This window comes from Ixodes scapularis, unplaced genomic scaffold, assembly GCF_016920785.2.
Source record: "Ixodes scapularis isolate PalLabHiFi unplaced genomic scaffold, ASM1692078v2 PGA_scaffold0__279_contigs__length_252992795, whole genome shotgun sequence".
Classification (NCBI taxonomy): Eukaryota; Metazoa; Arthropoda; class Arachnida; order Ixodida; family Ixodidae; genus Ixodes; species Ixodes scapularis.
In genome coordinates this window covers 125,600,587-125,668,820 of record NW_024609835.1, presented here as the reverse complement: position 1 = coordinate 125,668,820, position 68,234 = coordinate 125,600,587, and the positions used below count along the sequence as shown (strand labels likewise).

The following is a 68,234-nucleotide window of genomic DNA, read 5'->3' as shown; positions in this document are numbered from 1 at the left end:
TCTTCAGTTTCGAAAAGTAGTGATGAGTATGCTGCTGTATCAGTTAGATACAAAAACGCGAACTTACAGTCGTTTCAGTATATGTTCCTCCAAATTTCAAATGGGTTGTTGGAGAGTTTCCGATGTAAAGCAAAGAATCAGGAAAGATCTTATACCTTGTGGAAATTTCGACGCCCACATGATATGGGGTAACCACAAAAATAAAAGAGGATTTGGTCTTGATAGTATGACACCTGCACTTCATTTAGAGGCTATTAATGAAGGTGCGGAAAATTTCATCAGACGTGGAGTTGGCCGCAGTGTATAAGACCTGACGTTCCTGTCCCCGGATATTATGGCAGATTGGAATGTGCTAACCGATTTTGGGGTAGTGATCATATACCGATCATGTTTACCAGCAAGTCTGCCAAAAAGACAAACAAAACTTAGAGAAGTTCAAGTTACCAACTGGGATGTATTCTGATCTCATATGAACTTTGCTCGAGCTGGCAGCACAAAACAAGACTTTACAGCCATGATTGCATAAGCCAATCAGCTGTCGACAAAGACCATTCGAGTACCATACACCCGGCTTGTTTCCGACCTCTAGTGCCTGAACCTAAGAACTGGTCGACGCCGCGCGCAGCGCCGGGCTACAAAAACAGATGATCCGGATGATTAGACTGAACATCGCAAGATCGATGCTAAATTTCGCCGATGCACTAAGCGCCTCCAACACCTACAGTGGAACCAACTATGCGAGTCGTTCAAATCCCCATCAGGTATTTCTAGAGCATAGAGGATCGTCAGAGTCTTAGAGATAAAAAGCAACCAGTTCGCATCAAGAAACCGCAGAGCTTCTTGCTGATGCGTTCGCTGCCCCAATCCCGCCACCAAAGGGATACAGGGACAAGCCTCCAGTTACATTGCAAACAAATCCGTGCTCAGAAATGGACGCTCACTTCACCATCACTTAACTTGATGTTGTCTTCCGACGCTCCCGCCATCGAACCACTCCAGGACCGGACAGTGTAACGTTTCAAGCACTGAAAAATATTTCTTTCCCACATCGAAAGGCCTTGCTGGAGTCTATTAACCACATATGGAGCTATGGCACCGCAGTTTTGATGCATCGCTCATCCGTCATGTTTCTACAGGTGCTGTTGCTGATTACCGTGGACGTGTTATCGGCTGTCCCTCCGGTACGGCTGGTCATCACCCCTGTGAATGAATGGCACGTGGACGTGTCTGGCCACACGGACCGTGCGCCTGCAGAACTCAGTTTGCCTTTGTGTTCGCTACATCTTCCGAGTTCACCGCCACGTTTGGACACTTCGCCGTTTTTCCTCCAGCAACAAGGGCGTGGTTTTGTGCTGTTGAATCAGCTGACGTAGATCTACGTCAGCTGATTCAACCACACAAAAGCACGCCCTTTCACTGGTGCTTCGGGCCACGGCACCGCAGTTTTGATGCCTCGCTCACCCGTCATGTTTCTGCAGGTTAGTTACTACGATCGGTAAGTAAAAATGTTTTTTTCAATATTCAAAATGTCAGCTTTTTTTTTTCCTAAATGAAAACGAAAATGTAACGGATTACAATAATTCCCTTACATAAAAAGTAAGGAAATTACTTCACAATTACCTTCTAAAATATTTAATTATTCTCTTACAAAATTGCTGATAAATGTAAGGGATTACAAGCAATTTCGTTACTTGCAACGGATTACGTACAGGTCTGCTTGTAACCCGCTACGTTAGTACCAAGACCGAAAGGTCGTTCTTGGGCACCAAACAAAGCTGATTTTTGATTAATATTATTAATAATATTGTCATTATTATTATTACTTATTAAGTTACTATTACTTTTTTTTATTCACGGTATTATTGACTGTCCTAGTCTGCTCGCGCACATATGCCTACGAATCCCACACACGGCGACGCGTGTGCCGATACCTTTTGATGTGCCGTGCCCTTCAGACAATCATGACCCTTTGTTTCGTATTGCGAAAACGTACAATGATCATGCCAGCGACCTGGACATACTTTGTGATTATAAGGAAAGTGTTATACAATCACTCCGTGTGCTTTATGATTGCCTATAAGGAAGCCTGATTACTTTGATTTCTACAACCGATTTGCTGACTTTTAGATGCCTGTATTTACTACTACTACACTACTACTACTACTACTAATAATAATTTTTATTAGCTAGACTAGAGTGCCTTACTTTACTCAAGGCCAACGTTGACACCCTCCTCGAGTTGCCAACCCAAATGAACCAACTGCTAACGTTGAAGCCGGTAGTCGAGAGCCTAAAATCCGCAGTAACGGAAGTTCAGGAGTCCATTGGCTTTCTCTCGGCTAAGTACGACTCTGCGCTGTCGACAGCCACCAACAACGCAGCAGCTATAAACGAACTGCGTAGCGAAATTACATCACTGAAAACAGTGGTAACGGACCAATCTCAGATCATCGAGCATCTGCTAGAAGAGCTGAATGACAGTGAACAGTACAGTCGTCTCTCAAATATCGAGATACATGGACTTCCTCAATACCCAACTGAAAACTTTGTCTCCGTTGTCAGTGAGTTGACGTGTAAGCTAGGCCTTGGTGACTTTCAGCCAAATGAGATAGTGGCAGTGCATCACCTGCCTTCTCGACGCGATGACCAAATCTCTAATACCCATTTAAAACAAAAAGACACGCTTTAGCATACAGTGTATTACGCTACGGGATAACTATTTTTGGTCACAGCCCAGGACTATGGGGCAAAAAAATTGACTTAATTTTGAAAGGAATATTTAAAAGTATTCTGTACTGTGCAGTGTCACAAACTGAAGAAGAAATGCTAACATGCTTGGGGGTTTGCCTTTTTTAATTTTACTTGTACACACCGTTGTTCTAAAATATTCTGGAGCGATACTTTTAAGATACCTCGTGTCCTATGTAGACCTCTTCGGCGTGTTTGAGCGGTTTGAAGTGCTTTTCGTACAAACAAAGTACGGAAAAAGAGTGCGAAAATTTTTACGTTCCATTTATTTAAAACAATTTACCAGATGATACCTATGCTGTGGACTCTTTAAAAAAAATTTAAAGAATCACTTCAAGGTATTGGGGGGAAGGTGTTACTGTATATTTTGTGTGCATATGTCGGAATCACCATCATCACCTACATTCTTCTGTATCTGTAGTTGAGTTTGAGTTTTCAACTTCTCATTTGTGTGGACTCTTAAGCATGAACTGTAGGGTGCTGTCCCACAAGCCTCTTCTGGCTTTGACAGACCTGCGTATCTGGCTTGTTAAATGCGTGTATAAATAAAATTATTATTATTATTAGTATTAGTATTCATTTTTTTAGTTACTACAGAAACACGCACTCACTGCGGTAGTTGAATTAACCGGTTTGTAACATGCACAAAGAAAATCGACGAACGCCATAACATGCTTCGACACTGTTTAGTTGGTTCATTGTAGCGTCAGTAGCACTCTGATTTTAGTTAGACGTATTATACATAGATGTAGTATTGTCACGGGTGGTGACCAAAAAACAGGAAATAAAAAGGAAGAAATAAACGTTTAATGTGGCGAACTTGTGCCAAAAATAAAAGGGTACAGAAGATAATAACAGAGCGTCGCGGGCGTCGAAGTCGGCGTAGCAGCAGAGTCGGACCCTGGGGCGAAACTGACTCCAGCTTGCAAGGCGGAGCCGCTTTTGTACACGCGTTGGCTTCTGGAGCATTCGATGTAGAAGGTTCGACGCGTAGAACATTGCAACCTCGAATCAGCTAGACGGTTCTCGAATTCACTAGAGCATCACATTACAGTGTAAACAAAAATGCGTAGCCGCGGCCAGGAATCGAACCCTGGCCATTCGCGTGGGAGGCAAGCGCGATAACCGTTAGGCTACGGCCGCGCTGCCTACTTGGCGCGCGGCATTACTCCCCCCTTAAAAAGTGCATCGCCCCGATGCAACACAAAACAAAACAAAGCACATAAAAAGAACGGCAAACTAAAGAGTCATTTGAAACACATAAGATCCACAGTCCTGTCGGGCGTAGTACGGCTTCAGGCGCACGACGTGGACGACTTCAGGTCGTGGTGGGCGGCGTGATGATGTTCTTGTTCCGTAGGGCATCACCTCGTAGTTCAGCTCGCTGAGGCGACGAAGTACCTTGTATGGTCCAAAGTACCGTTTCAGCAGTTTCTCACTGAGGCCGTGGCGACGGATGGGCGTCCACACCCACACCCTGTCTCCGGGCTGGAAGTGAACGTCCCTACGACGAAGGTTGTAGCGGCCCGCGTCGACGCATCGCTGGTCTTGAATCATGAGTCGGGCGAGCTGGCGGGCTTCTTCGGCGCGTTGAGCAACCGCCTGGGCGTCGTCGCTCTCATTGTCAGATGGCTCATGGGGCAGCATTGCGTCCAGCATGGTCTTTACCTTCCGACCATGTACCAGCTGGAAAGGGGTGAATCCAGTGGTCTCCTGAACGGCCGTATTGTAGGCGAACGTGACGTAGGGCAACACCTCGTCCCACGTCTTGTGCTCTACGTCGACGTACATAGAGATCATATCGGCGATTGTCTTGTTGAGTCGCTCGGTCAGCCCGTTGGTCTGCGGGTTAGGTATGCAGTGGTTCGACGATGGCCGGTGCCACTGAGACGAAGGATCTCTTGCGTCAGCTGGGCCATGAACGAAGATCCACGGTCTGTGATGAGGACTTCAGGGGCGCCGTGCCGGAGGACAATGGACTCAATGAAAAACTTGGCGACTTCAACAGCCGTGCCTGCTGGAAGGGCTTTCGTCTCGGCGTACCGTGTGAGATAATCGGTGGCGACGATAATCCAGCGGTTTCCCGACGTTGACGATGGGAAAGAGCCAAGTAAGTCCATTCCGATCTGCTGGAACGGCATAGAGGGGGGAGAAATCGGATGCAGAAGTCCTGACGGCTGCGTTGGCGGTTTCTTGCGTCGCTGACACTCGTGGCATGATCGAATGTATAGGTGAACGGTCTTCGGTAGCCTCGGCCAGTAGTACTTTTCTCGAATCCTGGCGAGCGTCCTGCTGTAGCCAAGGTGTCCAGCCCTTGGGTCGTCATGGCATCCTTGGAATATTTCGTCTCGAAGGCTGGCAGGAACAACCAACAGCCATGCTGTGTTGTTGTTGACGAAGTTCTCCTTGTACAGCACCCCTCGCCGCATGGAGAATGTATGCAGGATTCTTAAGAAAGCACGGGGAACCGAACTCGCTTGTCCCTCTAAGTGCTCGATGAGCGCTCGCAGTTCAGGGTCGTCTCGTTGGAGTGCTGCCATGTCGCTGACGTCCAAAGCGCCGGGGAAACACTCATCGTCGTCGTCTTCGATACAGGCAGGACCGGCCTCGACAGGAGCTCTTGACAGACAGTCGGCGTCATGGTGCTTCCGGCCGGACTTGTACACAACGGTCATGTTGAACTCCTGCAGTCGTAGGCTCCACCGGGCGAGGCGTCCGGAGGTCTTTCAGATTCACGAGCCAGCAGAGCGAGTGGTGGTCTGTGACCACGCGAAAAGGACTTCCATACAGATATGGGCGAAACTTCGTTATTGCCCAGACGACAGCAAGGCACTCCTTTTCAGTTGTAGAGTAGTTCCTCTCCGCCTTAGACTGCGTCCGACTCGCGTATGCGATGACTCGCTCTGCCCCGTTGTCACAGAATTCGACTATTTTTTAAATCTTTTTTTCGAAGTTTTCGCGAGGGAACGCATCCGGTCGTGGGACGCACCCCCGCCCCGCGCGTTGAGCGGCGGGGTTCGGGCACCGTTCGTTTTCTGTTTTATGACCCCCTGGCCCCCCTCGTCCCGAGGACGTTTCTCGCGAGGTTTTTAGTTGGTAGCGATGGGCCCCTCGGCTTCCCGGAATGTTGGGAATGGTTTCCAGATGTCCGAGTGGGGGTGCGCTTTATGGTTCGCTGGGGTAGGCCCGGCTTGCCAGTGTGACGTGTGTTTTTGTTTATATGTTTTTTGTTGTTGAAACTGTAGAAAAACAATTATTTTTTTTTTGAACGAGGGAGAGTGGTGTCTGCCGCGGGAATTTGGGAAAGTGCGGACCTCGGCTTGATTCCGAGCCGAGTTGGCCGAGTCAAGTTAGGGTATGCGGAGACTGGACCGGTGGGTGGACGCGTCGCGAAAGTTGGGAGCGACAGCGGGTGCGGCGGAAGGGGGAACGCGGGAAGAGCTTGGAGCGGCTCTGCAGGCCTCCCAAGTGTGTGTGCTCGTGGGTGAGTGTGGTGCCGAGGAGCATCTCACGGAGCATCCAAGCACGCACAGACTTCCCCGTTTCGACCAGCGCCGCAACGGGCCCGCGTCACCCACACCACTCTCCGGACCCAGGTTCGCTCACTCACTTTAGTAGAATTGTATAGCATTTAGAGACATTATTGTGTTCTACATTTTTTTTGTTCGTTTGTTCTTGTGTACTGTCCAGTGTGGACAAAGCCTTTAAACCGCTGCTCTGCCGGTTATTATTTTTTTGTTTTGTTTTGTAAGTAGCGCCTTTCGCGATAAAAAAAAGCGGTGTGATCTTTGTTTTTTTTTTTTCTTGAATTTCACTATGTGTATAAGCGCCGCGCGCGAGAAGGGCAGAGTTAGCGTGTGATTATTATTTTGTTTGCGTTTGGTGTATGCGTTCAGTCTTGAACGGGATTCAAGTAAATCCATCGTTATTTTAACGCAACGTCTCCGTCTCGTTCCTCGCCCCTCACAGTGAGTCCGTCCACCAGGGCGTGGACCTATCGTCCGGTCAGCGGTCCAGACAAAATTATAAATTTTGTTTGCATGGGGATCATTCGGATCTTTTATTGTTAATTTTCACCGAACCTGTGACAAACTGGCGTCCGCGACAGGACCTGCTGACCACGGTGACGGCTCAGTCCGTGAGGAGCGGGGGATGAGATTGAGGTCGCCTGGGCTGTAGGAAGTGCGCTGTGTGGCTGACGCCGTTGCGGGAGCTCACAGCCCAGCTTGCCGACCGAGTATGGAAAAAGTATCCTACGGTAACAGGAACTAGAAGGGGCCCACGCGACCAAAATATGAAGCTTAAGGAGCTAGTGGCCTTAGGGCAAGATTTAGGTCTCGATGAAGCTAGCCTCAAGGAGTGGTTACAGACTCAGCTAGGGGATGCTAAGCAGGACTTTGTATCTGTCCAAGACTGGACGAGAGAAATGGTTAAAGGAAAATGGGAATCCCAAGAACGAGCGGATAAGCTTTTCGCGTACCGAACAAAAGCTGAGGCCGAAATTCGTAAGCTGGAAGAAATGTTAGAGCTTTTGCGGGCCCCGGACCGTGAGACAGTAAGCCTCGAGACGTCGAGAGGGAAGGCTCCGCAGGGCATTTCGACCGAAAATGTGGACGTATTCACCACGAAGTGGAACGTGTTCGACGAAGAACAAACACAGGCCGGGGTCTGCTGCTTGGGAGAGACGATCCCGCTGCTCGAGTCCGAAGATGAAGCCCCAGAGAGGGAACAGGGCGTGGCCTACAAGGAGACCTCGACAGAGAGGGACGCTGCAGTGCCAAAGTCCCGCAAGTTAAAGGAAGAGGGGCTCCACATTGAAGGGGACGGTCCGGAGAACCAGGACCCGGCTGCAAAGCTGCCGCGCAAGTGCGGTTTGTCGCGTGTTGGCAAGACGCGATCACCCAAGAAGAGGCGCATCGGCTGGTCGAGGTCGTCGAGTAGTGAGGACTTGCCGGAGGCTCCGGGAATCGCTTCGGACAACAAGGACGAGGAGGGAACAATCGGGCCGCCCGAGCGAGAGACGTCCCGGAAAGCAGCACTCGATGGACAGAGGCGCAAAGTTGGAGCCCGAAGCGAGCAAGGGGGCGGCGACAAGGACGGCGTCATCCAGGGAAAGCCGGCAAAGGTCAGAGCTGGCGGCACCAAGGCAGATTCGCCCACCCGCCAGCTAGCGACGCACGAGAACGGGGGCAGAGACCCGGAGTCCTGTGATGGTCCGTCGATCGTCCAGCCGCACGTGCATCTAAAGGCGAGGTCCAAGGAGGGGACGGCGAGGGCCAATTCAAGCGCGTGGGCCAAGCCACCGAGTGGAGGGTCCTTATTACGGAAGAACAACGGCTTCGAGACCCTGAGGGCGTCGTCGCCGACTGTGAGGTCTACAGGGCGCCGGAAGGCGGCGCTTCGGAAGAAGACATCGAAGGCGAAGAACGGCTTCAGCGTTCGAAATCAAGTGATCAAACCCAGCGGGCGCAGAGAGAAAGGGCCCCGAAGAGAAACGGCAATCAAGGGGAACCGGCCCCTCTCACCACGTGCAACCCGCACTCAAAGCCGGAGGGCTTGGGAGCGGGACCTCGGAACAAAAGCTGCAGTGGAAGCAGCGGACTACGCGGCATTTCAAAGAGGCGCGGGGGCGACGGGGCATTCCAAACTAAGCAGTACGGTGAGGAGGCCCCGGTTGGGAGGTTAGAGAAAGACCCCCTGCTAGGCAGGTAGAAAAAAGGGCCCCTGACTATTTGTAAAGCGGCTTAAAATGTAGCTCAGTGGTGCCTAACATGTTTCGTTTTGTAACTGTTAGGTAATTGTTAGAGTGTGTCGATAACTGGCATGTGGAGGCCCTGAGCACGAAAAGAATCGGCTATGTTCTTGTCTAGGAGCAAGCAGAGGTGTATGTATAAATTAATTGTGTCAGCATGCGCTCCGCAAACCCTGTGTGAAATTGGAGGTATTCAAGTTATTTTTCTTGCGGTAAGCTGTTGGGAGTAACGAGAAGAGACTCTCTTTCTTTTTGCGGGGCCTTATCTTACGTGCTGGTTGTTCAGCAACTTTCAGGATGCTGACTTGAATATAATAGAAGTGAGAAACTGGACTTTCATCATGCAGCCTGGCTTTCGCAAACTAAGTGTCTGTATAGCCTAAGAGGAGCCCCCGGGGTCTGTGTGTTTTATTTTGCTGTTTGAGCACGATTACATTTTTTTTTTTAATGCTTCGTGTTTATGCTTGTTCATGACAAATATCTGTTCAGCCGTATGCACATGTGCAGGCTGCCGCCCAGTTTTGTGTCGAATTTTGTGATTGTCTTAATATTCACTGGTGAATATTTTTGAATTGGGGGTGGTGTCACAGAATTCGACTATTTTTTAAATCTTTTTTTCGAAGTTTTCGCGAGGGAACGCATCCGGTCGTGGGACGCACCCCCGCCCCGCGCGTTGAGCGGCGGGGTTCGGGCACCGTTCGTTTTCTGTTTTATGACCCCCTGGCCCCCCTCGTCCCGAGGACGTTTCTCGCGAGGTTTTTAGTTGGTAGCGATGGGCCCCTCGGCTTCCCGGAATGTTGGGAATGGTTTCCAGATGTCCGAGTGGGGGTGCGCTTTATGGTTCGCTGGGGTAGGCCCGGCTTGCCAGTGTGACGTGTGTTTTTGTTTATATGTTTTTTGTTGTTGAAACTGTAGAAAAACAATTATTTTTTTTTGAACGAGGGAGAGTGGTGTCTGCCGCTGGAATTTGGGAAAGTGCGGACCTCGGCTTGATTCCGAGCCGAGTTGGCCGAGTCAAGTTAGTGTATGCGGAGACTGGACCGGTGGGTGGACGCGTCGCGAAAGTTGGGAGCGACAGCGGGTGCGGCGGAAGGGGGAACGCGGGAAGAGCTTGGAGCGGCTCTGCAGGCCTCCCAAGTGTGTGTGCTCGTGGGTGAGTGTGGTGCCGAGGAGCATCTCACGGAGCATCCAAGCACGCACAGACTTCCCCGTTTCGACCAGCGCCGCAACGGGCCCGCGTCACCCACACCACTCTCCGGACCCAGGTTCGCTCACTCACTTTAGTAGAATTGTATAGCATTTAGAGACATTATTGTGTTCTACATTTTTTTTGTTCGTTTGTTCTTGTGTACTGTCCAGTGTGGACAAAGCCTTTAAACCGCTGCTCTGCCGGTTATTATTTTTTTGTTTTGTTTTGTAAGTAGCGCCTTTCGCGATAAAAAAAAGCGGTGTGATCTTTGTTTTTTTTTTTACTTGAATTTCACTATGTGTATAAGCGCCGCGCGCGAGAAGGGCAGAGTTAGCGTGTGATTATTATTTTGTTTGCGTTTGGTGTATGCGTTCAGTCTTGAACGGGATTCAAGTAAATCCATCGTTATTTTAACGCAACGTCTCCGTCTCGTTCCTCGCCCCTCACAGTGAGTCCGTCCACCAGGGCGTGGACCTATCGTCCGGTCAACGGTCCAGACAAAATTATAAATTTTGTTTGCATGGGGATCATTCGGATCTTTTATTGTTAATTTTCACCGAACCTGTGACACCCGTCCTGCTTTTGAACAAGCACCGCGCCAAGTCCGGTGTTACTGGCGTCCGTGTGAATCTCTGTATCAGCGAACTGGTCGAAATGGCCAAGAACCGGGGGCGTCTGGAGTCTTCGTTTCAGCTCATCGAATGATCGCTGGTGTTCGTCTGTCCATTCGAACTTTACGGCGTCCTTCGTGAGGTGCGTCAGCGGTGCGGACAGCTTGGCGAAGTCCCGAACAAATCGTCTGTAGTAGGCACAAAGTCCGAGGAATCTCCGCACGGCCTTCTTGTCAGACGGCGGCGTAAATGCAGCCACGGCGCGGGTCTTCTCAGGGTCAGGGAGAACACCTTTGTTGCTCACGACGTGGCCAAGGAACTTAAGTTCACCATAGGCAAATCGACACTTTGTTGGCTTGAGTGACAGGCCGGCGGTCTTAATGGCTTGAAGCACGGCTCGAAGTCGTTTCAGGTGCTCGTCGAAATCTCGTGAAAACACCACGACGTCGTCGAGGTAGACGAGGCAGCTCTGCCATTTCAGACCTGCCAGCACGGTGTCCATGACACGCTGGAAGGTAGCTGGCGCAGTACAAAGCCCGAACGGCATCACTTTGAATTCGTACAGTCCGTCGGGAGTGACAAAGGCAGTTCTCTCCCGGTCGCGTTCGTCGACTTCAATCTGCCAGTAGCCACTCTTCAGATACATCGACGAAAAATATCGGGAGTGGCGCAGTCGGTCTAACGTATCGTCGATGCGGGGGAGCGGATAGACGTCCTTCTTCGTGACAGCGTTCAGACGACGATAGTCCACGCAGAACCGCAGGGTTCCGTCCTTCTTTACAAGGACGACTGGGGACGCCCATGGACTTCTTGAGGGTTGAATGATGCCGTCGTCGAGCATTTCTTGGACTTGATCCTGAATCACCTTTCTTTCCTTTAAGGAGACTCGATACGGCGACTGGTGGACAGGGAGCGCGTCGTCGTCGGTAATAACGCGATGTTTCGCCATTGGTGTTTGGCGAACTTTCGACGACGTGGCAAAACAGTCACGGTATTCAGCGAGGAGATCAACCAGTTGCCGGCGCTTAAGAGCTGGGAGCTCGGGGTCAATGTCCATCGGCGGCGGCGGCGTGCTGTTCTGCGACGAGGTTTCTTCGGAGATTGCGGTGACCACGACTGGCGCCTGAAGCTCCTCAATGTGGCCCACAGTGGTACCCTTCGTTAGGTGCTGCGGCGGCTCCTCTCGGAAGTTTGTCACAAGAACAGTTGTACGTCCTTCTTGGAGATCCGTTACGCCTCGTGCGACGCCAATTCCTTTCTCAAGGAGCAGTTGGACGCTGCCTTCCAGAAGAGCTTCACCGTGTATGGCAGCGTCGGTTATAACGGTGACGAAAACACTCGACCGCGGCGGTAAGTTCACATGGTCGGCGATAACTCGGATTGTGGTTGACGTCGTGTTGGTCTCCACCAGCGGTAAAACAGGCTTTCGCAGCGTCAGCTGGTTTGCCCCGAGGTCGATGACGGCGCCGTACTCGCAGAGAAAGTCCATTCCGAGGATAACGTCCCTTGAACAGTCTTGCAGAACGACGAACTTCACAGGGCACGTCTCACCGTGGATCTCGACGCGAGCAGTGCATCTCCCGACTGGTGTGATGAGGTGCCCTCCGGCGGTTCGTATTTGTGGTCCATCCCACGCCGTGGTGACTTTTCGAATGCGGCGGGAGAGCCTCCCACTCAAGACCAAGTAGTCTGCTCCGGTGTCCACGGGTGCTGATGCGTCGTGCCCGTCAATGACATTTAGGTTATTGAACACCGCTGCCGGGGCGTCGTTTCGGTCTCTGGTAGCGTTCGAGTGGGGTCCCTCCGACGTTCGTGGAGGATCTTGGCGTCGGTCGTCTTCGGCAACTCCACCTCCAGGGGTTGCCGCGCCTAGTTTCCCCGGCGTGGAGCGAGGGGCGACAGGCTTTCACGTCGGGGTCGGTGCATCGGCGAAGCTGGACGTCGTGGCGAAGGCGACCGGAACTCTCGGCGGAACGCAGGCTCGGGGGACTGAGGTCGTCGCGGGTACTCGTCGATTTTCCGAGGGCGTTCACCATAACGGGGTCGCGGGTCGTTCGGGTGGAACCCCCGCAGCCCAAGTCGTCGGTATGGGCATCGGCGGTAGGTGTGGTCTGCTTCCCCGCAGTGGAAGCACAGAGGGCGTCGGTCGGGCGTTCGCCACACATCGGTCTTCCGGGGTGTACGGGGTTCCTGGCTGGCGTACTGGAACTGGTCGTCGCGGCGTCGGTCGTGCTGCGGCGCAGGAGACTGACGTCGGGGCGGCGCAACATAGGTGCGAGGAGGAGGCGGTGGCCGTCGGGCCACTGCGGCGTAGGTCAGGGTGGGCTCCTCGGGTGCAGCTACGCTGGCAGGAGTTCCGGTTGAATTGCCTGCTGAACTTCTTCGCGCACCACTTCGGCTATCGACAGCGAAACTGGCTGGTTGGCAGCAGGCAGCAGCTTCCGAAGCTCCTCCCAGACAACGTCTCGAATGACCTCGCGGATGCCCGGGATACTGGAGGCAAACTCGCAGCTAGACGGAGCGAGGGCAGCGAGGCCGGGTGGTCGATGGTAGTGGCTGGCTCGGGCTTGCAGGGCACGCTCGATGTTCGTCGCCTCGGCGACAAAGTCTTCGACAGTTGTCGGAGGGCTGCGGACAAGGCCACCAAGGATGTTTTCTCTCACGCCCCGCATGAGGATTCGTAGCTTCTTCTCTTCTGTAGCCCGAGGGTCGGCGCGGGCGCTCAGGCGCAGGACGTCCTCTACGAAGCCGGTGACACTCTCGTTGGGGCCCTGGGTTCTGGTTCGCAGTAGGTCCTCGGCTCTCTCTCGGCGGTGGTGGTTGATGAAGGTAGCCTTGAGATCGGTCTTGAAAATGTCCCACGACGCCAGGGAGGAATCATGATTCTCGTACCAGTGCTTGGCGGTCCCCTCAAGCGAAAAATAGGCATTGTGCAGGCGCTGCTCGTCTGTCCAGCAATTGTGGCGGGCAACGCGTTCATACTGGTCAATCCAGTCTTCGACGTCTTCGTACTGTTCGCCGTGGAATGGAGCCGGTGTTCGAGGAGTGACGGGTAGGTAGACGACGGCAGGAGCGGCGGGGGTCTGCGACTGGTTGGCCATCGTCGGCTGCCTGGTCCTGGGTGGTAAAAGTCCGTATTCCGGGTGTAGCCCTTGGGTTCGGCGACTTGATCGAGTCTCGATCTGGTCTTCGTTGGGTCCTCGGGAGCTTGCGTTCGGACTTGTAGCGCGGGAACTCTGAGGGCTGCGCTGCACGGACATGCGGTACCCAGCACCTCCACCAAAATGTTACGGGTGGTGACCAAAAAACAGAAAATAAAAAGGAAGAAATAAACGTTTAATGTGGCGAACTTGTGCCAAAAATAAAAAGGTACAAAAGATAATAACAGAGCGTCGCGGGCGTCGAAGTCGGCGTAGCAGCAGAGTCGGACGCTGGGGCGAAACTGACTACAGCTTCCCAGGCGGAGCCGCTTTTGTACACGCGTTGGCTTCTGGAGCATTCGATGTAGAAGGTTGGACGCGTAGAGCATTCCAACCTCGAATCAGCTGGACGGTTCTCGAATTCACTAGAACATCACATTACAGTGTAAACAAAAATGCGTAGCCGCGGCCAGGAATCGAACCCTGGCCATTCGCGTGGGAGGCAAGCGCGATAACCGTTAGGCTACGTTTTTTTTTTCTTCATTTTCTGCTTGGACAGATTTCTTTACAATACACACAAAAAGGAAAGGCTAAAACACTTCAGCCGTACGAAGGCCGTGGCGGTTAAAAGCGTTTAAAACTGGCCAACTGATCCAACAGTGGTTACCAGTCTGGAGGCTCGGCGAGGGCGCGATAAACTTCTCTTACATAAACAATGTTTTCAATAAAGTTTTCACGCACAGTGCGAACATTCACGTCTGCGTGTCGTAAACTCATTCTCGTCTTCCACATACTGTGGAGACTCAATAACATAATCATATCATACGGAATTTCATCTTCATTTTTCACAGCCAGATAACGAATACCGCGTGGGTTGACAGGTAAATCTTTTTTGAGGGTGCGCTGGAGGATGTCCCAGTGGAACACAGCGTCCCAACATTCGATAAACACGTGTTCTACGGTTTCGGCTTTTTTACACAATAAACAATTGGTGGACCAGGGGACGAATAAACCTTTTTCCTCCAGCCAAGTTTTCACCGGAAGAACGCCACAATGTAATTGAAAGAAAAAGGTTTTAACACATGGCCCGACCGGCATTCTTTTCACTCTTTTTAGTACGTCTAAACCACTGCCGACACAGTATAATGATCTATACAATGGTATAGGAAACAAAACATCGACTAAATCTTTATACAATTTTTTTCTTGAAACTGTAGCTAAATATTCCATAGAAAAACGGACTTTCAACATGCGGAAAGACCATAAAACTTCTTTCATGTACCCACGAACACCTGCGCCTATTACAACACCGGATGACACAACAAATTCAGGCAGAAAACTTTGCAGACGAACTTGAATTACAGTACGTAAGAAGGGGTCGTTTTGATCCCTAAGAAACATAAATCTCGAAACAATTTGCCTTATAAATAAATGTGCTAGCCCTAGTCCGCCACTTCGCACTGAACGAAAAAGATTTGTGCGGGCACAGCGCTCCCAATTTGAGTTCCATATGAAAACAGCAAGAACTCTGTGGAACTTCTGCACATTGGCCCGAGACATATAGAGTACTTGTAAGACATACCAAATCTTCGCAATCAAAAAAACATTACACACAGTGGAACGCGCGAAAATAGACAAATCCTTCCCCCTCCACCCTTCCGCCTTTGTTCTAACGTTCTGAGTCTCTTCATTCCAGTATGAAGTACTGTCACGATAATGCACTAACGGCACACCTAGATACTTGGTGGGTAAACTCTCCCACCTAACATTCATAAAAACATTTGGTTTTCTATCCCAATCACCGTGCCAAAACCCTACCGTTTTGTCCCAATTAATGACACTCCCGGTTTTTGCACAAAAAGAAGAGGCAACTTTGACAATTTCGCGAATACTTTCTTGATCCACGCAAAGAACCGCAAGATCATCCGCATACGACAGGACTTTTACTTCATTCGTGTTTAGCTTAAAACCACGTACGTTATCGTTCCGAAGAAGTCTCAAACAAAACGGTTCTAAAAATATAGCAAAAAGTAAGGGCGAAAGTGGGCAACCTTGACTAACTGAACAACGTATCTCAATGCTTTCTGTAACTCTCTTATTTACAACTAAACTTGTAATGCAATTTTTATAAGCCATCTTCAAACCTTCTAACAGAATGTACCCTACATTGGCGTGTTCCAAAATACGAAAAAGTATTCGGTGCGAAACACGATCGAACGCTTTCTCAAAGTCGAGTTGCAACATTGCTACTCGGCCTTGAAAGGCGTCGCAGCATTCTAAAACGCTTCTAGCTACATGTATATTCGTGCAAATCGTACGGCCTTTTATGCCGCACGTCTGATGCGGCCCTACGAGTACTTTAATAACCCTTTGTAATCTTTTAGCTAAAATCTTCATATAAATTTTATAATCAACGTTTGTTAAAGTAATCGGCCTGTAAGATCCCACTGACAAGAGTTTCACCGAATCATTGTACTTAGGGATAAGCACAGTGTGCGTCCTAAGAAAAGATAGTGGTAACATCTGCTTCTCATAGGCTTCGGTCACTACCTCATACAGCGCAGGCGCCACCGCATGCTTAAAAGACTTGTAAAAATCGGCACCAAGGCCATCCGGCCCTAGGGTCTTTCCACTCGTCAGCTCATCGATGGCCGCTTCGATTTCCGGCACGGTGATAGGCACCTCTAGGTTGTCGCACACGTGCTGTTCTAGCTGGGGCATCAAAAACAAAAAATCCGCATCGAACCCGTCGTCTACTGACGCGATACGCCCAAACAGATTTCGATAATGCTCCACAAAAGCCCTTTCAATAACCGCCTTGTCACGCGTCACCGTGGTTCCGTAACAGATTTCCCTGATATCGTTACGTTGCGCGTAACTTTTTTCGTCGCATAGTGCGCGCTTCGTCGGAGCTTCACCCATCCACAGCTTGTCGCTTCGAGCCCTTACTATCGCTCCTCTGTATTTCTCGACATCGATCAGTTCCAATTTACTTTTACATTCTTTTATTTCGCGCATAAATTCACCGGGATTTGCGCTCTCTAGTGTTACAAAACCGTTTAACTGACGCCGTAAAACATCCTCTTCTTTCTTTTTCTGATAGTTAAGGGTGCTGCTTCTCTCGATTGCAGCCATCTTTACTTCTTCCTTAAAAAGATCCCAACGAACAGCCCACAGTGCATTATCGTTACCATCTAAATTTTCAAAAAGTTTACTCACACTTCCTCTAAAAGGTTCATCCGTAAGAATACTACTGTTGAGCTTCCATAGTGCCCAGTCCCATTTAGGTGATTTTGTCTTATTGCCAAGAGTAAACATGACTAACGCATGATCACTGAAAGACATGTGCTTAACAGAGTAATCGCTACAGAGAGGTAGAAGATCAAGAGAGACATAGACCCTATCCAGTCTCGCATGACTCCGGCCTTGAAAATGCTTGAACTGTACATTTCCCTGATTCATACAGGCCGCCACGTCCTCTAAGCAATGCTCCGAAACAAGGTCATTCAAAGAAAGGGAACTCGCGTCTTGAACAGGAGCATGACTCGCTCGATCTTGTGGCCTACAAACGCAGTTAAAATCACCAAGAAAAATAATTACCCGCTCGCAATCGAGATACGTGCTCAGGCTTTCAAAAAAAAACTTTGCGTTCAACTTCGCGATTCGGCGCGTAGACACAGAAAACTCGCCAATCAGCGTTAGAAAAAGAAAAATCGCAGTAAACAAATCGCCCGGAACCACAAGAATGCACGGCTGTTTCTACCACTCCAATTGACCGCCGAATAAACAAACAACAGCCGGCGGAAAACCCAACAGCATGCGACACGCAAACGTTAAAAAAATTCAGAAAAATTCGCACCATACGGTCAGTCTGTTCCTGGCTTTCAATTTTGGTTTCTTGAACGGCAATAATATCAAGCTCGTTCTCAGAAAATAAACGGCTCAACTGGCACTGCCTACGCCTGGCTGACAGGCCACGAACATTAATCGTGGCCACGCGTAAGGCTGCCTCGAGACGTATTGCCATTCAGGGGGAGGGAGACCGTATGGTGCCTACCTTAAGTTCTGAGAAGTTGGCCGTCCGACGTGCGGACTTCGATAAAGCCACCGGCCACGCCAGGTTAGGGGGATGGTTGCGCTCCTTTCTGGTCCTTCACAGGAATGTTCTGTTTGACTTGGAGCCGTCTTCTCCAGACGGGCGCTGCCTTGGAGGGTGGCTCTTCCTGGCTCGTCACGTTAGGGTCCCCGCTTCCGTCGTCCCGCGTCCGCTTCGAGGCTGCACCGCTTGCCGAAGAGTCCTGGTCTTCCATGGGCGATTCCCCTGACAAGTCAGGGGCGGTGACGTCGCTCGTGCCGGCTGCCGTGTTCCCAGGTCTCGACGCCTCGACGGACGGAACGTCCGGAGACTCGGCCCGGCCAGCCGTTCCAACAACCGGCGCGGCATTGACATCGGGCGGCTCCGCGACACCCTCGGGAGCGGCCGCTACGCTCGCCGTTGACGTAGCCGGGGTCGCAGCCTGCTCAGCCTCGTCCTCATCCATCAGCAGCTCCGTGGACTCCTCAGTGACCTTGCTGGAGGCCGCACGGGCGTACGTCTTGACGCAGTCCCGGGCCTCGTGTCCAAAGGCGCGACACTCTGTGCACCGGGGAGCCCGGCAGTCGCGGCGAATATGCCCCGTGCGACGGCAACGGAGACATATTGGCGCCCGCCCGGGAAATACGACCAAAACGTTGCCTCCGCTGACACGGAGCTGGTGCGGGAGGCTCTCGAGGGCGACGCCCTCCTTGAGGACCAGGCGTATAACAACGGTAGTGGAGTCGACGTCAACGAAGCCGTCGACCTTCCACTTCTCTCGGGAAACCTCCTTCACCTCCCCGAAATTCTCGAAGGCTCGCCGTATCGAGTCCACCGGCGCGTCAAAGGAAACCCAGTGGAGCTTGACGCGAAGCTTCCTCCGGTTGGGGTCGACCGGCAGACACGTCTTCCCCTTCACCTGAAGACTCCCGGCTTGCAGCAGCTTCGCCTTGGCCTCCGGCGTCCGCAACTTGAGCAGCCAGACGTGGCTCATCTGGTAGGCTCCCAGACCCGCCACGTCTGACAAGACGCCCACCTGTTTCAACGGGTCCCGGAAGTCTTCGAGGCGGTACGGTCTCCCTTCGAGGTCAGCGTGAAGGAGCACGCTGAGTTTCGCCGCTTCACCGGTGGGCAATGTCGGCAGCTGCAGACGATGCTCCTTCAAAACGGGGGCAACGTTATCACCGCGGCCGATAACGGCCGCCGCCGCTGGCGAGGAGCGATGCATGACACGTCCGTTCGCTATCGCGTCCGGAAGTGGAATCCCGTTAGGCTACGGCCGCGCTGCCTACTTGGCGCGCGGCAGTGTTAAAACAGTCACAGCTTGCGAAAGTCGTTACTTAAATTACAATTGAGTGGAATGGTGCTGCAAAAAGACGACCGTGTACAATTAATGAAAGACATTCATCCTGCGCATACTCCACGTGTTTGATGGACCGTTATAAAATGAACAAATTATTCACACGCTGCTCATGGAAAATATTTGTATAGATTAGTTGGGTTATTGAGCTTTGACCAACCCCCTTCTGAGACAAGATCGAATCCCGGCCGAAGTGTCCGCCATCTTACGGAGGCTTATCGCGGAGAAGTTGCCGTGCAGCCGAGACTTCGGTTGCACGTCAAAAGGTCCGTGGTCGAATTCTATCCTCAATTCTCTATTGGGGCGTGCCATATATTCCTTTCGTTGGTTTGACGCGCGTAAAGCCTTCAAATTTGACTTTTTTCGTCCTTTGATGAGAGACGGTCTGAGGGGCGTTTTAAATTAAATATAAAACTTTGAGAATGACGAATTTATTGCAACTAAGAATTCTGTAAGACAAGGTATTTCCTGCACGCTCAATTTGCATCAAGAGCAAGCAATCGACTAATCCCGAAGAGAAAGCTAACGATGGCGTTTTTGCTGACTGGGAACACTTTATCTGGGGCCATTATAACAGGAACGTCGTTGTCCGGATCTCGTTGTAGTACACGTTACCCTCCTGAAATACATACTAAATACCCGTTACGCGTTACTCTATAAAAAAAAGTAATGACGATACGTTACTCGCTCTTTCGCTTCAAAAGTAACGAAGGCCTTGGCATCATAAAAAAAGTAACTATATAGATACAAGTAACGCGTTATACTGGTACGGTGTTACGTTCAAGTTTAAATCATAATTAATAACGAACGAGCTAAATGAATAAATACTTGTTTTCTTTCATATTGCGTAATAAACACTGGGTATCGTTCTCTGATATTTAAAACAATTTTTTTTTTTGTAAATAATAAAAGAAAACCAAAGTACTCGCAGAAGTTGGGCAACACTGTTGAAAAAGTTCAACTTCATCGAATTTTGACGAGAGTTCCAAGGTTAACAGATCCAGTTGAACCTCGGGTTTGACAAAAGTGGGGGGACACCCTTAGATTTAGTCATGAGACTGTTCCGATCAAGAAAATAGAAACGACTTAATTTCAATTAATAAAGTAAAGAATAAAAAAAAATAAAGACGTCAATCACTAGAGCACGAAAAGTGTTGCGTACATTGTCCCGAAAAGGCGCTCAATTCAGAGCAATTTTTGTGCTCAGTACCCGGATTCAGTGTGGCGGAGTCTTGAGAGGTAGTCTTCATCTAATCGAAATGAACCTTTCGCTTCCTAACCGAGCACTTATTAAAAAAATATCCGGTTTCCTTTTTACTACCTTCCACAAGCTTTGTGTACACACACCTCCATACCAGGATGTAATCGAAACACCAAACTATACCAGTCGAGCGAATATTGACCGTTATGAGAGAACTGCGTGCGAACGACAATAGGGAGTGGATCGCGCGAGGTACGCAGGCGCTGCAAAATGCAAGGACGGCATTAAAAAGATAAAAGAAAAATGGAAGCAATATATTGAAATAAGAGAGAGAGAGACAGAGATAGAGAAAGAGAGAGAGAGAGCAAAATTAATAATGGCCTGAAGCGGACGAAACCGGGGTTAGACGGGCATCATCTAAAGCGGACGTGACAGCGGCAGGAGAACAGCAGTTTCGGTAGTCTGAAATGAGTTTCGGGGGCGATTCACCGCTCGTGACACGCTAATGGAAGCAAAGGCCCGCGCGTTATTGACTCGTGGTGTCGGGTGCACTGCAGCCTCCATGCGCGCAGCTAAATGGAAAGAGGAGGCGGTGCGAGTTAGGCAGGCTTTATACATGAACGTATAGTAACTCGACGAGTTATGCGCAGGTTCAAGGCCTTTAAAGGCACACCAAGAACGGCGCAATTTTTTTTTTTTTTGGTGAAAGGTATTTTTTCTTTAGGAAAGAAACTGCACCATGAAAAGCGAACCTGGGGTCCGGTTTTCCTCACCGCGAGATTTAATTTACCTCTCATGGAGCGAGCTTAGGTATCGTTTTCAGGCGGTTCACCGGCTAACACGAGTCAAGAATGGGGCTTCAGCGCCTCTTGCAGACTAAAATAAAGCAAGAAAACACGATACGTCGTTTGACAGACCGAAAAAAAGGGGGGTCGTCTGCTACGAATTGAATGCCGTGGTGAAAGTGAACTGAGATCGGGCGCAGGCTGACATTGCAGAGATTGTCTGCTACTTCAAATTAGGAACGATAAACGACCCGTGCAATTACTTTGCAACTCCCAAGTTCTTCAGCTGCCGCATGTTGACATCGACCGACGTATGAAAAAGTACTAAGGAGGAAAAATTACATCAGAAAGACTTCTCTCGCCATTTGTTTCAGGCGATGTCGCTAGAATACTATTTAATTCAGGAATCATGAACGAGTAAAAAATTTCTTATTTTCATTTTACGCGTTTAGCAGGAAGCTCTGACGCTACGTCCAATGAAATGTAAAGCAAATTAGACGTTCGTATATAGACAGCGCAAGGTCGGTCTAGATATCGCGATACTGGTTTACGCTGCAGATGAGAGATTTGTCCAGTGCAGTACGACAGCATGCATGCTTGCCTGGGCTCTTTAAACTTGCCCTACTGTGTAGTGATACACGACCGCACGCCCGTACTATGCCCATCCAGATCGAAACGGGCAGGGGTGTGCATTAAATCTGCAGGACAGAGTGCAGCCCATGGAGGACACGGTGTAATATATAATGTATTTTACCCCGTGACCCATGATCCCTGGATTCTGGAGCGCGAGCTTTCCCTCCAGGTGCTCCGGGCTGCGATGCGTTAACATTCGTCCGGCGTTCGAACCGCAAGCTCTGTGCGAGGAGCAGGCGACATTCTTGTTCGCTGTGAGTGGAGGGATGATGGTGCGTGCAATCGAAGCCAGCTAGCCTTTACGTCTGCCGACGATCCTTCCAATCAGAGCTCGTGGCACTTTGACGTCACCGAGCGCTCTCATCGCCAATCTCATCGCCCTCCCTTTCTCACCGTAAAGCTCACCGTATGTAAGATCCACGAAAAGACCACGGCGAGGTACGCTTGCGCTTGAGTGTGAGGCAGATTTCCGCGGCTGGCCGTACGTGATGATCGAGGAAAGCGAAACGGAGATCCTCGTTGACAGTTGTTCCCTAGAATGCCCCTCAGTCGCTAGGGGAGGCTTCGGTACATTTTCCATTAGGACTAGGCAAGGAGGATAGAAGCGTAGGAGAGGGCATGACGACAGCCGTGTAGCCTCCACAAGCCATGCTCCCTTGACGCCTCGCCTCTTTCTCATTTTCCTCCTTACTCTCCTCACTTACCACGCCAACGTGACTACATCACGTGACCGTAGCTAGCCTTCGTCTAGCTATGGGGTACTAGAATACACCACAGGCTAGCCTTCGATCTGATAAAACCTACCAGCCGGAGCGCGCAAGCCTGCAAGGGGTCCTCCTACAATCAACCATCCATCTCACACGTAACACGTCACGCGCACCAATAGCCAGAGAGATCTACGGTCACGTTGGCCACAACATCGTTTAAACGTTTTATGACTAGATTTCACCAATATTGCAACGTGCCCTCTCCTAGTACTTCTAACCTCCTTGGGACTAGGCCTCTTGCATTGCCTTGCCAGCAAATGCCCGATGAAATGTCCCTGAACACCACTTGAAACTTCTCGCTGTCAGAAATCCACGTGTAAAGGGTACCTTTAAAAACAGACATCCCGTACTCGCTCATCCACATCGTGAACCCACTGAGAAGGCGAACACAATCCCGTAAAAAACAAAGAAAAAGAGAAAAAAAAAAAAAGAACGACGCGGAAAGATTGATCCGGTGCTCTTCGGAATCGCGCCCCGTCCGTTTGGCAGCGGAGTCCTCCCCGTAGAGAGCGGGGCGCGTTGGGCCGTGCACGCCGGCATCACCGCGGTGGAAAAGCCCGATTAGGGGAGCGTACGCGCACACAAGAGAGAGAGAGAGAGAAGTGGAGCACGCCGGCGCGGAGTTAACAAATTGGCCGGAGAAGAACGAGCAGCGGCAATCCTCTTGTCGCCACGCGACCCGATGTTGAGCCGCCGGCAAGGGCCCGCCGCTCGTCCCGCCAGAACGGCGTTCGACGCGCGCGGCGAGCTTTGTGCGGGGGGTACTCGTCTGTTTCGGCGGGCCCCGGCACGACGGAGCGTGTGGACGTCTCAAGCGGGCTGCGTGTCCTAGAGATACGCCGATTGGTGGGGAGGCCGGGGTGGCTTTCCATCCAAGCCTATATAGTTTGGTTAAATCCCCGAGATGTTGAGAACCGGTTGGTTGGTTGGTTCGTGCTGCGCGGGGCGTCGCAAATAATCAATGACGCAGGTTTCGCAACTATTTCGGCGGTGGAATGCACGCACGCGATCGGGCAATTTGCATATCTTTTCAAAGGGTTATAATTATTTTTTTTATTTTTTATTTCTTTTTTTTTTTGGGGGGGGGGGGGGGGGGGGCGAGAGACGCGACAGTGCTATGTTGAACTAGGGTGCCTTCTTCGACGCACCGGCGCTGCGCGTGTGTTGTCTCTTAAAGCCGGGGTCACACTGCTTGTACATCATACCTACAAAAGGCAGTCTGCATACAGATTCTAACGCGAGTCACCGCGAGATCCGTGCTTCGAATGCCGCATAGCATTGAGTTCAATGAGAAACTTGGCACGTGGCATAGAACTGCGGATATTGCGGTGACTCGTGTTTGCAGACTGTCTTTGGTATTATGTATGAGCAGTGTGACCCCGGCTTTAAAGGGATTCGTCTTAGCAAATAGTTTTAAACGCCCGATATCGCTTCATTACAGTGTTGTACACGTTCCTCAAAAAAAGGAACGAAGGCTCGTTCCTCGTTCCTTCTGATTTTTGTAACGCGTCCCCGTTACAAGTTACATCTGAGAAAAAGGAACTCGTTCCCGTTACGGTTAAAAATGGAACGTATCGTTACGTATACGTTACATTCTCATTTTTTTCTGATTACCATAATTAGTTAGATCAAGCAAAGTTTTCTTTTTTAAATCTATCCCATTAAATGGCAACATACGAATTTGAATTCAGTGTTGGCAGGGTAACAGGAGCAGCGGGGTTCTTTTTGTTGATGTATTCACTTTTGAAAATCTCAGCGTTTTACCATATTCCTGTTTGGGATGGGCGATTCAGACGAGCCAAATATGCTATTTCCCCACATTGCACGAGCTCTTTACAACAACCTCACACGTTTCAATCTAACTTGCTCGTCCGCAAGACGAGCAAGTAAAAAAGAGGGCACGGCTTTTGAAGGTCAGTCCTCAAAACTACAAGTCCTTCTTCGTGAAGTATAGATTCGTTGTTCTGTTTGAAGGTTGGGGACAAGGGGAGAAGTAAAGATTAATTTTTTGTATCATTTAAGTGAACAATATTTGGGATACAAGGGTGCGTTCGATGTCAGGTAACTTGTCCTTTTGTTGTAACTGTAGGTCTGTTTGTGGAAGTTCAGTGATGGCTGTAGACGGCCTTACATTTCTGGGTGTATGAGTATTCGCGGAAGAAAAGAAAGTGGCTAAGTTTGGAAACATCCCTCTTTCTGTGTCTTTTCCTTCGACTAATTGTTTTGCGTTTCGTACCGCACTCCCGCGCACTGCAAAAATAATAAATGTCTACTAGCTCTCCTGCACCTGACTGTTACCAAGCGAGGACTACACTAAATAAACCCTAAGTAACCATAGATTTAACGAGACTCTGTTATTTCTAAAGATACGGTTTTTATACTTTTTGAATTTCCCTCTTAGAAATAAAATACAAATTGCCCCACTGGACGAAAAAAAAAAAAGGAACGCCGTTCCTTCTTCCGTTCCAGTAAAAATGTAACGAGTTCCCGTTCCAGTTCCATCGATGCAAAATGGAACGGCGACGTTCCTTCGTTCGTCCTAAAAGGAACGCGTTCCAGGAACGCCGTTCCTTGGAACGCCGTTCCGATACAATACTGCTTCATTAGAGCGCTTTAAGTACGTTTTGAAGTGGAAGTGCGAGTACGATTTGTTAAAAAAACTCCCCACTGTCGTATGTCTGACCTACAGTCGAATCGACAAACAAACTCAAAGCAGTTCTCAAATGCTGGAGAATGGAAATGTTTAGATATAACTTATGGGCTATAGAGCCGGTCAACGATAACTAAAACGGGTCAAATAAAAAGGACACAAAATAAACAACACGCACAAACACAGCGCTGGTCTTGCCGTTGTACGTGTGTCCTTTTTTGTGCTGTTTGATTTATCCTTTTTATGAACCGGCTCCCCCAACTATACGCACCTTGTTAGAGCAGGAATATACAAACTTCTATAGGTCCAGAAGAACGCTCATCTATCTTGGTTAACATTCGATTGCGGCCACCAAACTTGAGCCGCCGTGGTCGAGGAACACCTGCCGGTCTGAACATCGATGCATTAATGCAGCACAGGAGCCTACGAGTATTACAGAATGTAATGCAGATATATGCAGTCTATCATAATGATGCGTGAGTGAACGGCTCGGATATTATAAAAGGATACTGAAGCTGGTAGAACACCTGACTAAGATGGGGACGACTGAGGAAATTCGGGAATTCTGAAAACACCTGCCGGTTCCTATGCAACCAGTTTCAGAACGCACAAATAAACGTTCAATAAACCAATTAAAAAAAAGGCTCTTTCCATGATAGCTGGTGTGGGCCCTCGGCCTATTCACCTCTCAAAAAATGAGCATCTCTTTCTCTTTCCTTAGAAAATCGCATAGCGAAAACTTCGCACTCGGTGTCTCGAAGAAAAAATATATATAATGGCTCTGCAATTTGGCTTTATATGCTTCATATAATATAGGTGCGCGATAGAAGTTTGCACGTACTAATTGGCCATACCATTCGGGTGCCGCGGCATACTTTTATGCCGGGCCACAATAGGGGAGGCAAACATTTTGAAAACAATGGCTCCTTAAAAAAAAAAAAAAGAAAAACTTTCAGTTTTTTTGCACTCCGGTGAAGAAGGAAGACCAGCGAAGCTGTACTGCGGTGGGAAGGAAGTAATGGCCGGCCGCAAGTCGGCAAGCCAGAGCGGAAAGGCTCGAAAGATTTCCGCCATCTATGAGAAACGGCGACAACCAGAAAACCGGCAAACCGATTGTCGGGTAGCCTCTGTCGCTCATAGATGGCGGTATATCTGTCCAGAGGTCTGTGTCATCATTTGTTTGCTAACGGTCACAATCCTGGGGAAACTAGTCTTTAACAGCTCCGCTGTAAAAATATAATTTTTAATTTGGGTCAGCAGGTAAGCCATGATTCTTATTTCACACCAGAAGTGATAACACGATATTTACACTGAAAGACATGAGAGTGATCTGCACACCCGACGTAGTAATACATTGACGAAGTAGGCACCGTCCCCCAATGCACCACATCCGTCTTATCTTCTAAACGCTGTCTTTTCATGGCTAACGTCAGAGGGAATTCAGAATCTCTTACAAAATTCCTCACCGAGTCATCAGACACGACTGGTAACGCATACTGCTACTTTATATGTTGTACCATTTCTTTTTTCCGAGTTCCCGTAGACCACAAAGGCAACAAAACGAGCGCTACATTCTCAAAGGCCAACCGTCACACAAACCGGGCATGAGTCGGCCTGCAGGCGACGAGAGACACTGCGAGTGCCAAACCTTTTTCTTTCTTTTTGCGGACCTAATTAGCGTCCATTCTAAAGAGCTAATTACGGACACAGGAGCGCAACGCGAGGCGAGTACTTTGCGTAGAGACAAAGCGCGCATGATGCGCGAGGATCAGTATAAGCGTGGCCCAGCCGGCGTTGCGATCAACGTCCTACCCCACACGTGTATATAGTATATTCCCTCTCCCGGCGTTCAATCCTCTAAAAAAAATTAAAAAAAAAAACCCACTGGTTCTCGCTAATGAAAGTCGCAGATCAACGGCTTTGAATTGATTACGAACCGGCGGCATCCTCTGCGAGGCTCGCTATGGCGTCGCGATTCTGCCTCATTAGCGAACCCGAACCACTGTTTCACTGTTCGAACAGTCGGGCACTTTCCCTTCCAAAGCGGCTCTCTACGTATGTACGTACATGCGTAGACCCGTATATAGAGAGCCGCGTGCGCACACACACATCCGAACGCCCCTAAGCTCGAGGTGGTGCTGGAGAGAAGCGGGTGTGTGCGAGCACGTCTATACCGAGGGGCCTCTGCGGTGTGGCTCAAGACTTTAACGAGGACGAGAAGGAGGGGAAGGCTCGTTTATTATGCATTCCGCATTTTGACAAGAGCTGCCAGAGTGCGAGCGGCGCGAGTTCTCCAGTCTGCCGCCGCCATCCGGTCATTTTGAACGAGTTTGTCTTTGTGTATATATTATAGATTGGTGGCGGTATCCAAATTGAAGGATTTGAAAACTCACGATCCGAGATGATGCGGTCCAATTGAAGCCCCGAGGCTTCTGGCGTCGGGATGTTTATCGAGGCTATACTCTTCTGTGGAATGGGCGTTCGGGGTGAACCTGCGTTTTTAACGACTGCTCGAGCCTAGAGTCGTTCCGGGTGTTTGGAAGAAAAAGGGAGCCATGTTTTCTTCTTCCGGAAGAATAAACTTATACGCTTCGCCGAATGCACAGTCTCTGCCCGAATGGAGCGCTGGCGCCTGCAGGACCAGATGCCGAAGTTTCAGAAAGTATGCATACCGTTATCTGATTCAAAAATTGGAAGTGATCTGCGGGAATGTTCAGTGAAAAAATGGTGGCAAACGAGTCCTGCAAATACGGAGAGAAGGTTAATGGTGTCTGCTAACGCGAGAACGGAGCCCAGTTTCTTGTTGCAAATTTTCTAAAGTCGTTTATGACAATTGAACGAGAAAACGGGTAGTTTTAAAATTTGGAATGCGGTTCTAATCGCTACATTTGCAATCGAACCTTTTGGCAAAGCGTCCGTTTTCTTCTTCTTTTTTGGCGGTAAGTAGGACAGTGTTTTGTTTGTTTTTTTTCGTCCAAATACTCGGTATGTCGTCGTCTATCCATGCATAAAGGTATCGCGGCTCGATCAGACTACGTCGCGGTCAAAAGGCCGATGTCGCGGTTTATTTTTGATTGAGGGGATGGCCAACGCTGAGCGCAGTAACAAATACTTTCTTTTTTTCGGAAACGTTAATTACGTGAAATGTTCATTTTTGAGTTTGTTCAGCTTTCTATCTGACTTAAATGCTGTCCTGAGAGCGTTTGCGCGCTTGGCCGATGAAATGTATGTCAGGACGCAGTCGTCGCCAACAGACTGAACGTGACAGTATACACCGCAAAAAAGTGCTATGTCACGAATGGATCTCTCTCCTGAGACACTTATTAATGTGTCAGGGAGGTTAATTGCCGCTTAAAAGCGTTTTGCTACAAAAAAAAAAAAAAGAAGTTAACTGCTCGACGTTAGAGTCGTATATATAGAGAGAGTTTGGTTAATGGGAGGAGCGGGCAGAGCCAGGGCATGCACCAGACGCAGAACGAGTGCCTCACGTGCTCTCTTGGGCAAACAGAAGCCGAAAATAATCCCCTAGCGGTGGTAGCCAGAAACAGTTTTAATAAGCGCGTAAGTCCTAAATGTAGTAACCCTTTATGCTCGCAAATATTGTGCGCTTGATGTATCCATTATGATCATGCAGAAAGATGTAAGAATCGGTTGCACTCGAACTCTGCTCTGCTCGGACGCCAGATTCCCTGCCCTCGGAACCCGGCGTACGGATTACGCTAGATTTTTATTTTGCACGACCGTGATCGAAAAATCACGTGCACCATACTTTCAGTCACCGAGAGTTACTCTGACGCACTTCTAATTTTGTTTCTCGCGACCCCCGCCAGGGTATTATTCGCGGCTTCTGGCTGGCCACATTTGAATTTGTAAAGACACCCTGGGACACGCCCAGCCCGCTTTCGACTAATGGCGCCTCCTCCTTTGCCCGTTCCCAATGTATTGCCTCTGTATACACGGCTCTGCTCGACACCGTTTCAAATGTTTGAGACGATGTTCGTCCTGTGGTTTGAACCTTGGTTCTCTCGATAAATAATCTGTACGTTCCAGAAAATCATGGTCGTCAAGTATCCGAAGCTTCCTGACAAGGCAAAGACGGTTTTTTGTCTTTTACAACTGTTAAAGCTGTCCGCGCGAGGAAAAATTGATATCGCTTCAACTTCCTGGTAGCTCGATCTCAAGCTCAGAAAGTACATAGCATTTTACATACGTAACTATCGCCAATCGCGTCCGTTCTTCACTAAGCATCAAAGTGGCGGCGCCTACAACAGAATCGAGGAGTGGAGTGTCAGTACTCTGAGATCTAGTGGCTCGAGCCTCGCGCATAAAATAAAACTATAATGCCTAGACAGAGACGCGAGAGATGCAGGTGCGACGGTGGTTCGTGGTGTGTGTGTGTGTGGGGGGGGGGGGGGGGGGGTTAACCTAAGCTTCTTTTTTTACATTACATTTTTAAAATATTTGTTGGACGAGAGAGGAGAGGGATTCCTCCCCCCAAGGCCTTCTCCCCATTGTTCCGACGCTCATGTGCCTGAATCGCCTACGTCCTCAGGCGGTTTTATTCCGTGGTTCTATTCAAGAGTTCTATTCCGCTCATACATAGAAAACATCCGTGAAGTGGCAATAAATGACATCACAAAAGCCGGAGTGTCACGCCGTCGGAAGTCGCAATCCTGGCGATCAGGCGTAGAAGATCTGAATGCGAAATCACGATCGGGACCGCAAGTGTCGCTGTCGTCGTCGCAGCGTCCCAACTCCTGGTCGCCGAAGTTTCCGTGAACCGTCAAGCAGAATGGCCTGCGGCAGAAGAGGCGCGTCTGCCGGATTCGCCCCCGCTGACACCGTCAATGTCAAGGCCGGTGACAACGCAACACCTCTATAACGTCCCTTTTTAGGACGCGTTCCAGGCGCTGTTCAGACACTAAGCGCGGAAGCTCTGTCCCTGAGAGGAGAGGGAGGAGAAAACTCGGGGAAGCAGCAGCAGCAAACGGTTTGACAGAAGATGAGTCCGAGGACAGAAAACACGATTGGTTTACTCGATGCCGTCTCAAACCGCTTCCGCGAGTGCTTCTGCCTGGAGCGGGAAAACGACGTTAGGGGTTTCCGGGCGGACTCGAGCTCGCTTCCGACGAAGATGTCCGAAGACGTTCGTTTCGGGTTTGTAGACCCGCGAATCGAGAGATTCGACGTTCGCTTTGGAGTGCGCGCTGGCCGACTCTAACCGAAAGGTCCGGCGGCAGTTGAGACGACAATTGTTTGAGGCACACGAAGTATATATCTGGTTTCGAAGTCTAAGTGGACCAAGGAAATAGAATAAGAGGGCCCCCCAGCTGATCGATGCAATAAAGAGAGGAAGGTCACTTTCCTTCGTTGTTTTCCACAACGTCGAGTCCGTAGGGTTTAAGTGAACTTCTTACAGATCGAAAGATGCTGTATCAAAATCAACAAACAAACACAAAGAACAAGCAAAAAGGAAGTTTAATATTGTCTTATCCCGATTTGTGCCATTTTTTGTGTTTTGAAAGGGACACGAAAAGACTTTAAGGACACACTTCAAGCACAAAGTGCCATGCCTACTCAACGTGATTTGTCACGGCGATTAGTAAGACGGTGGGTCCGAGGTGGTGCTAAAACCACCAGAAGACGTGATTTTCAAGAAGTATGACTGTAGGGAGAGTCCTTTTGCTCATTCGTCTTTAAAATACCATGTTGCAACATGCACCAGTGATGTTACTCCTTTTACTTAGCTTACAGTTAACAGCACTTCTATTTTATTTTGTTTACGTCTGTTGCTTGCAAAAAAAAGGATTCTAGTGTTACTGAAGTCGGCGCAAATTACGCAGTGCGAAAGAATCACCGAAATTAATTGAAATATATTTATAAGTATTTCTACTCTGCTCAAGATATTCTGCGAAGAATGCTTCTTGAGTAGTACTAAAAATAATTTATAAAGCAGGTATTTAGTAACACAACTCAACTACTACTCTGGAGTATCTTGTCGGACACTGGATGAAATAAAGAATCAATTCCTTCGTGATTACGCAATTGGCCGAGACGGACGTAAAGGCACGAGTTGGAGTAACACCTTACTTTTGAAGGGTATCGGAGATTAAACCAAATAATAACGACTAAAAACAAAACAAAACAAAAAGAAATCCGGAAGTACTAATGCCGGCATGGTTGCTGTAGCGGAAACCCGCTGTCCACAAAAAAATTAGAAAAATCATCCGTACCAAATAACAAAATAAAAATAGGCGACGCTTATTCTTACTCTACACAGACAGTCACACAGAATCTGCAGCGGTACCCCGGCAAAGAAAAAAAAAGGAGGAAAAGGGGGGGGGGGGGGGGTTCCCTAAGCGTCGCACATAACCCGAATCGAAACGACAGAAAATCAGATTAACCCGCGCTTTCCCTCGCCCGTGCTTCATCGCGCCACCTCCTCCCCAAACCGGGAGAAAGGAGGGGGCGGAGCCTACTTCCCCAAGCCCCGCCTCCCACTTTAAGCCCCATTGGTCGGAAGGGGCATCTCTCCCTTCCGCGCTACGAGGGATCGAGGAAATGCGCTCCCTTGTAGCGCGGGAGAAAGAACGGCGCGAAGCTTCCAGAGGGACCCCCCAAAACAAAAAAGAAGACCTAACAACATCCACATAACGCGTTCCTCGAATAAAAAAAAAAAAAGAAGCTCGCGCGCGCGTGCCCGCCGCACAAGCAGCGTGGTGCACCGGCGGCCGTGCGCTGCTCACCGCGCGTGTTGTCGCTTCACACGGAGAACAAGCATGACTCGGGTGTTTGCCACGAGGTTTCGGCCGCTCCGATGAGTGCGTTTCACCGCAAGACACGGGAGGCTGACAGCGAAGCCGTAGTGTACAGGGAGAAGATGTCGCCGCGACGCTCCTTCATGATCGAGGACATCCTGACGGCGCCCGGCCCGCTGTCCGAGTCTGGCATCTCCCTGGTCGGGTCCGGGGTCCGGGCCTTCCAGACGCACGGGGTCGGCGCCGCGACCTGTCTGGGGCCCGCCCTGGGTCAGATGTACGGGCCGAACCCCGCGGCCGCCGTGGCCGCCTTCCTGCCGGCGGCACACTTTCTCGGCAAGTCGCTCGAGCAGGGGTCCTTCCTCCTGTCTCCAGGTGCGTGCATTCCCTTCCTTTCCGAGGGGACGTTCGAAGAGTCGCACACGGTGCTCATGATAACGACTCAATGGGCGATTAAGTTTTAATTATCGAGCCTTTTTTGTTAACGATTTCTAATATTTTTAAGCCCCTTTTCGTCTTTCGTTTTATATTTCCGTGGTTACATCGCAAGTTAAAGGTTACAGGAGCGCATCTCTAAATAAAAAGAACCGCGTATTGCTCGATGAAGTAAGCCCTTACAGAGTTCGTTTGATACACCGGGAAGGGTTAGAAAGTATATAAACTAAATAAAATACGGTAGAAATAAAAAAAATAACACCGGCTGACAAAAAAAGATTAGGTAAAATTAATTGCGGACACAATGCTCTTCATTGTAGAGAGTTGCATCATACATAAATTGGGGAACCTGTTACTTAAAAGAAGATAGAGAGCGCAGGCGAGCTGGTGAATACTTGACATGACTGCACCTGAAACAAGGAAGGAAAGAAAGCGACAATTAAGACACGCTGTCTCCGACGGTGTGTGTTGTCGCAAATGTTATACATGTCTTCCTTTTCTTCCCTGTCTCAGCTGCGGTCATGTGTATGTTATTTCAACGGCTAAGGGTGCAACAGTTTCACGATGGCACCTTTTCTGGTTTTCGAAGCATCGACGCGCGTAAGAGGTGATAAGTATATATTGGATCCGCGCTTCCTTGTTGCTTCGTAATGAGAATGATCAGTGACCCTTAGTTCTGTTTGGCCAGCTCGAGTTACCTTAAAGAGTTTGCTATACTTTCTATTAAATAATGTCTAAAACCTTAGGGGAAACGTTGACATTAATTGAGCACAAACCAACCACCCCAAAGCTATACACGTTTGTTTATCTACGACGTTGAAGGCCAAGCGTCTCATATATAAAACGGAAATATGCCGTGATTTTAAAAGAGGCAGTGAAGTGCCAACTATTTATTGTCTAAATCTCAATACGGTATATTTTTTGCTCGTATCATATCAAGTGGAAGCGCGATATCACTAAAATTATTAGTCTTTCATTGGTTAATTTAATTGAAAAGAGCAATTCTTTGCGTTATTTTTAATAAATTCAGTTGATACTGTGTATTCTGTTTTAAACATTTTCGTGTAAATAAGAAAGCCCTGTGTGCAAAGAATGGAGGAAACCCTTTAATGTTTATATGTTGTCCGGCAGTTAATCTGACGACATAAATTTGTATGATGTCTCTACAAATAAATACCAGCTCCGTGACTGTTTCCCTGCTGAAGTGTTTTTGTGTAGAGATAAAGGTAATTATATTCGTCTAAGAAGTTACCGAAATAAGAAACGATTCCTAATATAAAATATTAAACGCCATAACGGGGGGGGGGGGGGAAAGGACCAGGAAAAAAAAAGGTCGCCCAGTAGACAGTTACGCATTTTCACGCTGTTGGCTGAACGGAGGTTTTAATACTCGTCACATGTCACACACACACACACACAAAAAAAGGTTCATCTTTTACACAGAAAACAATGAACATGTGTTTGCGGTTATTTCAGAGGCCCTACTATTGAAATAAACGAAAATAATTTCTTAACCATCATAAAATAAAATTAAAAACTTTTGTTATTTTAAGTTTTTTTTTTTTTTTGTCGAAACAATCAATCGTAATTTGGTTTGTTTTTCATTTCAAAGCCGGGATTCTGTGCAATTTCAAGAATTATTACCAGACATATCGTTATGGTAGGTTGATGGCCGCCCCCCCAAGACATTTCGCCAGAATTAGCGCAGAGTGTTAGAAAGTCGAGCTTCGTTCTTATGTTAACATTTTCTGAAAAGCGGCACAATAATATTGGTTTCTTAATTCGAACAAGATAAATATCCTAGGCACACATTAGGACTACGTACTTTTTATCTTGACGTAAGGCACTTGTAAAATGAGGTACTCGAATGTTGAAGACTGGAATAGATGGCGGGGCGGTGGTTCCGAGAGAAGTAGCGTGTTGATTTTTGAAAGTTACGAAGCCGAACACGACAATTCCTTTTTTTTTACGCACTCGTTTATTTGCGTTAAAACCACCTGACGCACGAACACGCCGACCAGAGTCATATGCGGTAACAGCAGCACCGCGGCCTACAGTCCCTGCCACCGTCTCCGCCGCCGTCTCCGCTCCTCTGGTTCTTCGTTCGTCCGCGAGAGGGCGAGCGGCGGGCTGGAGATGCGAATAGTCCGCAAGATTAAGCATCATTTTTTCATAACACGTATCATTGTTTTTATGGTGGTATCATTTTTTTCATGATGGGTATCATTTTTTCATCATGCGTATCGTTGCTTTTATGATGGCTATCATTTTTTATGATGCGTATTAATGTTTTTATAATGGGTATCATTTCTTCATGTTGAGATATCTATGTTTTTATGATGGGTATCAATTTCATGATGCGTATCATTGTTGTGATGATGGGCACCTTTTGAGTATAATATGTTTGTATACCCCTTCGTTCAACGAATACAGTGGTAGTGTATTCGTCCTACCACTTTGCAATATAATAATACAAAAGAGCTTTCTTTCTTTTAATTAATATTCACCATGAGCAACAATGTGACAATTTTCATCGCTCAACTCTTAATTGAACCCCAGTGCCTTGTAGCCAAAACATGCTTCACCACATGGGCATTCTTTACTCCAATTCTATTTAATTTTAATTAATATTTCTCGGAACACAAAGGCTCTACCGAGACGGGTGGGGCAATGCAACGTGCACATGAATATAACCACTCAAAAAAAGCAAACATACGACATTACTACGAAACATAATTTCACAAATTAGTAATTTCAATTATAAAAATATCAGCGGCGTTAGTGAATGTAACTATCGCTGCGGAAAGGTGGTTCTAAAGGTATTGCAGAGGCGAGTGGGGCAATGCAACGTAATCATAAATATAACCACTTAAAAAAGGCAGACATACGACATTACTACGAGATATCATTTAAGAAATTAGTAATTAAAATGATGAAATCAACGGTGTTGGAAAATGTAACTATCACTACGGGAAGGCGGTCCCAATAAATAGAGTTTGGTGTAAAAAGGAGGTATTAATAGTTGATGAGCTGCAATGCGGGATCAAAAGATATAGGTGATGATTGGTGTGTATGTGTAATGATATGCAAAGCGGTTTGTAAAATGGCGCTTGGCGAAGTGTAAGGTTTCAGTAATAAATGCTATAAAAAACGTGAGAAAACACACATAGGAGAGATATTATGCTACGAAGGTGAAAATTAGGCTGGAAAATGGATGGTTTCATTAAAGAAATGCTCGCGGGGATAGTTGGAAAGTATAAAACGAGTGGATCGATTTTAGATGGAATCTGCTGCAAATACAAGGGTTAGATTGAACCTCTAAATCCAAGTTTAATACAAATTAAAGTTATATAAAGAAGAAGTTTTAATAAAACCGGGGCAGCAGAATATTTTCTTTCCATGTAACCAAATAATTGATTAGGGCGGTTAGTGACGTAGTTGACATAGATATTCCAGGAGAGATCATACGTTATGTGGACACCGAGGCGTTTATAGGAATGCACACTGAGGAGGATAGATGTATGTCTCGTTGTTAGACTTGAACCATGTATTAATTTATTATTCAGTCAATAAAATTTCCCGTGTGATTTAGCTCCTTTTACGCCATTCATATTCAGTAAAACGTTACCGAAGGTTTCTGAAGGCAGCGACTGTTGTTTTGCTGAGAGTGGCCCTATGTGTTTTGATCTTTATTGTGCGCCTTTAGGTTTACTAACTAAAAATAATACACAGAAGAGTATAGTCAAGTCCTTCGTTATTTATTGTATGTAGTTCTAACTATATAAAAAAATGGCCCATGAAGACTTGACGTCGGCGATGAGCAATAATAATAATAAAAAAACGCATCTCCACGTGGTGAATGATGTTGATTGGGGTGAAGCTCTGGTGGTGCTTGTCTGCGTAGACGCTGAGCCGCAGCATGCCGAGCCTTTCGTTCGTTTTCATCCATGTCACGCTGCGGTCAAATGCTCAAATGCGTATATAACCACGTTCCATACCACACATTCTCTTTCTGACATGGATGAAAACGAGCGCAAGGCTCGGCATGCTGCGGCTCACCGTCTACGCAGACAAGCACCACCAGAGCTTCGCCCCAACCAACATCATTCACCACGTGGAGATGCGGTTTTTTTTTTTTTTTTTGCCATACACGAGCAAGGGAGCACGTGCTCACGTGCTCGTGAGCACGTGAGCGCGTGAGCTCACGAGCAGGAGCACGTGCACCCAACGGCGAACGGACGTACGGACATGGCTAGCCCCTAAAAGGAATATCCTTACACCCCATGTAACACGTCATACGCCCCAAAACTTTAGTTCAACGTACAGAGCACTGACGTTGAACCGACGGTACCAACTTTCACGAGCGATTTGATACCAGAGTTGTACAACTTATTGGAATACCTAATGCACTTACTTACGTATGACTGACTACAAAAAAAGTAATCGGGGTTTTCTTGGCCCTACCGCAAAACCCCAGTATTTGTTTCTTTCGTAGTCTTTGAGACGTATTTTATCTCTTTATTATGCTATATATATCCCATCGGCCATCAAGCCTCTCCCAAAAGTTAGGGCCGTCAGTTCGACGTGAGTGCGCTGTACGTCGAACTGAAGTTTTTGGGTGTCGTATATGTGACAAAGGGTGTAATGGCCACACCCTTTTTTAGATTGAGTTGTGGAGAGCCTGCACAGATTATAGGTGTTTGAACACACTAATATAATTTAATTATTGACCTAATTGTTTGTCATATCTATCCTGAAACACTTGCAACCAAAACTACAATATATCGGTTGAAGGAAGTGGACGTTTATTTATTGTGACGTTTTCTAAGTGGCTCAGGATGAAAGGCGCTTGCAAGGTTTTGTTTACTATATTACATCGTTCCTCCCGTTTGCAAAATATAAAGCTACCCGCAACCCACAATACTGGTTGGTATTGGCATGCGAAGCGCAAGCTCTGATCCACGTACTATACTTGTGCTGATGTTGGGGCGCGCAAGAACCACAGACTGAGATTTTGGCCCAACCATACCATGCAAAAACGCATTTTTTTCTCTGAAGCAATATTCGTAGAAGAAACTGATATCATTCCTTTTGAAAATGCTCTAATTTTATAAAATAATGAAATTAAAGTGTACAGAAGGAAATCCATCTATGGAGATGTGGTTTCGTGAAAAGTGTGAGGCAAGAAGACTACCGCAGCTTAAAATACTTCTGACTTTTAAAGAAGATAAGAAAACAATATGCTGGACAGAACCATTTATACCAAGTAGAAGATGGAATCTCTAACCACGTAATTGTAATTTGCATAGCCAAATTGACGGTCCAACCTCGCAGCCACGAGCGAAGACCGTAATGTCAGATTTGGCTCGAGCCGATGATGACGGTACCCTTGACATTTTGAATATAAATTTTATAGACTCCGAACAGTATGTTCTCTCAGAAACCACAAGGGCGTAGAAAGCATGGACTTGTCTTAAAACACTATCACAGGCTGCTATAAATTGCTTCGTTCCACTTCCTGTCAAAAAGATCGGTAGACTTGAATATCCTAAAGTATTTAACAGCTGAAACACCGCATGAAAGGGCGAGAAAAACGTCTGCGGTCGCTGAAATAAGAGCCCTGTCCCAACAAATAAAATAATCTATTAAACGCCAAAAAAAGAGAGAAAAGCTTATTGCAATGCTACTCTTTACAGTTTTATAAAGACATTCCTTGATAAGTGTTGGAGGCACTTGTCCCCGCCAAAACCGGAAATGGCTAGCCTTGTTGACGATAAAATCATCAGCGATTAAAGTAAAATTTGTACAACGTTGAATCGTTATTTTAAGTCTCTTTTTACACGTGGTGATAGGACCATTCCACATGATCAAATACGTGTATCACCGATAGCAGGTATTGGTTGTATTCGAGTTTATATGTACACTCTAAAAACTGAGATTTTTTTAGAGTGTACTCATACAAATTTACAATCTTGAGGCAGTCTTTCATGTGACTGGAAGTCGGGAAAGATAGTTTCGATACCAAGTCGGGAGGAAGGACAAATATACTTAACTATTGTCCAATCTCGCTGACAAGTACCAGCTGTGGAATCTTTGAACACGTCATCGCCAAACCGCATTAAAAAACTTTTTGAGGCAAATTACCTTCTACGATATGATCAGCATGGTTTTAGGCGAGGTCGCTCAACAGTCACACAACGAATAAAAGTAACATACGACCTAAGTTAATGCGTCGACAAGGACGGACAAATAGATGAGGTGTTCTTGAATTATGCCAAAGTATTTGATCAAGTTCGTTACCCAAAGATACTTCATAAATTCAAGGAGATTATTGCCACTCATAAAATGCTGGTCTGGCATGAAGCTTATCTGAATGGTAGAGGGTAGTTCGTGCAGTTGAATAGTACAATGTCAGACAGCTTTTTCGTTATATGAGGAGTGCCTCAGGGGTTTGTTCTTGGGCCCTAATATTTATTCTATATTGCAGTGACATAAGCCTCGGATTTAAAGTTGGTGTCAAAATTAAACACATCGGGGATGATATAATTATATATTTAACATACAGATATCTGATAATCAGTAGAAATTAAATGAACATTCTCTAAAATTGACAAGCTGGTGTGGCAAATAGCAAATAGAAATTAAAAAAAAGCTGCAACATAATTTTAGCGTGAAAAAAAAATAGTATCAGCACAGTTCACCTGGCGATGCCTTTAAAAAGTATGAAGGAGTACACGTATTTTGGCGCTCTTTTGAAATCGAATCTAAGCTGGATTGCATATGTAGAGGATGTTTCCAATAAAGCGCTAAAATGTGTCTGGACACTAAGACGGAGATTAGAATTTGGCTGTCCAGATCTCAAATTAACAGCATATGTCACTGATATTACCAACGATAGAATACACAAGTCCAGTTTTGGAACCATTCACTCAACAAAATAGTTACAAACTAGAAAGCATACAACGTAAAGCTGTTCCATTTATTTTCAATCGCTATCGATCTACATATTCTGTCTCCGTACTAAAGCCCAATGCGAGCCTTCTGCCCATAAGTACCAAGATAATGTTGACTCGAATCAAATTATTTTTTTTATTGCTACATGCATGGTCATTACTTTTTAGATATTAAGAGATAGGTTACATATGCGAACTTTGATAACGCAACTAGAACGAAACAACACATTTATTGCGCCTCATCTCTTGAACACGGACTTCTTTATAAACTCTTTTTGGTGTTTGTTAAGTATGTTGACGACTGAAACTGCCTATCCACGAATGCTGTATATAGTGTTATGCGCTGTTTTCTCGATAACATTTTGAATACTTAAAAATAAACTAAAGTAGTATTGTATTTGAACAAAAATCTTTCTTTTCATTTTTTACATTTTGCTTTTAGGATCACAAATAACAAAATTATCTTTCAGATTGATGTGCCCAGTAGCAACGACAGCGCTTTGAAAATAGCCCCCCCCCCCCCCCCCCCCCCCCCCCGCTGTCCCCCCTCCTTCCCGGCCCGTTTTGTGGAAGGAGTGAATCGTAAGGTTATGCAGAGGCACACCAGCTTGGAGCACGTGGAGCGAAAGCTCGCGCTGCAGAACCCAGCATCCTCGGCTCAATCCCCACCCCTGCCCATTTCGATCTGGATGAGCATCATACCCGCGTGAGGTCGTGTATCACTACTGCGTGAGGCACGTTAAAGACCCCAGGCTGGCGGTTGTACCGCACTGGCTAAATTTTCTCATCTTCAGTTGGAAGACAAGTCGCCCGTTGAGACAGACCAAGTTCTATTCTGTATAAACATAGATCCCTCCCCCCCCCCCCTCCCCCCCTTAGCGTTATGCAGATATCTCAGCATTCCTGTGCCTTCTGTAAGCCTTACCCGAGCAGTCAAAAGCGCTGAACACGACTCCTCACAACCGGCACGTGCAAAACAGTTGAAACTTCTGGGTCTGACGTCGCATCAAGTGGTTAGTTTTTCAGTTTTTCTCGCGTCTAGTGTTACGTTCGGGTTAAAGGCTTGAGATATTCGAATTCACGGGACAAACCTACGCAAGTATTCACCTCTAACTCTTTTTTTTTTCAAGAACCCTTTTGCCTTCTCTTAAGTGTGCTTACATACATTTAAAATTCATAACAACCTGATTTGGTCTCCCCGCGGGCAGTATGTTAAAATAAATAAATAAATAAACTGCCCACTAGCAAAACATTCATATATACAACAAACCTGACTGACGTTTGTGCATAGTGTGAAGAAAACGCATGTAGTCTTCTCCAAGCATTAATGAACGGCCACCTTTATGATTCTCGGCGGAGCAGCCGGTGCATTAAAATACCGCTCCTGTAATGCTAAAGGAACACTATTACGAAGAGCGTTCAAATGTAGAGCTTAATGTATGGAATGGAATGTAAATGGCTCTTTCAAATCACCACGCATGCAGGAGAGCCTTAAACATCAAGTGATGTTCTAGAATCTGATCGTCTTTGAGACAGTCGTTTGCACGACAAAGCTAACTTCTGGTAGACGCAAGAGACATGGTGTAGTTTGTCCAAGCATGAAACAACGAATAATAATAATAAATTTCTTACGAAGGAAGGAGCATAATTATCAGAAATGCAGGGCCATTCAAAAGAAACAAAAGGATCAAATTTAAAAATTTTAGTAAGGTGGTTAGCAGTGATTTCTCTACAACCCCCCCCCCCCCCCCCCCTTGTTTTCCTTTAATTCACAAGGACTCCTCTATTCTTAATTCCCCCCCTAACCCCACCTAAAATTTAGACCCCCCCCCCCCCCCCCCCCAATTTCAATTTCCGGGGAAACCCCTGGTGGTAAGCTGGGCAAGTTAATACTGGTTAAAAATTAATAAAAAGAAATTCTGCGCTATTTTTTATCTTGACCTAAATTTTTGTTTCGGACAAACTGTAGAAGTCAGAAATACGTTCCTCACATCTCCTAACAGGAAAAGGTTCAACGATTTTAAAGGCCCAGTTCACCTTGCCTGCCACTCTTTAAGATTTGAAACATCGAACTGTTAAAGCTATAAATTCAATAACTAGGGTCAAGTTTATTCGCGTGAGTCAAGAAATGAATTACCGTTTTGATAATTGTCGCGCAACACACAGTGATATGGTTGCTGCGCCATTTGCGTGAAACTGCGCCTAAGTGCTACCCTGCTACATCATACTACATTACCTCAAGATGTGAGGAATTAGTGTCAACATTGTGCAAAACTTAGTTTCCCTTTATTAACACTGAAAATACAATAGCGCAGGACCCGCTACACGACCGGATCACTACGGTAATCTTGAATGAATTTTGAGAATTTTTGATTATCGCCTCAAATAACTTTACTATTCGATTCGATCTCTGTATAAGAACACTGACAGTGCTCGGAAGTTTGGCAATAATTATCTTGCGTTTTTTTTTTTTTCTGACGGAATAGTTAGCTTCGTTGAGTGCGCTTATCACCGCGCACTCTTGTACTGCAGTGAAGTAACAACAGCAGAGTAAGCACTCTGATCTGGTATATCTTGAATCTTGGCAGAACACCCTCGTGCTGAGGATAAAGTATTCTTTCAGAACGGTGAACATGCTGGGGAGAAGGTCGCCTCCTCTCCAGCATTTGCTCTGCTTAAGTGGAAAGAGGTGGGAGGAGCTTCCACTTTACTCTTAACCGGTCACCGACTAAAGTTTATAGACTACAATATTCTGACGATAACGCTTCATATTCGTGGTTTAACGAAAGGACCCTTTGTATTGCAAGAGGTTTTAAATGAACTGCTCCGTAAGTTAATTTTTTTATGTCAGCTATCGTGTTTGGTTGCCACCTTTATTTAGGTTACACATGTTTGATGGCATAGTACTAAATTATAGCTTCTAATTGGCTGGAGAGGTGGATGGAAGCTTGGGAACAACCTTAACAAGTTCAGTAGGATATATAGTTTTTAAAAAGGCATATTTATCATTCACATGCTAATTTCTGTATAACTTTTACACATAATATATAATTGACGTTCATAATCGAATTAATTTTTTTTCATCTGAAATAATAATTGCAGTTTTACTATAATTTTCAGAACTGGAACGAAAAATGATTTTTGTTGCTGAAAATTATTCTATTGCAACAATGTTTCAAAGAAATATGCTATTCGATTTACCTTTGATTCAGCACCCAAAATTACAGTCGACAGCCATTCTTATTACCCTTCATCAATCGGCATCTTGTTGCCGTTTCTGGTGCTTCTGCCTGCAACTAAAGAACTAGTTTAGTGTTTGAGTGACGAAGCTTGTCGTGCAATGTATGCTAAGCAAATGTGGCACTGATATTTGAATGCAAAGTAGACATCCAGGCTGTGGACGCAAGAATTTTAATAAAGTATCCACAGTGGTGTAAATAAAAATAGAGTCTTGTTCTTTTTCACCAAAAGTTATTTTAACTACCCCAAAATAAACCCTTCGGACTGCTCCAAGTTGTACTTCAGAATGACTGAAACCATTCGCACCAGTGAACAGACGGTGCTCACACTGAATGTAAAGAACCTCAGTAATATAGAACTTCGAACATTGAACCTCCCTGTATCCACTAATGTGAGGAATATGTTTCTGCCTTTTACAGTTTGTGTGAAATGAAACTTCGAAATAAAACTCTTTTTTTTTCTCTCAATAGCCCCGCATGCTCAAGTCTAAATGCACAGGATAGCGAGGAAACGTCATCGGATATAAACATTAAAAAAAGACAGTTAAAAAAAGAAGAGACGCTGAAATGTAGAATAATGGAAGGAAGCTCCACTGCAAAGTTAAAATAGTATAAAGAAAACAAATAAGATGTGACCTGAAGCAATTTTTTTCGGGTGATTTTTGTTTACCATTTTGTAACAAGTTGTCTGGGGCGCTGCGAAGGCGAGTGTCAGGTGTCAGGCGACAGGCGGATACACCTGACACCATTAAACACGCAGGGAACGGACGCTTATAAAATGTATTGCGCTAATTTTTGAACAAGCATGACTTGGCAAATAGCAAAAAGAATGCCCCAAGAGAGTCAATGAGGCCGTCGAAGCGAATCACGCGACAAGGATCACCTATAGTCCACACTTGTTATAAGATATATCCCGTGCAATGCTCCAACGCTGATATGGCTGACTAGGATCATGTTTTCTGTAATTTGCCAAGATATGTTAAAATATGGCCTATTGATGATATTGATACGAAGAGGAAAAGGAAGTTGAGAGCTCGGCTGGTCGAAGAAGAACAAGGGGCAGGAGCACTTGTGGGGCTTCGAAAAAAACCTGCATATTTTAACCTCTCGTATAGTATACGGTTTACGGTCAATATAGTATACCATAATGACCGTAAACTTGGTTCATTCTCTTCACAAGCTTACTTGCTTGAACAAATCGCTAAAAGGATTAGATAGCCAAAATTTACATAGTTGTAAACTATGGAGTTAAAAGTGACATAGTCGCCAATTATATAGTTACACAATACACGGTTGCAAATTATATAGTTACGAAAACGAAGTTAAAAATTATATAGTTACAAATTACGTAGTTGCCAATTACATAGTTACAAATTTCATAGTTGTATATTATATAGTTACAACTTATATAAATAGTCACTAGCTGTGTTTTAAGTTGCGTCACGAGCTAATTTCACTCTTTTCCCGCGTAACTTGGAAGACGACAAAAACTAAGGTTTCGGAGAGCCAATAAGGACGGCGGATGTGAAACAACTGCCAATGCATCGCTAGACCAGCTCCCGTAAAGGGCTGCCAAAAGCCCCTTTCGATGCCAGAGTTTCTGTTGACTCAGTGGAAACGAAGCTTCCTCTGTTTGTCAAGGTGTGCCAAAACAGTGCGTGGAAATTCAGTACAGACGGACAAGCGAAGTACAGCCTCCAAAAATACGAAAGACCCATTCGCTTAGACAGTATGTGGCGTTGTTGAGGAGACGCTAGCCTCATAGGTACTTTATTTTTAAAGAGAGCCACTATAATAATTCGTTATTTGTTTCTTCACCCCACGGAATGCGGGCTTCGGCAAAGCGAATTCGGCTCAGCCGCCTGGAACTGCATTGATGTATGAGTATTTCATATTAATAGGGGCCGTACATAAAGCGTTAACTTTCTTGAATTCTTAACTTATTATACCGAGGGCAGGTGGGTTAGATTAAAGGAATTCTTTGTAGCAACCACTGTCTTCAGCAGATTTGAATTAGCCTAAGCCCTAGGAAACCTACTATTTCGTGTTAGAAACCCAAAAGCACGTGACTTTTAGGAAAAAACAAAAAAAACATACACAAGTACCGCGATCCAAGCTGTTGAGATGTCAATGCGACGTAGCGTGTACATGCGGACATTTCTTGGCGTATACTAACGTCACGCATGCGCAGCTCGAAGTTGTTTATCATTAGTCATCGTTTCCGGATACAGATACGCGCGGCGCCCTGCCTTCCTCCTCGCGTCGTTCGCGACGCAGAAAGGAATGAAAGGGAGGCGGCACTGCTGCAGGCCCATCATAATTAACCTCGTTAGTTGATGCTGCGAAGCTTAATGCGAGGCGGTCTCGTGCAATGGCTGCGCCGAGAGCAGCACCGCCGCGCTGATGGCATTAACGGGACCGGACTAAGAAGCGACTAATTAGCGCCCCCAACAGAGTTTCCCTCGGACGCCGCCAGGGAGCTCGCACAGCCTTTTGCCCGGGGGCTTGCCCGTGTATACCGACTGCTGCTACAGCGTCGCAGCTTTGTTTTTTCGTGTTTTTTCTTTTTCTAGAGCGTCTAGATTCAAGAGAGGGGGGCAACTCAAACCATAGAGAGTGTTTAAAATTTGAAGGCGGACGCTTCTTGGGCAGACCGGCTGCTCGTGCGCATGCGCGAGTTGGCGCGTGGCGAGGAGGATAACGGGTGGAAACACTGAGCTAAGCTCGAAGGGGCTTGCGAACGATCGGCGATTTGAAAACTCGGCCCCTAAACCACGTGACCCCGATCATCGACCAGTTCGAAGCACTCTGAAATCCGGGCAAACTTCATCTTTCCGCTGGTCCCTCCGAGCTGATGAGCGGCGTCGCGACCTAAACTGCTGCTCGATGTCTGTCGAGTACGGGCTCCACACGTGCGCTCAGCTCGCCTTCTCCATTCTGCCGGGTCGATGGAATGCCTTCGGAGTCGAAGCTCATTGCTTAGAGGAGGACTCGCGTGGTGGGGAAAGGTATATAGTTGTGCAAAGGCGGAGTTGGGCGACGGCGACGTCGCGGACTCAGGAGACAAGGAGCAGAAGAAAGGCAAGGATTTGGAGTCACCGACAGGTTTGAACAATGTAGAATATATATATATATATATATATATATATATATATATATATATATATATATATATATATATATATATAGATATATATATAGTTTTTTATCCTTTCAGATTTGTTTAAAAAGCCGTGAAAGCTATAGACTTATGTGGTTTGTGCAGGTCAGTTATAGGGCCAGGGGGACATAGTATAGGAAGATAGTCGCAACTATCAGCCGGCTAATTAAGTCAAATGTGTTAATTAACGTTTTAATTAGTGCAAATAGACATATAGTTCTAATTAGAAACTTACTGAGCATCATCGAAAACCACTAAATCGACTATTTTTAGAAGAATATAACGCCGCTGCAGCATTTTACGGCGTTCTGTAAAAACGCTCGATTCGGACGCGTTTCTAGATTTCGGTTTCTTATCGGAGCGCATCTACACGCCCGCGGTCCTGCTCCCCATTGGCTGAGACGCGCAGCACACGTGCGCCCTACTTCCCTCCATTCTACGAGGGAGGCGAGGAGGTGGCTTCGCGCCGCGGACACCGGGGAGCAGGACCGCGGGCGCAGAGATGCGCTCCGATAAGAAACCGAAATCTAGAAACGCGTCCAAATGGAGCGTTTTTACAGAACGCCATAAAATGATGCCCCGGTGTTCTAACCTTTTAAAAAGAGTTGATTTAATGGTTTTTATTGATGCTCAGCAAGTTCCTAATTAGAACTATATCTATATGCGCAGTTATTAAAAGTTAATTCGTGAATTTTAATTAATCAGCCGACGGATAGTTGCGACTTTCTTCCTATACTATGTCCCCCTGACCGTATAACTCACCTACACAAACCGCGTAAGTGTAGCTTTCACTGCTTTTTTTAATACAAATCTGAAGGAATAAAAAGAAACACCATATATATATATATATATATATATATAGAGAGAGAGAGAGAGAGAGAGAGATAAAGCTACAATGTATTGATACCACCATGCGCTTCTGCGTGGTCTGTTTAAACACCTATTTTTCAAAGTTTTACTGAGGCGTGCCCGCGGTTGCGAGACTGGATGTTGACCGCCGAATTCAGAAACCTCACTCAAACTACACTCAAACTGAAGGGCCCCTCCTCTTCCTCGAGGAAGGCGCGAGGGCCGGCGCTGGCCAATCGCGAGGACGGATCCGCCGCCTTCCTCGAGAAAGTGGAGGGGCCCTTCAGTTTGAGTGTAGTTTGAGTAAGGTTTCTGAATTCGGTGGTGAAGCTTGGCTTTATCGCAAACAAATGTAAGCCTCTAAAAAAGAATAACAAGAACGAAAGGTTTATGAGCACTGCCACGGCGATTGTGCAGGCTTTTTCCAACGCTTCTGAACTTTGTGAGCTATAAGCTTCGTGCGTCAAGTGCTGACTTGGAAACTTTTTTTTTTTTTTTCGAAAGGCCTAGGATTTGCCTCGCTTTGCAGAATAATTTTCATTTAAACACTAGGATTGAGTTACCAACCATTCATAGTTGCCTTTAACCGCAATGCTGGTAGCAATAATTGATATCCTGAGCAAAATTGGCGCGTAAGATTTTAGTGTATCAGGCCGTCAAAGGTAGCTCGCTTGCTAGCCTAAACAAAACTTTAAAAAAAACACGATGTTTGGCAGTCAAAACATAGCCAACAGCGCTGACGACAGTACCCCTGTAAAGAAGGGTGAATGTCAGACGGCTTTGAATGAAAACATTTAAATAACCGTAAACAAAACTGAGCTTCTGGTTCTATGCGTTTCACATAAACACGCGCACTGCGCTTCCGCTGCACAAACGCAGGTGAAGCGGGGGCGTTTTTGCAGCTAATACTAGATGACAGGACATGTATCAGACTGGCACCGGCACGCGCTCCTTACTTGTTTCGAGAGCAACTAAAATAAACGACGTTCGAGACTCACGACGTTTCAGACGTTTTGATGCCTACAAGTATTCTTGACAGTTAGCTTTAAACATTATCTAAAATCGCAGGACACACTTTTTGGTCGTCATAAAATGCTAAAACAATCCGTGAGTGATCACAACAACATCTCCCGAGCTTCCTGACAGCGAATCTAAAGCTGTAGAAGTCGCCTTTTTATTTATTCATTTATTTTATTTTATTTCAACCATATACAGCCGACCGTGATGCAAAAGGTTGTGGCTAGACAAGCTAAAAGTTAAAAGTATTAAAAGTATTACCGAAAATAACAGACATATTTGCACTATATTTACCGCACTTGTCAACACAACCTAAAAAAAAAAAAAACAGAGAAGATTACGTGGTCAAGCAGTAAAGCATAATGCATTTGTTCTGTGTTTGGTTCTAGTTGCATTATCACAGTGCGCGTACGTAACATATATCTGTGCATTTTTATAAAATAACAACCACGCAGCGAGTGCAAACTCAATTTACCCCAGTGAACATCGTCCTGGAGCTATCGGTCACTGCGCCCACTTTGCGCTAGAGTCGGCGGAAGATCAACAACGCGCAGTGGAAGCTTTTCCCACCTCTGCTAAAGTGGAATTAGGTAGGAGGAGGTACCACTTTTAGTCCTAACCCCCTCACCAACTGTCAGAAGGAAAATGACGGCGTCCACAAGACAACAAGGAAATGGAGCATTTCCTTGCTGTCTAATGTATACATATTTGTTGTTTCTAATGTATACATATATGTTACCTACAACTTGAGAAACGCGGGGCGTGGCTTGTCGTGTTTCTGCTTCGTGATTGGTTCTTCGACATTCTTATCGGCTAATGCAGCAATCTCATTAGCCGAGGAGCGATAATGAGATGCTCGAAACTCCCTGCGTTTCTTAAGATGTCAAGATCTCTCGTGGCCTTAATACTTGTCTCTTCGGGAAGAAGCCTGCTTGGTACACCGGCGTTTCTCCGGCCTTGGTGTGCGCAGGGCTGCCGTTCCAGAGCCTGTTTCCGGGCGACCCGGGATCCCGGCCGTGCCGGCGTCGCAAGGCGCGCACCGTGTTCAGCGACCACCAGCTGCACGGCCTGGAGAAGCGCTTCGAGGCCCAGCGGTACCTGTCCACGCCGGAGAGGCTTGAGCTGGCCACGGCGCTCAGCCTCTCCGAGACGCAGGTGAGAAGGCATCGCCTTTCCCGCGGTGTTCTACGAGCGGGAGAAGGGGCCGCAGTGGCGTCGGAACTATTCGAGAGCGGAGGTAGGGGGGGGGGGGGGGGGAGGATTATTCTAAAACTTCAGCTTCGACCTAAATCGCGAAATAGTGAGCCTCCGAAAAATAAATCGTTTAAAGTATAGGGGGTAGAGCTTAAGGCATCTAGCATTGAGGTCTAGGCAATATATCCTTTCAATCAAATCCAATCAGAGCTCGGCGTTGTTCTGGCGTCGCCGCAACTCTCGCGCAAGAAGCGGACGACTTGCTCTCCGCGTAGCATTGCGCTCACCCACTAATCAATCCCGACCAGCGTTCGAAATTCTGATGACGTCCCGCTCTCTAGTCTCCTCCTCTCCCCCAGAATACGGCTCCTCTGATAGAGAGATGCAAAAATGCCCGAGTGACGAGGAAAGTGCGACGCAGTTTCGCTGCATCGCACTTGTGTGGGATGAAACCCGTGGACGACATTCTGTGGCTATGCGGTCAAAACTACGGGAGCGCGCGTATCAGCGCCGATTAAAGCCCTGCGCGTGCACTCCCCCTCTCGTCGAAAACGCCACAAAACGTTATTCACGAGTGCAGCATTGAGTCTACAGTATGCTAGAGTGAAGTGCGTAGAATTCGAAACAAATGCGATTCAACTCCGAAAGCACCCGAGCGTTCGCTCTGAAGCTCGATCCTGCTTTAGTTTTTCTTGGGTTTGCGTCCCCTTCTTCGCGATGTTTTTACTTGATATTTCTGAGCTCGTTTTATGATGTTGAATTGGCCGATCATGATGCTTAAATTACAGCTTAATGCTCGTATAGACTTTTTTATATAAAAGTAACGAGTAATTAGAGAAGTTTATTATAAATATTTTGCAATAGAATGAAATGTACAAATTAGAGTCCGAGGGAGCAAATGTAATGTTGAAGATCACAAAACTAAATTAAGACAGACCAAAATCACAGGCAATCTGTTACTTGCAACGAACTGCTTCCCAGGTCTGCCACAGGAAAAGTGATCCTCGCTAAGTGGATCATTTGCATTTTTTGCTGAGGAAGCGGTACATACTTTTTGTTATAATGAAATGTCTATTTCTCAGGCCGCTTTGGCGTATATTTTCTTAGATTTACAGATTTGTTTAAAAACAAAAAGATGTGAAGGCTACACTTATGCGGTTTGGACAGGTGAGTTATACGGCCAGGGGGACATAGTATATTGGGCTAATCGTAACGACCAGTCGGCTAATTAACTAAAAAAATTAATTAACTTTTTAATGGGTGAAAATAGTCATACAATTATAAACTTGCTGAGCGTCGTCCGAAAACCCTAAATCTCAATCTTGCTCTAAAAAGAGAAACAAACAAAAAAACTGGAATTTTGTTGTTGTTGTGTCTTGTCACGTCAGTGATTACTGCAGCGCTGTGCGCGACCATGGGTGTGTCGCGGTGGTCGGCCTTGGACGATTGGTCAAACTCTCACCATAACATCTTGAGCATGGTAAATTGTCATTTCATTTGTTGGAAATAAAAAGAATATCAGACTGTTAACTTTAACAACTTCCACTGTGTTTCCCTTTTTTTAAACACTTTTGAACTTGTTACTGGCAATCGATAATCCTAGTCATGTAGTTACAGTTAGCAAGCATATGGGGGAGCCATCAAAACGCCTTGTCTCCAATATAGCGTAATCAATGGAAGTCATATAGTTCAGTCCGCTTCTGCCGTGAGCGCGCGCCGACGGCGAGTGCTCACAGTGCTTGTTTTCATTGCACGCCATCTAGATCGACGATCCTGGCGGCCAATAAGTGTGAGGTGGTTGTCATGCCCAGTGAACTAGACACGTAGCCAGGGGGAAGGCCCATGCCCCCCCCCCCCCCCCCGAAATCTTTCATTTTGCTGGAACCTCCTTTCCCCCCTCCCCCTCATACAGCATTTTGTCATGATTTGGGCGAACCAAAATTCTGGCTACGTGCCTGCAGTGAACGGTGCACTTATGGCGGCCGGTGAATACCCCCCTACGTGAAAATAATCGAAAATATGAAGATGAATGAACCCTACTTGATCGAATGAAAGAAAGTCTACGAAGCCGCCGAAAGACACCGAATTTGTTTTTCTCGGCAAGAACAAGTAGGAATGGCAAATGCTATACGGCGCGATGAGCCGCGGGCGTCACTAGCCCGCTGCTTGCTGCAAACGGGCATAAGTATAGCCGCCAGGCAGAGTAGAGAGTATTGCGTAAAGGAGCAAAACACGACAGAGCATACGCGTCGTGGAGCACAGTTCTTGCATTTGTTGGTATACACGGTGCTTGCGTTTGCTTGTGTACGGTGCAAGCGCACAGTGTTTTCATTCGCTCGTATGCGGAATACTACGACTCACTAATGTCCTTGAGGTGAGAGCGGCAGTGGGCTCTTTCGACGTAGCTCGAGTGGCGTCAGAGTGCGTCCCGCGCAGTTGGCGGCGACGTCAATGATACGGCGATAAGGCCCTCAACCAGCCCACCAAACGGTGCCGATCGTATGCGAACCATTTGCCCCAAGCTGGCACGTGTGAACTGCAATCCAACACCCCGTCCGGACGAGCGGCGCGTGGCGGTGCATCAACCGTCTGGGGCAAACGGCGAGGGGCCGCGCGTAGGAGGCTTCCGATTTCCGGTTGGGGGTGTGCGGGCCTCGCGCCGTGGGTTGCATGGGAACGCGCGGTCTCAATGGGCCGGGGATTAGACCCACCCGCCGCGTGTCCTTCGACAGAAGGGCCGCCTAATTGGCCCTGCCATGACGACGACGCTGCGTCCGATGGGGTCCGCAACAGCCGCAGGTAGACGCTCTTGCGAAGCTCCTTCGTTTCAGCTTAAGTCAGAGCCCGGTAGACGCTACCAGCCGATGGGACGCATCAGACAACGTTAACAGCGCAACGTCATTGTGTTTGTCGTGAGTCTGTTATGCCCGAGTCCCACTAGAGCGACGAACAGAAACAAACGACAGCGACAAGCCTTAAACTAGAGTCTTTCGGGATTTCACAGGCTTTGTAGTATAAAGGAGGCTATGCTCAAACACGAGCATAATGCACGAGAGGGTATCTTTGGCAGGCTCGCAATCACTCGTGCTTACTTCAGGAGCAGCGAACAACTAAACGCCTGCCAAAAGTACCATCGCGAGCATGCTGCATGTGTTTGAGGCTTGTTGCTGTCGTTTGTTTCTGTTAGTCACTCTATAGTGGGATTCGGGTATTAGTGTTTTATCATCGCTAAATCAATCACGTATACAGAGAGAGCCAAGGGATGTGCGTTTATAGTATGTGTTTTTGTCGATATAGGTCTTCGTGCCTTCGACTGCTCTCGGATATGTGGTATGAAACGAAGCACATGGAGTGAACGCTGAAAATGCGCCCATGTCTGGGGGCCTGCTGCAACACTGAAAGTTGTTGTTCTTAACGCAATGATCTGACTTCTTAAGGCACAAACATTTATGAGAACAGGAATTCTATAGATCTTTGGACGAATGTGTTCTTAAAATAATGCGAATAAAAAATGAAAAAGGACAACGCTGAAACGAGGACCTTCATTATGCTCGCGTTGTGCTCGGCACGTTATTTGGTCTGCAATTTGTGAGAGTTTGCTCATCTCTTCGAAGCATTCCTGGGGTTCTTATGCGCGTTCACGAACACATACTGCAGCACTTGGCTACACTTTTTGTTTTCTCAATGTTGTAGCATATTTTTAGTCATCCCTCTCCCCCTTGAAGATTCTTGTCGTTAAGTAAAAAACGCTTGCGCGGGTGGGTGACGTGTCGTCATCCTCTCCTTATCGCACACGCGCGAGTCAAGTGAGGGATGTGCCGCAGTTCTCAGAATGCATCTCATGTAGGAGGGGACTGAAAAGAAGAAAGTAACAGAAGCGGCGACGTGCCGACTGTTACCGTGCTCGACGTGCTAAGGGCTGAAGGTTCTCGGAGCGCCAAAGTCGCGGACATATCGTGCTTAGCTATGGGGCTCGTAGTAATCTAATCTGCGAATTATAGTTTTATTAGAAGACAAGGAATGCGCATTTCGATAAATCGGCAGCGAAGCATCGCGGAATCAGAAGTAAAGCCTCTTTTAATGCGATAGCATTCCTTAGCTACTTCACCCGGTTATCGCGATGCGCTCTCTGGCCTCGAATACGCCGCGCGTATGCGCACATCGTCCTTGACGTCGTACTAAAGGTCGTCCTACACGTCATTCTTGAGGTCGTCCTTGAGATAACTTTAGAGGTCGTCCTATAGACGTCGTCTTGGACGTCATCCTCTAGGACATCAACCTCAACGCCCTCCTGGACGTCGCCCTTGGAATCGTCCAAGATGTCGTCTTATAGGTAGTCCCTGAGGTCCTCGAGATCGCCATAGATGTCGTCCTAGAGGTCGCCCTAGACGTCGTTTTTAACATCTTCCTCTTGGACGTTGTTCTCGACGTCGTCCTAGCAAGCAGATAAACCCGCGTCGCGCATACACGGAGCGGCAGTACGCACACACTCACAGTAGCGCCCAAGCTGCAAAGCCGTTATTGGCTCGAGTTCAGCTAGTTGGTACAGGGTGAATGATGGTGGTGAAGCAGCTTGAATATTATTTAGAGTGATAGAACGAGGCACACATACGAAGCTGCAATGGTGGTGGGGAAACAGCTTGAACATTAAACGATTACACAGAGACAGAAGATTAAACAATTACACGGACGAAGCGATCACTAAATTTGAAAGTGGCGCATTGCAGTCGAACTGACGGCAATTATTGCGTCGTAGACTGATCATAAAATAAAGTTTTTTCTCAAAATTTTCATTGTCGTATTTACGGTGAGCTGCGACGTGAGTCTCGTGGCGAATGCTGTCGCAGTTCATAGACAACCAACAATAGTGGTCTCTGCAGCCCAGTTTTTCGCTTCTAATTTTGTTTCTTTTTTTGTTACGCCCATCGAAGTTTTCTTTGCAAACTCTATCAGGTCGCATCAATATTCTTGCTCTTCGTGTTACATTAATTTCGAGCCTTGAAGTTCTGAAACCAAATTTTATGTTGATGAAAGGTAACTTTCGGTCGTTAAATTGCAAACATAAAATTATTTCATTCAGCTTTCCTAATGTCCAGTTAGATTAGCACTGCGGCAGCTACGACCTAGCTTGACTGTTCCCCCGGAGGGCTTGCACAGGCTCCACGGGCACTGAAACAGCAGACGTCCGCAAAACGTTAGCAGTTCGAACATTGCGGCTGGAATGGCTGTTGCTCTAAGCTTCAACAAAAATGTGAAAATCATAGGAACGCTGTGTTCGCCTTTTTATGTACAATGTCCCTCGTAAAAAAGAAAAAAAAAAAGCTTTCAAAATATTGAAGTTTAACTTGGTTCTAAACTCTTGACAGCCCTCTCATCTCGAACACGTGCGCTTTGTTTTGTTCTAACGACGCACCGGATGAGGGAATAAAAGCGGCGCGCTCGCTCGGCGGAGTGAACGTGCCCCCGTCTCCGACGACGGTCGCCGATAGAGCAGCCCTCGAAACGAGTGGTGGGACCCTCGATAAAAGATTACATCGCTCGTCCCCCGGGCGAGACGCTCGCCCGACACAATGAGTAACAAACGCTCGCCATTGTCTCGATCACGAAATCGCCGCGGAGCTTCCTTTCTTCCTTCTCCTGGACGCTTCCCGCTTTATTATCGACTTCCAGCTGGAAGCAGAAGAAGAGGAGCGGAGTCCGGCCGCGTTGGGCGACAGCGGCTGACGTCGCAAATTGTGTCCTCGGGCGGAACGGGGAAGGGGCGCTTTGGAAACGTTGTCGCCGCTTTTGAGGACTAAAGGGCACGGAGGGGATGCGGGGCGGTGGTAATAGCGGGTGGCACTCAGTTGATCGAACGTCGTTCTAGAGAGCGAAGTCCAGCCCCCGACATGTCATCGTAAGACACTTTGGCGAATTCGGTCGCAGTGAGGCGGCGTGTACAGGTGGGCCAGGTGGGTTAACATTTTTGTAATGAACCACCGCAGACTGTCGCCGCGAAGCGGCGTGAACGGGGGGAGGGGGGCTGGGTGGGTTAACAAGCGCCCCAGTGATACACGTCATTCGCGAAAACGCCGATTCGCTCGAATGGACGGTTTTCGATAAAGCGCCATGCGCTAAAATGTCATTGGATCATGTCATATAGAAACCCAGTTATGGCAATGATAACATTTATTCAGCTCGGGGGTGTTGCGGCACCGCAGTAAAATGAGCAGCACCAGAAGCCTTTGGTGCCTCTGTTACATAAAAATGCTAACATACGTGCACGAAATAAAACAAAAAAAACAACAACATTAAGTTTGGTTTTTGCAGGTGCGCCGTGTCGATGACGGTGGAAGGTCCATGAGAATCTTCATCTATACTCTTACTAGATATAATTTAAAAATAAACGCAAACCATTACAGAGGTTCTTGCTGCGATGCGTCTGTCAGGCACGGCTTTATTCGTTTCCTCGGTTTTTTGAGGACATCCTGGTGGGCTGCTGTGAGCACAAATCAACGAGTCACTTTATGTCAGGAGAGTCCAACTTCGGGCTGTTTAAATTTTTGTACTGTGAAGGTCGTGAGTTAGACGGCACCATCGGAGTGAAAAGTGTGGAAGCATCGCTTTCTGCACATTTCCGGGGTATTCTATATAAGTAATCAAACTGCATCCAAAGATCTAGCTAATCACAGATCACATCGCCGACGAATATTTTAACTATGATATTAACTTTTATGCGTGGTAGTCCTGTGGTTATTAAGGAGTTCAAATCGCGAGGAGACCCGAGCGTGCTTTCCTTATTGCAACCAGTAATAAGAGCAATTAAATAAAAAAAATAGGATAACGTATTAAAAATGACTTGTTCAGAGGGTTTAACAGAGCCGCCTTGCTACTGAGGAGGCGATTCTTGCATTGGCACTTGATGTTAGCAGATCGCATTAATGCTGTGTGTAGAATACATATTTATGAAATACAAACATATCGTGTAAGTGAAGGTAGGACAAAACAATATTGGAAGCAAGGAAGAAAGAGCTTGAGTGTCTCGACAAGTAAGATATGATTGATAGTGCATGAAAACTTTTGTATATGTTCACCTTCGTGTGCCCTCGTTCATCTTGACTATCTGGATGGGTTTTGTAATTTAAGGGCCGCTTAAGCCCCCACAAGAGCCAGTACATGAGCTGCGCTTAGAGTACCGGCACTCCGTTCCCCGACATTGTTCTGGGCGCCGCCATTTTGGCTCGTATGCAGAGCAAACGCAACTGCCGATCCGTCATGATTCGAAATCGCAACTTCCTCGGCATTAGATTCGGTGTTAGGAAGCTCATATGATATTGCTTTGCTCTGTCGCGAACTGTTTAAACATTTGTGGAGGGCGGAAAAGCGTTTCCTGTGATTTCAGATAAAGCTTCAGATAACTGGCAACCATGATCTTAAGACACAATATGGCCAAGTGTCGCTACTCTGAAGCGTAGATTATTTAATGGCACTAGCCCCACGATAAGCCAGCTTGTTCGGATCCTGCTCACGCTCCCATTGCCCCAAAAGTAGTGCACGCTGCACCTTCTCAAGTTTTTGTATAGTAAACTTAAGTTAAACGTGTACTTTTGTTTGAAACAAGTTTCGCTCCACCGTCCAAGCTCTTTCCGAGGTTTGCCGGATCGGACATTTTTTTTTTCTTCAAGAATTGTTCTGCGCATGTGCAGGCCTCAATCCCGCGGAAGCTGAAAGTTCGGGAAGAAGGTCGCGGTACCTCCTTGTGCTTCCTCCGTGACTCATTTCCTTTCTTTACACCAACAGCACTTCAAACTTTCGCCGCTTGGTGTCGTCTTTGTGTGAAAGCAGTCCGTTGTGAGACGCCTAACCACATTTCCTATTTTAAAACCATGTTCCCGCCGCTGTCCCGTGTGCGCAGGTGAAGACGTGGTTCCAGAACAGGCGCATGAAGCACAAGAAGCAGATGCGCAAGGCCGGCGAGGAGTCCTCGTCGGCGGGAGGGAACCCGCTCTCCGACGACTCCAACCCAGGATCGTGCGGCTCCGACCTCGACGCCGAGTTGGACGTGGTCGGGGACGGTTCGCGATGAGCCCGAGGCGCCTCCCGGCAGTCGACGGAAGGGCACGCGCGCCGACGCGGGATGCGGTGGAGGCGCCGTGGCACCCGACGTCTCCTGTAGAACACGAGGCTCCAGTGTGGAAGGCCGTGGCGTCACGTGATAATGAGTGACGATGACTCAGCTTTTGTGAACTAGAAAAAATATGAATACACGATTCAAATGAAGGCGACGCCACCCAGCGGAAAAGACGTAAAGGAGAGGAGCAGGGAGTTATCGCTTAATTAAGTGGGCAGCAAGACCTGGCTCCGCCTGTCGGTCAAAATAGAAAGCGCAGTAAGGAGGATTAAATGCGCGAGGTTGGAGTTGGGAATAGACATCGGCAGGAAATTTATGACGCCTCGAACGGAGGACTTACACTTGAATTAGGCATAAGTTAGTTTTTTTTTTTTTTTCAATAATAAAAACATAATTTGCGTACTTGCTTTGATAATTAATAAAGTTAAAGTATTTGCTCAGTAAACGATCCTGTAAAGAAAAGAATAAATAAAATGCTGATTTTACGGAAAGTCGGAACAAAATCAACGATTAAAGAATTCCCCACATAATCGCCTCTAGAGGTAAAAAAAAAAAAAAATCGCCTGCCATCGTTTTGTTATGGCACCGACAGGAGAACGTGACATCAGCGGCGCCCAATCACGTCACACTTCCTCGCGTATTTGTATTCGTTTCACCTCTTTGTCACGTGACAAGCCTCGCGTTCTAGGATACGTTGGTGGAACTTCTAGAATGTGCCACCTGGACTTTTGGATCCCGGATAGTGTGCTTGTGCAGTGAACCAACTATCGACATTTTTGGGCTGGACTCCCCGAAGATAGATTGTCAACTCTTCTTTCGGACATGAATTGCGTGCAAACGCACGAGGGTGTATGATGTGCAAATGTGTTCGAGCGACGGACGAAAAAAAACCAAAAAACGTGTATCGGGATGTGCAGATACGGCCGGCAGATGGCACACGGTGTTCGGCTGCGGGACACCGACTACAAGGGGCGGAAAGCTATTAGGGAGTTTTAGGGAACACATTTGATACGGCACAATGCGCCGTCCGGTACGAACTGTGCACGTGAGAGTCTTCTACAATAGCGCATGCGCAGTTTGTACCGGAGGGCCCACCGTACCGTATCGGGTGTGCAGACACGGTTCCCTGAAACTCCCTAATAACATGGCGCCTTGGTCACACTGCATATATACGTGCATCGTACGAAAGGCGATGCACGTATATATGCTACAGAGGTCTACAGACGCTCCGTGACAAGACGTGTTTCCTCCTTGTACAAGAACTTACTGTATACACTCGTTCGAAGCATGCGTACGAAGCAAACATTCTCCGTACTACGCTTTGAAATGTGTCTGCAAAGAATTCTTTCATCATGCCTTCGGCGAACCGCGTGCGTCTTTTGTGTAATGAACGAGTGGCGTGACGGCGGTTTTCAATGCGACTGGAAGCTGGTGTTTACGCGGATACAAGGTCGCTTAGTTTCACGGCCAAATACAAATGCCTATGTAGGCGAAGAAGAAGCGAAAAGACTCACCCGGGATAAAACCAGGAATATTAGGGACAAGTTTTGTGCGTTTATGCCCGCTCGTTGACTCCTTTTCAGCTGCCATGGACTTTCTTTTTGAAGCGATTCGAAGGATCCATTTTGTCTCGTGGGGTATGAGGAATCGATTAACAAGTAAGAAGGCTCTTTAGAAGCTATATTTAGTTGGACAGATCTTGTAAAGTGTCGAATGCAAAGCAGACTTCTTGTGAGTATGTAAAAAGTAAATATTACTCGAGCAACATGCAACTTAGAAAGACAAACAGTTAGGTCAGCCGAGCAGCCAGGTCAACCAAGGGAAACGTCATAGGTTTTGATGTCATTTCTTCTCATTATTGTTTGACTTATTGTGTTAGGTATCTTCTTTTTAGAATGGTGCTTCCAAATCCTTGCTGAGAACGGTTTAAGACTAAAAAGAAAAACGAATGAAGAGGCTGGCCTGACAGCGAGAAGGTCCTTATAAAACTTCGCAGTTTAAGCGAGCCGACTGGTACAAACTGCAAGAACCGGCATCAGTTGAAACGCGAAGTCATGACAACAAAATGGGCTCCATCCGATGAATTGATGCCATGGTTAGAGTCTGAAAACAGGAGGGTCAACGAAGAGCTAAATGCTAGTTGCACTTAGCTCTGAGAGTGAAACTGAAGGATACTTGTTTTGTTGTGGCTTTTGCTGCACGGTTGCCGTGTCTAGAGCCAGGACTTTGAATTAAAATCCAAACATTCTAGTCATTTTGATTTACATGGCATCTGACAGACGTGTTTTTGTTCTATCCTCTTCTGAATGTTTTTTTTTTTTAATTTGAACTTTTTACATTTTGGGATGATCAAAGAAATCTTCTATTTTTATGTTTTTGCCACACATTGTTCAGGTTGCTCCTTTTTGAACGAATAAATTTGTTCAGTGTTGTTTGCTTTGAAATTCACGTGTTCTTATTTTTATTTTTTTATAATTATAGAGAATTTTGTGAGCAATGGTACTCAATTTTACAATACATCGACTCCGGGTGCCTTCGTGGATATATATATATATATATATGTTCATCCGTGCCAAAGTGGCGAGCGATTCTTTTTGGACCACTTCAATTTTTCCGCATGTGGGGTTTGATATTGTAAACAGTCGCATAGTCTTTAGGATACAAAACATTTAAAAATTGACAACCTGGCACGCAAACTTCACAAGCCAACACGCGCAATATAGTTTTTTTTTTTTTTGCGCTGAAAAGCGCGTGAGTCAGAATCACGCCAATTTTAAGTTTTGCCACTTTTGTTCCTGTTTATTTTTTAAGTATTTTTATCGTATTGTATTATACCTTATTTATTTCGACAGCAATGAGCTTTGGTAAATAAGTGAGATAACAGCTCCGCCTTTAAGCATAAATCTGTGAGAGTAGATAGAGCATTTTATCCCTGACAGCATCAAATTTCCATCGCACCTAGGGATCGAAAGGTGAAACTGTCCGAAACATTTTGGACCAAGTCTGCAATACTATAAGCCCTTTGCAAACACTGCAAAAGTTTACAACCCAACGGTAAATAGGAGCTGTCGCTACCTCGATAATTCTGGCTTTTGCGCGCTCAGTTGGTCTCGTCGGAAAGCGAGTAAAGGCACATCTCTGGGAAGGTTACGCTTGAGACGGGGGAAGCAGACGACAGGTCGCTGAGGCCGACACTTGCGTACCACCACCTACCCACGAAGGCGTCCCAATGTAAAACAAATCACAACACTTTAAAAAAAAAATTCCCCCCGAAAAGTAATTTCAGTGTTTTTTTTTTTTTTTTTTTTTTTCCATTCCAGTAATAAACTATGCATCGCAGAACCGTGACCGCTGGATCGAGACCGATTGCTCAGTTTCCTGCCAATTGTAGCGCTAGCGGTCCGGACCAGATGTCAAAGTTTTATCATTAATCGCCATTTTATTAAAGAAGTTATGAGCCATTTGTTAGCAAATTTCAATAGGAAAATGAGGCCTGTTCCAGGTAGCTGACGCCATTAGTCTCCATGTGTTCACTGACTTCGTCGGCCCTCTTAAAACTTTTGAATCAGATAACAATAGGTTCCGGAAATTTGACATCTATCTAGTCCGAACCCCTGGCGCTAAATTTGGGCGGAGACGGAGCGTTCAAACAAAGTTAAGTAATTTATTTCTGTGCCCCCCCCCCCCCCCCAAAAAAAAAAAAACACAAAAAAACACTACTTTTTTTTTAATTTTATATGTGTCTGTGTGTGTGTGTGTGGGAGGGGGGGGGAGGGGCATTTTCTACCTTTTTATTTCCTCTTTTTCAGTGCACCAAACGTTCGAACCGTGTAACAACTGAACTGGGGACGCATTTCGAGACGCGTATTTTTTGCCCTTGTAGGTTAGAACTAAACAAGTTCATTAAAATATCTGTGTTACGGCGCAGTAGCGAGCGTTTATCCAGAGAAATATCCCAAAATAATCCCGTATTCTTTAGGAAATATACGTAGCGAAACTAGAACGGGAGAGTCGAGAGAAATATAAAAAGGCGTTTCAAAAGTTTCTACGGACACGAAAGATTCTACACACGTGACACTTTTAGTGCGAACAAGTAATCACCGGTTTTCTGCTGTTTTTTTTTTTATATATATAGTCAAAAAATTTGTTACAAAACTACTGATATGATGAAAAGCCTTTTGGCTTTTCATCATATCAGTGGAGGCTGATATGATATGGAGGGGGGCGAGTTAGAAAAGGGTTAGGGAGCTAGGGTCGAAAGAAGGAAACAGAGGAAGAAATAGGAAAGGAGGGAGAGGTAGGGGTGGGCCATAGTTTGGATTAACTTAGTGTGCCCTCATGTGCGCTTTGCTTATGGTGATGACATTCTTTGTAGCACCCGATGCCGACAGCACACGCTCCGAGAAGAATACAAAAAGAAAAAATGTCGGTCACAATATGCCGTCGTGGCCCTGTCAATGCCAAGAGCTCGTGCCAGGGGAAGCGCTTGCTCACGCTCAGGAACAAAAAAGAAACAAGCGTTCGGAACAAACTGGTCAGATGCCATCACCCTATGCAAAGCGCACATGAGGGCACCCTAAATTAACTCTACTTTTCTTCACCCCCGATCCACAACACTACTAAGGCCACCCACGAGAGCGATCGCCCCCATCCTGCGGCCCACCTGCTCGAGGGCTCAAACAAACAATTCGCCTCCTGCTTGCACAGGCTTTGTACCGGGTGTTCCTTCACTGCTGTGGCAATTCATAGTTTTGATTCAACAGTCAGCCAAAACTGCTCAACCTGTGATGTCCCTGAGGACATAGAGCACCTCCTTTGTGTCTGACCAGCTTGAGTGGATGCCAGAAAATTCTTCGACGAGGAACTGCAGGAACTCGTGAAAGCTTCGGAAACACGCAGGCGGGTGATCTTCCTCCAAAGATTCGCGCATCAAGATGATTTCGCTTCATTTCCTTGTGTATAACCAACCGCCTGGCCAAGGGGATTTTCGGAACGCTGAGTATTGGCACATTAAGATGGTGCGCTTCTGCAGCTAGACGATCAACTGTCTCGTTGCCCGAGATTCCGACGTGTGGAAGCAGTCACTGAAAAGCTAATTGCCAGTCTTTTGTATGTAAGGTTCTTATAGTGTGGGTAACGTGCTGAGCATATCGGGGGCATCATCAAGGTTGTTTAGTAACTGCAGCGCCATTTTGGAGTCGTTAGAAAGTACTTTTCCACAATAGGGGCGTTGTCGAGTGTGTCAAGGCCTAGCCAAAGAGCGGCAAGTTCATCAGTTGTAGACGTTGTGTGAAAACTGAGTTTTCTGGTCACCTTTAGTTCTGGGATGGATATTCCTAATAGCTGACTCGCCGCTGTGAAGCACCGAGCCATCAGTGTTAATATGAATACAGAAAGATTCTTCAGTAAGTCTTGAGCGAGACCTCGGACGACGACTTGTGCAGTGAGTCGTTTGCTTCGGATAGCGGGGATGGGCTCAATGATATTTGGCGATCAGGCATATGGCGGTGAAGGGGAATAGAAGAGGTCAGGGGCTCTTACAAGCTTGTCGATCCTTGTTGCTAGTCCTCCTAGCCGAAAGAGTGGACAGATCCACAAGCGTTTTAGGAGAGAACCCGGCAGTTTGTTTGCCTTGCATTCTGGAAGCGACCATTCTTTACCATGGCTCCCGACAACGTGTATCCTTACTTCTACAAGCGTGGGCATGTTTGGTGAGTATCTAGGATTCTTCGGAATGTCTCAATGGCTGATGAGAGCGCATTTTTGAGGCAGACAAGTGGCAATGCATACATTAGTCTGAAGGGAATAAGTTTCCTCTACAGTTGCATCACCATAGCCAGAGGTGTTTTCCATCCGCTGCCCGCTATCATGCGGATGGCGAAACGCCGATGTCGTGTTCGCGCTGACAGTTTCGCGCAGTATGTACTTGGAGTCAACCTGCGTGAAGTTGTCGGGTCGTTGTGTCAGATTACCATGCCATTGGCAATCTAGTTTATCTTAAAGTCACCTAATAACAAAACATACGCGTACTTCATCACACCACGGGGCATCTGGAAAGCGTGGGAAATCTACCACGCAGCGGTACGCAAGTGTGAAATCACACCAGCGTTGAATTAAGTGGAATTTGTAGTATTTACTCCTCAATTGACAGGTCTGGTGGTATAATTTCTGGTCGTCAGGTGTTTACAGACATTTAAATAGGGCCAGGCTTTTGGAAGGTACAGTCTCCCACAGCCTATAGAAGACCCATTCGACAAGGCAGTTTCAGACGACTGTGCTGGATTCGCTTTGACCAAGTCCCCATTGACTGGGCTAAAGAAATGCGAAAATATTCGTTTTATTCTCTCCCTGAAAACATAAAGTGCCTCGGGCCAAAGTGTATAGCTTCCACCGCCGCAGAAATTGCCAAGGCAATGGGTCATTTAGATTGTGGGAGGCTTTATCTAGGGTGCAGTGCTTCGGACGTTACCGGAATAAAGTAACGAAGTACGTTACTCGCAAATAAAAAGAACGCGTTACAACCTACATGACATCAAAATAAACGTAACGCACGTTTCGTTTTCGAGTTACTTGTATGAATGAATTTACGGTCACAGTCGCACAGTAAGCTGACAGGATATTAGTGAGTTTTCGTGTTGCGTATACGAGCGAACGCAGGCACTGTGCGTTTGCAGTAACGTTGTGTTTTCCACACTGCGCGTGCGCGTAGCCCAAACTTCAGTCTTGGGTTAGCGCATGGCGACGACGCCAGTGCGCAACGCAATGCTGACGCAAACGCGCAGCGTTTGCATTTGTTCTTATCGGCAATACTAAAACTCTATTGCTGGCGTCTTTTGGAACGCAGCCGAACCACTGACCCGCCTGGAGATTAGGGGTAGACCTCGGGTGGTGTCCTCCACCCCGTTGGCCATTGACGGCGATAGCGTTTTTCAACACCGGGGCAAATTCGGCGAGGGTATTAGGCATTTCCTAAAGTGGGAGTGTTTGCGTGAGGGAGAGAGAGGCGGCATTTTGAATGTATGTGGTATGAGACAAAAGAATCCATATGCGACTCGGCGCGTAGAAAAAAATAAAATAAAAATAAAGTGTATTTTTTTAAGTTTTGTGAAAAAGATGTAACGTATAACGTCACTACATTACCCATTACTTGAAATAAGTAACGTCCGTCCGTTACGTGTTACTGTTTTAAAAAGGTAACAAGTACGTTACTACGTTACCGAAAAAAGTAACGCGTTATCGGTAACGCGGTTACTCGAAACGCATTACCACCAACACTGCTAGGGTGTAATATAGCTGCAAGCAGCGGTGTCTGGTGAAAACACGAGCCGGTGTATATACGCGCAACACGTGATGCGAAATGAAGCAATTTCAGACTCAAAAGGCTTCAGTATTGTTTGTTTCTGTCATTAAAAAAAAAATTCTTCGTTAAAAAAAAAAAAAAAAAAACACGAGCTGCTTGAGCGTGTTTTTGTGCCCAATCTTTACCACCTAGAATGCCTTTTCCCCTCCCATGATGTCATCACTAGTGGATCTACGCAACGTCGCGTACCTTGCGTCAGCATTGCAGCCAGCGCGTCTTGAAGCGCGTCTCAAAACGAGCGCGACGCCGGTATACGCAGTAACGCCAAAACGGACGCGTCAGTCGCCTTAGAGGCTTGCTTCGATACGTGCCTTGTGGAGTCTGGCCTGTGTTTAGCGTGCACGCTAAACACAGACTAAAACACGCGTGTTTAGCGTGTTTAGCTTGGGGCCGGACGGGGACCTACAAAAGATGACGTCATGAACTGGCCTTGTTTTCTGGGCGGTATTGACCGCGCACACAGCTGACCGTCGTTCGGACTCACAAGCTCGCCATTGTTTTGAGCCTCGCACAATTACCCCGTCGTACCAAACTAATCTTCGTGAATCGACTGATAATGATGCGCTAATGAAGCCTGCGGCTCGATTCATTTCCTCCTTACTTAGGTTGCGGAAATCCGTAAGCATTATTTCTTTCTCTCTAACCCTCTCTCACACACTTTTTTTTTTCTTGAGGTATTTTCGATTTGCGCCGCGGCGGCAAGGATTTGTGCGTAGCTTGGCAGGAAAGGCCTTTTTTTCTATTTTATTTTACTTTGAGGAAGTCTGATTAACTGCTGTTTGATTGTGCTAATGCAACCAAGCACGCGCTAATATTGAAACGCAAAGACCGTGCAATTGGAATAATTTCCATCGCGTAATTACGAAGAAGCGAAAATTTATTTCACGATGAAATAGAAAATGCCTCCACGGCATGAGCTCATTTGTTCGTCAGTTTATTGCGTAAAAACCACTACAGAAGCGTGGTGCGATCGTATTCTTTCAGGTTCACGACCGCGTTCACAATGATTGCCAGACAACAAGTTTGCGTTTTATTCGAGACCCCTGTGAACACCATCCGGGACGTTTTGCTGAAACTTCAATTATTGAGGAAGGTACCCAATTGTCTGAAACGAACAAAAAATATTGAATAGAAAAAAAGAAAAGAAACGGACGTGACTTTTTGTTGTTGCTGTTTATTTTTGTAATTAAAGAGTTCAATTTAGGGTATTAATCTATAAGCAATAAACCCCGCACCTGCAACGTCAGTGCTCCCAGCTATCCGTTTCTATCCGGGTGTTGCTACAGAAAGAAACATGGGTCTAGATTTCACTCTGAAAAGGAAATCGTTAGAAAATTAGAAGTAATATTTAAACGTGCAAAAATAATACATATCGGAAGTCTGAAAATTGGTCTTATTTCAACAGAAGCTTTCCGAGAATCGTCTGTCATTGAAATATTCGTCCCTGCAACTTCTGGTCCTCCGGATGGATGGTGTACGAAATAACCCAATCTTGAAACCCCGTCTCGAAACCCACGCCGAGTCTCCCCCACGTTACCTCCCCCATTTTCAAGAGCCCCGGCTGCCAAAATCCACGCACAAGCGGCCCCGTATCAATATCTCGTAGTGTACCTGACGCCTCGTTATTGCTTGACCATACCGGGCCAAGATTAGTTGAGAGGGTCGGTCTTAAGCATTGTTTGGATATTGAGGTCACAGAGTTAAACACATGACTTCGACTTAGTCTTTAAGGTCAGGCTACATTTCTATTTAAGAATCTTTCAACAAGGAATGCCTCCCAGACGTGATCATGCTGCTGGAGATGGAGCTTGAATACTTGCAGACGCAGAAAGGGAAGAGCTTAGTGGTCATCGACGGTACAAGTACTGTTTTCAGTGCAAAAACCGAAATTACAAGATTTTTTGGTGATGCGCAAAATACTGGTCTCGGAACTGCAAACAGCGGTGCTCGCGGAAGATCATTCAGATATCAGAAGGTAAATATATTTCCCTCTTTTTTGGTATGCTCTTTAGAGGCTGTATAACTTCCACAGCTCAGCCGAGGCTTGCTTCAATGCGTGCCTTTGTGAAGCCATTGATTATCTCGATATACTTTGCAGCGCACACTCATCCAGCCAGTGACTGCGAACTCTGCGGAGCGCGATTGAAGAATGCTTTGAAAAACAGGGTCCGGTTGGAGCCACGCTTCAGCACCAGAAGTATACTGCAAAGAGATCGTGGGCCTTGTCGTCCAGGAAAGTGCAAACTTCGTTCCGCCTGTATGGCATGCAGGCGTATACATGGGCGCCATGTACGTGATGGATTTGTCTTACATAGTGACTTTTTTGTTTTAGGTTGACGACGCCGTAATTGCTGGCCTTCCTACTTTTCAGCGCGTGAGAAGCACGTACTTTATCGGGAAAAGGAGACAGCAGCCCAATTTGTCGAGGGATGTATTCGAGATCAACCTGGAGTGCTGCACAAGGACACTCCTGATAAACACAGCTTTTTGCTGTTTGACATCACCATAAGTACAGGTCGCATTCTTTGCGTTGGCACTCAGGAGGCGCTAATAATTTCTGGAAGCTGACGAAGTGCCTTGTTTGATCAAGTGGTCACGATCAGCGCCGTCAAACATAGAGTGAGTTTTAACGTTGCGTACTTACTTCTGCCTGGCAAGTCTCGGGAAGTGTATATTACCGTGTTCGCGAACTTCAAGACTGCGTTAGACGCTCTTCGTAAACATCTCTCACTCAGCCTTGTCCGCGCGGACTTTGAACAGGCTCTCATCCAGGTGTTTTCTGTTCGTGTTTCCTGGCGTTCGGCACCGTGGCTGCCATTTCCACTTCGCCCAGGCAATCTGGCGAAAAGTGCAGGAACTTGTTCTGGCTAAAGTGTACCAGGAAGATTCCCTAGTAACCACGTTTGTCTGTCAGACGATCAGTCTTGCTTTCGTACCGCCGACGTTCGCGCGCCTCGCTTGGCGCAGCTTCGAAGCAACGGCACCGCCGACCCCCGAAATACCGCGGCTTATCCTCAAATTCGAGGATACATGGCTGCTTGGAAACTATGACATGAGCCAGTGGAATCACCACCAGAGCCCAGTAGCCCGGACCAACAACTTGAAGGAGGCGTAGCATTGCTAAGTATATCTTGCATATTACAATTTGGCAGCTCTGAAGTAAAATATTGCAATATCTACTTACATAAAAATCAACAACGCTCTCGGGAAAGCACATCCTGATGTGTCCACGTTCCTGGAGCTGATCGAGCGGGACGAAATTACGAGCAGAGAGGTTTTCAACGGCGGCCAAGCAAGAAAGCGGCAGAAGTGAGAGAGGAAAGATGAGGCCATCAAGATGCTCGACGAACGTCTTTCCAACAAGCAGCTAAACCTTAATACATTTTTTTTAAGTTCATGCAGTGATTTTGCGGATTTTAAGTTGGGTTAATGTGCTTGGGAGGAGAATTCAGTTGTATGTAAATAAACAGGTTGCAATGCTGCAATTTTGGCATATGTCAAAGTGACTGTAAATTGCCGCAAAAAACACTGCGTCTAGATCAGAAATCAAAGTAGCAGAAGAGATGAAAGTGAGAGAACCACTTGCATAAAGGAAAAAATTAGTTGCGGGTATTTTGAGACGCGCAAGGGATAAGACGGGGATTTTGGCTTCGGGGATTCTAACAGTCGGGGGAAACGGCACGTGACATTCAGGACGGGGGAAGTGTCACCGGGGAAGCGAAGAATCAAGCAGGCACAGACCCCAACCTCGACGATTTTGACGAAAGAAGCTGTTCCGCGGACGGCAGCGTACCCCCGCCCATCGCTATACGGCGAGCATTTTCTCATGGCTCAAGCGGGCCAACAGTTACAATCTTGGTCTACGGAGGTTATTGATGCCACGATCGTCCTGTACAGACTAGAAATGAGAAATGCTGTTCCTTGAGTCAAGAAGACTGTTACAGTCTCAAGCAGCCTTAGTTCGTCCATCGGTGCTAGGGGCCGGGTTGTCCCGTCAAGCGTGTACGTCAGGGACTTGGCTGTGGAGTTAGAGTCAATTGATAACTCGAAATGTTTTCCTGTGTACATAGAAAAGGGTTTACTACGGTTGATCGAATGCCATTTCATCGAAGCACGTTTTAGAGAATGGGCACGTTTTATCGAAGCACGGTTTAGAGAAAGCAGAGCCTCAGTTTAGAGAAACACCGGTTATCGAAAAGGGGATGCTTTTTAAAAAAAGCCTTTCCTACTTCTCGCGTGTATCACTGG

At 46.8% G+C, this 68,234-nt stretch overlaps 1 protein-coding gene across 1 annotated transcript; it reads left to right on the top strand.

Moving 5' to 3' along the window:
• Positions 1-31,728: 31,728 nt before the first annotated feature.
• Positions 31,729-56,581, top strand: LOC121047924 (brain-specific homeobox protein homolog). The gene is made up of 3 exons (XM_040503644.1): positions 31,729-32,044; positions 48,293-48,477; positions 56,411-56,581. The coding sequence occupies exons 1-3, from the start codon at positions 31,729-31,731 to the stop codon at positions 56,579-56,581; spliced, it is 672 nt and encodes a 223-aa protein (XP_040359578.1).
• Positions 56,582-68,234: the final 11,653 nt, after the last annotated feature.

Coding starts and splice junctions, on each gene's coding strand:
- LOC121047924 (XM_040503644.1), top strand. CDS start 31,729: ATGAGTGCGTTTCACCGCAAGACACGGGAGGCTGACAGCGAAGCCGTA. Junction 32,045..48,292: donor GTCCTTCCTCCTGTCTCCAG/GTGCGTGCATTC, acceptor TGGTGTGCGCAG/GGCTGCCGTTCCAGAGCCTG. Junction 48,478..56,410: donor TCAGCCTCTCCGAGACGCAG/GTGAGAAGGCAT, acceptor CCGTGTGCGCAG/GTGAAGACGTGGTTCCAGAA.